The sequence below is a fragment of the Corvus hawaiiensis genome, chromosome 1 (assembly GCF_020740725.1).
Source record: "Corvus hawaiiensis isolate bCorHaw1 chromosome 1, bCorHaw1.pri.cur, whole genome shotgun sequence".
NCBI lineage: Eukaryota > Metazoa > Chordata > Aves > Passeriformes > Corvidae > Corvus > Corvus hawaiiensis.
This window is the reverse complement of record NC_063213.1, coordinates 50473990-50544642: the sequence shown is the minus strand read 5'-3', so window position 1 is coordinate 50544642 and position 70653 is coordinate 50473990. Positions and strand designations below refer to the sequence as shown.

Here is a 70653-nt window from a genome sequence, read left to right as displayed (position 1 = left end):
TTAAAATGAATGAGAGTAGGTTCAGATTAGATATTAAAAATAAATCCTTTACTGTGAGGGTGGTAAAGCTGTGGGACAAGTTGCCCAGAGAAGCTATAGATGCCTCATCCCTGGGAGTGTTCAAGGCCAGGTTGGATGGGGCTTTAAACAGCCTGGTCTAGTGGAAGGTGTCCCTGCCCACGTCAGGAGGGTTGGAACTAGAAGGTCTTCAAGATTCCTTCCAACCCAAACCATTCTATAATTCTTTGATTCTAAGTAAAGAAGAAAAAGCCGGACTCTTCTCTGACATCGAATGACAGGATGAGAGTCAATGGAAATTCAGGAAATTACATGCAAATATAAAGTAGAATTTTTTTCCTTTTGTAATGTGAGGATGATTGAAGACTGGAACAGGCTGTCCAGAAAAGTTGTGGAGTCTCCATCTTCGGACATATTCGAAACTCAACTGGGTATAGCCCTGAGCAACCTGCTATAGGTGACCCTGCTTTCAGCAGGGGACTTGGACAAGACAATCTCCAGAGGTGCCTGCCAAATTCAACAATTCTGTTGTTTGGTGAATCTACACATGTAGTATATATGAAAGAAAGGTTAAATAGTACAAAGATGAACTTATAATTGGACCCACACATACCCTGCTCTCAGCTACACTTGATCTGTTGCCCAATATAAGGTAAATTAATGGAAAAATGCCATACTATGGTCACAGATTAGAATATTGTTGCTTCAACAGTAATGAATGGTTATTAACTTTTACCCGTGAAGTGCTCATGTTTCACAATGCTGTGGGTCATACACTGTACAAATACAGTTGTAATGTCCCTATCAGGATAGCTACCTGGCTGTTCAAGCCAATTAGAGTGACTTAAGGCAACGTGTACTTAAAGTTTTGTTTAAAAGTTATGGCCTGGAAATGGTAAGCTCCCGCAGGTGGTGACACTAAACAAGCAGTATCAGTCACAGGGAGCTGATAGAGGATGGGTGTTCCCATTCTCCTGCTGGCACAGTTCCAGCTGATGGCTTGATGATAACGTGGCTCTATCTTGGAATTCAAATGCAAAATGCTCATTTTAAATTGCTCTTTTTAAAATTCTTTTTGGAGGTGGCATAAACAGTGCTATCCCAAATCTTGTGAAATACTTAGTTAATAGTGGTCAAAAGGCTGATAGCACAGGAACTGGGACAGAGCAGCCATCTCTCATTTGCCCTCCCTCTCCACACGGTCATTCCAGCAGCTGGCAATGACTGAAATAGAAGCGAGCTTAAGCAGTGTGGTCTTTTTGCATCCAGCTGTTCCCTGTATCTAGTTCTATCACTTGAAGATTCCCTAGGAGACAGGGAATTCCCATATAGTCAAGTCAAAGGTAGTCTGTATGCCAAAAAATTGTGTGGAAAAAGATGGAGATGGGAGTATGATCTGAAAGCAGACCACTTAAAAGTTGACCACTTCATAAGGAGCCATACATATGTAAAAATGCACATACTAGAGTTCCTGTGTCAGTTATTTGTCAGGAGTCATTTCTGCTTTTAACATGTCCTAATGAGAATAAAAAATAAGGTGTAATTTCTTGTTTTCTGTTGAAAGACAAACTGCTTTAGCTAGCTAGGTTTTCAGAGTTGAATGCATTGAGTCATTACAAACACCAGCAGGCTGGGATTTCAGTTCCTGCACTCCTATTTCATATCATGCAGCTGCTGGAGCTGCAGAGCAAACAGGCAGCTGGTGGAGAGCTGCCTGCAACCAGCAGCCTCCTACATTTTGCAGGTGTTGCTGGGCAGAAGTAACTGGGGACCAGTTGGTAGCACCCATCTCCTTTCTGGCATGAGTGGAGGGGATATAAATCAGCAGCGCAGGAAGAATGGAGGAAATGTCTGTCTTTGCTTGGCTATTGTGGAGCTCTGCTGTTTGCTGCTTCGGTGGGTTGGTTAGCAGTGCTGAATCCAAGCTGCTAATTCAGGACACAGTGCTGATCCCTCCAGTGAATCTAAGTTTTAAATGTCAAATATCTTATCAAAAAGTTTAAAAACAAACTGAAGGTAATGGATAGCAGTCATGTAGATGATGTCAGTTATTTGGAGAGAAGCAATTATTCAAGGCTATATTCATGTGGGTGCCACATGCCAAAAGACCACAGGCATGGGAGCCAGTAAGTATTGCTATTATTTTCATTATATGTTTATATGGTAGGTGCTACTTTCACCTGAGTAAATAATAAACTGTCAACAGCTTACAGGCTTCACTATCTATTCTAGCTCCCTGTACTTTCTAACTGAAAATCCTAAAAAGCTAAAACTTATTTGCAGTTTTGGATGAGCTTTGTGTGGACACTTGGATATTGCAAATGTCACGTTGTGTTTGTGCAGAGCTGCTCTCTATGGTTAGGAGCCGAGACCTTTGGCATGATCTCCAATAAAATCTTCCTTTTTTCCTCCTCTTTTAGAAGAAAAGGTATCTCTCAGACAGTGGGTCCAACTAAGGATAGTTTTGAGGGGTGTTCCTTATACTTGTATTTCTTCTTTCTATTGACCAATAAGATTGTCACACCTGTACTTCCTTGCCAACTTCCTGGTTGATGTGTGCAAGAGATCAGCATCTAGCTTGCTTGAATTTGTTTCTCATGTAGTTGCTATGCAGAACCGGTCCTACGTTTTTGTCTTAACTGTCCTGGCTCAGCCCAAAAAACAAATAACATTCTTATAGCTTGTTAATTAAAGTAGAGTCATCATAAAAGCCAAAGAATTACTGTAAGCAGTAGCAAGCTGCATCTTGAACTTTGAGACCATCCTTTTGTTGATTGACACTGCTATGTCAATGAAACTTAAGCATGAACACATCATAAGATTTTTCCAATTGTCTCCTTGAGTCAGTCAGATTCGTTTTGAAATAAAAACACCCCATTTTTTCCTGTTAAATACAGAAAATGTAGGCATATAAAAGTCCTGATACGAGTAGCTCTACCTTTTAACTATTTCAGTTGCAGGCTGTATGAGATTCTGGGAGATACCTTAACATTATGAGGCACTCCAGCAAAGTCAGTGGGGCCATTTGTCATTGCATGTGCATTTGTCCAGTAGAGCTTGGGTCTACATTACTCACAGGCTTTTTAGCTCCTTTGGATTTGGGAAATGAGGAAAAAGAGTTTAATTTAACAAATCTTTTTCAGATAATTGACACATGACTTGGCAAGACTAAAGATGCTTAAAAGGGCACATGGTGTGATTCTTCCTATTCTTCTCCTGTTCAGGGCCAGAAGTTGAACTTTGATGAACTTTGTGGGTCCCTTCCAACTCAGCATATTCTATGTTTCTATGGTCAGGTTAAAAGAATAAAGATGTTAATTTAAAAGAAGAGGTGTTAAATTCACAAAAGTCTGGGGAAAATGAAACTGGTGCTTTTTGTTTACAGGCAATTTAAATTGAAAAGAAAAATTGTTCCAGGGGTATTATTTTTACTGCACAATCATAGGGTTTTCTTCCTGTCACTAACATTGCTCACATAAAGAATGACTCCTTTTGCTCCGCAGCACCTGATTCTATTAGCAAAGACCCCTCCAGGAAAGTCTTAAGAGTTTTGCCTTCATGAGAGTGCACCATGTTGCCATGTTTCTTTCCTGTTGCTTGTTTGGTGAGCAAACAAACCTTCTGTGACTTCATTCAGTGATCTGGTTCGCACTAAGCAGAGAGACCTCAGCTTCCAAATTCTATATGCATCTGTCTTACTGCTATTTCTACAAATTTTAAAGTCAAGCTCTGCTCTTGGCCACTTGTCAAAAGGCCATTTTTTGGTTTTTGTAGAGGAATGCTAATGTACAAGTCAGGCCTCAAGTGAATCTCAGACTGAACACCCTTTGCTTTTTCTGCTTTTACTGCATCAGCTGGTATGATAAATTCAGCTCTCCTTGCAAACTGCTTTATATAGAAACCTTGCTTGATAAAATGCTTTGGTTCAAGTGGAAGGTACATTGTGGTGGAACTGAATTCTGTAAAGCCTTCTAACTAGTTCCAGAACAGTGCTACTCTCCAATTTGCTTGGTTTCACTGAAATCTGCCTTGTGTACGAGTCTCACCCAGGATGACTCGCAGACCTGGCGAGCAGGAATCTCTAATAGCAGTAGCCCTGGGCGTTGGTTCTCTGCTCTGTGGCACCATAGCAATTTGGGAGTGGCTTTGTTTAATTAATAATCAAAATATCCTACTTACTACCTTTAGTTTGACTAGGGAAGTGGAAAGAGGGGGAGAGAGAGCGAGAGAGAGTGAGCAAGCCTACCTGTAGTGTATAACAGTAAAGAGGTTTAAATATTATGGCAGATAAATGGCAAAGGCTTTATTCTATCCATGAAGGGAGATACCCTTTTATTTTCTCTCTGTGTGTTCTATGCAAGATGGTATTGCATTCTGAATGTGTTGGAGAGGGGTATTGCATTCTGAATGTGTTGGAGAGGGCATCCTAAGGCAGGAACGCAGCTCTCAGTCAGCAAATCTGAGATGGATGAAAGTTAGTGCTGGGTTGACTCTTCTGGTTGAACAGTAGCTTGCAGCTAAGTTGTACCAAAAATATTGCTGCAATTCTTCTAACAGGAAATGAATTGGATTTAAAACTAAAAGCATATAAAAGCTCCACCCTAAAGTTTTGGGGGTTTTGTTGTCCTATTCTATATTTTAAAGATTGTGTTATTGTCCAGTTCACACTAAGTCATAAACTTAGCAACGATATTAATGAAAAACCCACCAGCATCTCTTTGCCCATTTGCTACAGGTGCCAGGGTTGATATTTTGGAAAAATTAATGCACATTTGGAGGCTGGAGTAATAACACTAGTTCTTTTTTCAGTGGAGCTATCCCTGCCTTTGGGCCTATTCGTAGGTTCTGCACCATGCAACTTCAAAATAACAGTGGAGTCAGATTCAGGCCACTTTTTTTTCATTCATTCATTTTATATTTTTTTTTCAGACTTCTGCAGAAGAATGAAAACTATGATTTCGGCAAGCTTTTTAGAAGGGGAGGCTGGGGATCCAGAGAGTTATTTGTTGTCAACCAAACATTTTAAACAAAAAAAGTAATTTTAAAAACACATGCTTGATCAAAGACTTGGATTTTTCTGTGTCAAATTGTCATTTTGCAAAAAAAAAGAAAAATCTGTTCGGATATGAAAAATAAGATTTTTTGCAAAATTTCTCATTGAAGTAAAAATTGGTTTAGAAAAAGTAATTTTTTTGGCTTCACTTCCCAAAATGAGACTGTCACAGAGGATTGCTTGTGCTGTTTCTGCTTGTGGAGATCCAGTAAGAACTGGCAGTGTGAAGAATTCTCTAAGTGAAAGCATGAGTCAGTTACAAAGTCTATATTTTTGGAAGGACTTAACCAGTTGAACAGTCTGGTGGGAGATTGGTTAGATGGAATTGGTTAAATCATAATCAGATGGCGGGGTAAGGTATAGCATGACACATGAAATTTGTAATTTTCCATAGAGTCTCCCACTCTTGGTAGAAAATCAGATAATAGATTTTGGCTTACAGAGTAAAATGGAGAATTTAAGGGCTCCTTGAAGTGTAGTGAGGCTTTTAAAAATGTTAGAACAAAAGATTCAATTTTTAAAAATTGCTATTCATTCAACCTGCAACTTCAGGACAAAATGCCACTGAATTCTGAGCAGTATCAGACTCAACACTTGTATCTACAACCCGGATTTGCATTTTGTGCCTACCATTTCTAAATTTACTTTCTACTAAGTCACCCTCATGTCCTTGTTGATTAGAAACACTTTGTTAAACATGGTTTAGGTGTTTAGCACTGCACAATGACTACAGCTTTTACCATTCTGAAGGAGTTTGTTTTGGACATGAACCTGGGTCATTCCAGAGTTCTTGTGGGGCATCTTAATATGACATCTACACTTTGAATCCAGTCTTTCTCTGGGGCTCTACCATTCACGCCTCCAAAGATGAAATCAAATAAGCAACTGTAAAGGTCTAAAATTAATCATATACATCAATTCAGTTACAAAATTGTGTCAATGAAATGGTGTCAGCAAACGATTACTATTTTAATAACAAAAAGAGAAATTATATAAATGGAGATGTGAGAGCACAGGGTGCTTATGAGGTTGATGGACTCCCCTATGCCAGAGCTACTGGAGCAGAGTGTTGTAAGTACACACAGCAGTGAAGGAATTGGCAGGTCACAGCACAGCCACACAAATGTCTGGAAAAGCTTCTCCTTTTGGGTGGTAAATCTTAGCTTATCTGATATAATACTGTGCAAAAATTGGCCTAAGCACCACTGGGGTTATTTGGGACAGAGGAGTGATCATGCTGTCAAAATGACAGATGGAATGCACCAGTCTCCCCATTATGGGTAATCAGTTAACTGCTTAGCTAGGTGCCTTCATTCCTACAGTCTTTTTCAGTCACTGAAGAACTTCCCCTTTCTTCTCAGGCCAGCTTTGCTGTAGTGCTGAGTAGCCCTTCTTTCACCAGGTCTATATGAAGAGTTTCACTTCTGCCAGACATGGTTTTAAAGTTAAGCTGTCTGAGGTACAAACTTTGTGTCATGTGCTAGTGCTCAGCTGTGTCCTGGTTCCTGTCCAGTTCCTGGGGTCTGGCTTTGAACAGAAGTGGCAGCTTAGAGTGAGATCTCAGCCCTTCCCCTGAATGACCTGGGGCATGACAATGCATATGTGTGTCATTATAACCCTTGGTTTAAAAACAATGTGGCTGGGCAACATTTTGTTACTGACTCAAGTTTTTAAATTCATCCTTAATTTTTCCCAATTACAGTGGTGTCAATGTTTAATAATCTTTGAAATACTGTCCCTGTGGCACAGAATATGGAAATATAACTCAATATAATGCAGGGGTGTAGCAGGTGTGTGCTCAAGCATCCTGAACAGGATGTGTTGGCGGAAGTGTCCTGGAACTACCTTCCTCTTAATTCCTGCATTTAGCTCACTTGCAAAGCTAATTGGATATAGTTTCTTCTTGTAAGCAGTGGCTTGGCTTGTACTTCTACTTTGTTTAATGACTAATCTCTTCCAATCTATATATGTTTAATCAGGAGATGACCTAGGTCAGATAATAAGTCTGCTGCAAATGTTCTATTTGCAGCATGTTGTGCTAAGCAATAGCAAATCTATTGAGTATTCTTGTAATGCAAATCCCTTTCAAATCACTTTTACTGATGGAGAGAAAACGTGTCAGCTTGTGAGTGGCTGCCTGCCTATTCCTGACTGACTTGGTGTTTTCAAGAACAGTTTCAGGGAATAAATATACCCATGCTATATTTATCCATGACAGTTTCAATTTGTCAAGCTCCTGCTAATTTAAGTTGCAAAGAACTTCCTTTAGTATTAAGCAATTATTTATACGTTGATTAGTCTTAAATAATTTGTCCTAAATCTCAAACCTGTCCCAAATCTTGTGTACTTTTATTCCTGTTTACTGTTTCAATTAATGCAAATCTCTGTGTATCATTAAAATCCAATCCAGAAATTGTTAAATCTACATTTTAAAAACATACATCCATCTATCCATCTATCTATCTATCTATCTATCTATCTATCCATCTATCACTATACACATGCAGACTCCAGAAAGGACAAAGGGAGGGTCTTGCCAGAGCAGTGATGCAAAAGGCCTCTTTTTCAGTTAATATTTGGGAACAGGAAACCAGCTTCTTTCATGGTGGTCATAATTTTAAACATTTGATAGCCATTAAGACCACTGCTCACTGTTGCAAAATTGAAAAGCCTCATGGACTTCTCAGGTTTTTTTTGTGAAGAGGGACATCAAGACTGTCCATCAGAGGGTCTTTCCATTGTGGTCAACAGGCAACCCTGCTCTCCTCTGTGTGAATTAATTCTGAACAAGTAAGTTATGCCTGTAACTGGGGACCGCCAAGTTGGATGAATCTGCCCACTGACAAACAACACGCTGTCTCATTACAATGCCTGGCACGATGTCAATGATGTGGTTGGTGCTCACTGAGATCACTGCTTCTCTGGTGGAGGGCAGGAGGTCAGCCCTGCCAGCCCGGCCTGAGGAGTGCCTCAGTGCTGGCTCTAATTGTGCTGCTGTGGTGAGGAGCTCAGAAATGAGAGACTGAACAACTGCACTAAGCTTCTGCACTGGCAGGACTATTGGGACGTTTTTCACATGGTAGCCTGTTCCACAAAGCCCTTAAACATACCCACGCTGGGGGATGGCTGTAATTCTGATCCAGGCTATTTGTTTCCTTCTTGCCTAATTATTGAAGATTAATATTCTGCCTTCTTGCCCTCTGTAATATTCTGGTCTTGAGGGAGCATATGAAACAGCTTATCCTATCAAATAAAGTGATAGGGAATGATTCTTGAATGCTTGATCATTCTTGTCATACTGTTTGACAACTCTTTTTGTGTTGTAAATGTGCAGTAAGACCTTTGATCCCTGAGCTGGTCATGTTAAGTTCACAGCTCAGGCTGAGGCCCTGCTGTGCATTCAGTGAAGGTTTTGTATCTGTGGAAAAGAATTAAGGGACACAGACTGCTTTGTGCAAACCAACCTGGGAGGATAGATGTGTTCTGGAAATTAAGCTTAAGCTGTGCCTCTGCAGAGGGAGTGGCATCTCTGTGCAGGCTGGCTGCTGCTGCAGCTGACCACAGCTTTGCCTTGCCCTGTTTGCTTAGCTGGGTGGATGCTGGAGAAAAGGGGAAAGCAGATAGGAGCTTGGACTGGCTTGCCCGCCATGCTCAGGGTCCTCAATGAAACAAAGGAGTCATCATGTGGTGAAAATGGAAGAAATCTGCCCTGTGCTTTCTGTGCCAAAAAGGGAGGGTGTGGTGGTCACTGACAGTTCTTCCTGCCTGGATGCACTTTTGTGCTGGAGGAGGAAATAAAGAGTCAGGGCAGTGATACACACGTTTATGGTGTGAACTTCCTGTAGTGTAGGAAAGGATGCTGTTATCTCCCACAAAGCCTCCCACAAACTCTGTAGGAACAATTGCAACCACTCCTGACATGACTAACCCTGAGCAACTGCTTAGCAGAGTCCATAGTGAATAGCTGCATTGTGAAGGGCTTGGCCCACTTCTGTTCCCCCAGGTGTTTCAGAAAGAGGGATCTCTAAATGAAGGTGAATGGAATCAGTAATATAATAAACCAATGACAAAGAAATGTTGAGCAACAATCAAAACTCTATGCACGGGCTGGAAGCTTGCTGTCATGGATACATGCCCATTTCTGGGTTATTTTAATTCTGCAACTGAATTTATAATTCAGAAAAGCACAAAGTGCTGTTTTAGTGAAAAAAACCCCCATCATACCTATAGTTTTACCTAAAAATAAATGTTTTAGTTATAGCAGTTTTTCTCTGGTTGTGAAAACTCCTCTGATTTATGTGTATTAGATTATGTGTCCTGATGATAAAATAATTTTCTAGTCATTTATGAGAGAAATTCACTGGAGAAGTATTTCCGTATTTATACCCCTTGCTGTAGAAACTACATTCTTGACTTCTTTGATACATTTACCAGCTCAATTAATCCAGGTGGTCTTCCTTTGGTCATGCCCACAATTCCTTTCCTTCTTCATCCCAGGAAGGACCAAGACATAGGCACAATCTACTTACATAAGGGAGCTGAATGGCCTGGAGATATGAGAGAGAAAACAATGTGTAATCACTGTAAATGCGGAGGCCAGATTCCAGAGCTCCTTCCCTAGCAAATCTGTGCAGGGAAATGGCAGTTTAAAGTAACTCAGACCAGCATCTCTTTGATGTAAAAACCTCTTTTTTTTTCTCTCCCCGGGTATAGAGTGCATGGAAAGAAGAATCTAAGAAGGCACATTTTGCACTGTTGTTCTTTACAGCCTGTGTCACTCCATCTTCCACTGAATAGGACAAGACTATATGTTACAATATTTGTCTTAAATACCTGTCAGTGATGACCCTCCCTTCCCCAGGCAGCCACTGACAGCTGACTCACGCTTTTCTCCTAGAGAATGACAGCCTCAAGGCTTTAGTTTCTGGCTTAATTCTGGCTCGAGTTCAGGAAAACCTCATTTAAGATATACAGAGGAAATTTTCAATGAATAGCTTATCCTTCCTTTCTCTTCTGTCTTCCAAATTCAGTCTTACTTTTGACATTGCTTTCTTTCATGTTTTTCCTCTTAAATCAAGGGAGGATAAACATTTTGTGCAGACAAGGTAACAATGACCAGGTGAATTGAGATGCATGTGCACATTTTAAAAACAAATTAAAGAAGTGTATCACTGTTATGTTCCTTAGTATGCAATGTTTTGCAATAAATTAACTCATGATTTAGTAGCATGGGTTGCTAAATGATCATGCCCAGCTATAGTCTCTCTTGCTGTCTTATCCAAATAATTGGTTGAAACATAAAGATGAATATTAGGTCTATATGGTATAAGTGGTTTTGTCAACATGAAAAGGAAAAAACACAGCTGTAGAAAGAGAATACATTTTTCAAGTGTAATGTGTAGAATGGCTATACTTACGTAAGTTGCTTATATAAGTTACCACTTACTTCATCGATTTACACCTAAAATTAACGAAGAAATCTGCATTTCATTCAGGATCTACTCTTGCCTAGCATTGTGACTTCAAGTGTGTAAAAGCTGTCCTTTCTCCATTAAACAAGCTAATCTCTATTTGCTGTTCTACTCTGGTTTCACAAAGTCTAGCTTATATAGGAGATGAATTTGAAAATTTTCTGTGATCATCACACAGTAATTGCCATGGTAACTATGAGGATAATTAGAGATGGTTTTTTTGCCTGAAGAGGTGCATAAAGAAGTGATTAGAACCAACATATGCCAGGAGGAGGCAGCCTTTCTATATCAAGCTTTTTATAACAAGAGATTATAATCTCTCACAATTTAACTGCAGAAACACACTGGCAATATTTTTGATGTTTCATACAGTAAGTTTATATCCTTCTTATAGATAATAAAATCAGTCATTAAAAATACTACCTCCCAGTACAGGAGAGACAGCATGTTCCAGACAGGTACTTGCATTGCATGAAAGCACTTGATGTGTAGCTAAATCCCAGGGAGTGTTAGGTCCTCATGAGCTTGTGCACACTCCCCTTCAGGTACCAATTGGGAATTCAGGCATCTGTTCTAACCAAAGCACTTCATGCTAACAGCTAATCTGATTTTGGGGTAATACTCCCAAATTAGAGAAAATAACCCAGAAGAAAATTCAGGACTCAATAACTAGTTGCACACTGAAGACCAAGGCTCTGCTCTGAGGCAATTGTTCTCCAGTTAAGAGAGTTTTCTCTAAGAAGTTAGCTTCATATTTGGTAGATACAGTGCCAGGCCTGTATTTCTCCTGCCACCTGCCTCAGGCTGTAGTGGATACTCTGCCCTTGAAACATAAGCTTCTGCCCCCAAATTTGTACAAGGCCAACTAGCATTTAGCTACTTGTTAAACTTCAGATAGGCTCATAACAATCAAGGGATTATGATTATTGTTTAATTGTGTCAAAATGAACCAAGGAGAAAAATAATGACAGTTACCATATCTTCCCTTCATCAAGGGAAGAGAGCAGAGCCAGTATTGTTGACTAGAACCAGTGCATTTTACTTGTGCAGTAATCCCTCACCTCAAGCACCAGGTGAGGAATATAATGGCTCAAAAGGGAAAGTGTGTTCACATCAGCAATAAATGCTGCTGTTGGAGCTGAGTTCTGACCTCACCCTATGGAATCACAGAACTGTTTGGGTCGGAAGGGACCTTAAAGGTCATCTAGTTCCAAATCCCCTTCCATGGTTAGGGACACCTTCCACCGGACCAGGTTGCTCAGGGCCCCATCCAAGCTGGCCTTGAACACTTCCATTAGAGTCCTAGTAAGCCCAGCAACTTACAGACCTCTAATTCCTCTCAGTTGTTCCCCATGCCATGTGTGTCTGTGGACGGGCAGTATGGAGAGGCACCCAGTTGTGCTGGTTACCCACAAAAGGGATGGGAGCCATAATCCTGCCACCTGTTCTTCCCCCACCCCTGTATCATCATGCAAAGCAATCTACACTTCCATAAATAAAATACCCTTAGAAGTGCATTAGTTATTCTCAATTTGGTGAGTGTAGCCAATACATTCACAAATTGTGCATAGAAAAAGATAAAAATTTTAACTTTCTCTGCACTGTTTTAAATTACTATAATTAATTTCATGGGAGATTTTGATTGTTTTTCAACTTTGCTGTTTCAAAGTGTGGCTATGAGCCTGACATCTTTTTAGCAACTTGCCCCTATAGTCCCTATGTAGTTTGAACATTTTCATCATTTATCAGCATACTGCCACAAACATATTGAGCCAACATCACTAAAATATGTATAATGCCAAAGTATTTACTGGCACTGGCAGTGCTTGCTATTGTCAGACTTGGAACCACACTTTCTTCTTTAAATGAATTTCAACTTTACTTGGACCTGTGGTAGCTACTAAAAAACCTCTATCACTGTAGCTAGAACTGTGGAGTTATGTTTACCAAAAGTATTTTGGGAATTTACTCTTCCTCAAAGACATTGTTACTTCTGGGCTTATGGCTCAGTAGACCATGTTATGAAACTATATAGCAGGAAGACTTTTCTTTAGCTTTCTTGGTGAGTCATCCTCTCAAAGGACATGTATGCTTTGGATTGTTTTAGTGCAGGAAGGAAAGGTCTTATGGTTTATGTGTCGGTTACAAAATTGTGGATGCTCTCTTTCATTTGTCTTAATGCAATGCCTTTTCTCCCTTAACTTCAGGAATTCAAATGACTGATAGAACAGATTTCACAGTCAGAAAGAGGCAGTGCTAATTAGTTGGTGCTTTTTTCCATTAATATTAGCTGGATAAAAGCACCCTCATTTCCTTGACCTGCCACATGCTTTTTGCATGATCTTAGCCTGCCTGTGTTTTAGTTCCTTCTAAACATCCTTAGCTCCGGCAACTCACTTCAGGGTAAATAACCAAAGGAGCTGTCAGTCTCTTTAATGCTGCTTCCATATGGTAGGACACCTTCAGGCAGCACACCTGCCTGTGGATACAGCTTTGCCTAGTGCTTAAGGTGTTTGGTTCTTGTGCTCAGAAACGCCGTATAGCTGTACCTAGGGCTTTACAACCTCAGCTCACCATCTGTGCAGTCAACACGTTTGGTCAGGAAAAGCAGCCTGAAGGTATCCCCAGTAGTCATACTTGATGGTGTTAAAATGGCTACCACATAAACACTTCAAATTTGCACTGTTGCCTTCTAGAAATAGCATGTGAAATAATGTTTATTAATTTAAAATTCTCTGTGAAATATCCACAAAGCTGTGTCTTGGCTTTTATAAACAGTGAAACAAACACTAAAGGTTTATTTCTCTTTAATAGAGTTGTTCCACATCTCATATCTTTAGTCCAAGAATGCAGGACAGCCCATAATACAGTTTTACTGGACTGTGACTCCCTGTGTATTAATTTGTTTGGTAGGTAAATAAGAAAGTGCATTTTTCCAAGGAAGGAAAGATTTAGTCTTCAGGTCCAGGATGATTATTGCTGCTCTGAATCTTTGAATTCATTATGGGATTTAGGAATTTTTTTTCTTTTTCTTTTTTTTCCTTTGTTTTTTGTTTTTTGTTTTTTGGTTTTTTTTGTCAAGGTTGAGAATATACAAATTAATGAGAATTAAGCCATTGAGGCCATGAGGGAATATTTTTTTCAGTTAGGGCAAGAATGCTCCTCAGTGGGAATGTGTATATTAAAATATTTGATGACAGTAACAAATATTGTTTGTGGAGTTGTCTTCCAAGTGAAGCAATGCAGGTCTGGAAGATGTGAGCTCTTCTTCTGCTCTTATGCTCTGATACAAATGCTCAAGTACTGTGTAAAATCACAGCCCCAACTGCTTGTAGGCTTTAAGCAAAAAACCCCTTAGCAGAGCAAGGCTACTCTTCTCTCCGCCCTGTGCAATATTCCTCACCGTAGGGTGTAGCTTCCTCTCCAGGCAGTCACTGACCTCTTCCACGTATATGAACATAAGCAATGAAGCCGGTGGTTTTTGTGCATCCGTGAACTTTTCTCTCTGCAGCTGGCTGGGTGCTAAATAGCAGGGTGGGTTCCTGTGTGCCAGCCTTTTACAAACAATCACCTGGGGACATGCAGGGTGTGAGAAGGAGTAAGAAGTGATACCTTAGAAAGGTAACAGAAGACACAGTAGATCTTTTTGAAGCAGTTTTAGGCTCTTTCCTGAAACAGTAACACAGTCTAAGCACCAACACACTCCATGTGGAGTGCTGTCTTTTGAGTCTTCTAAACTTGAAAAGTTATTGTGTATGGTATTTTTCCTCTTTCTCACAGGCCATGTGACATGTACAGAGGGTGACTTGATGAATGTCTGCTGGAGTTGGCCTTATTGGGAAATTTCAAAATTCAGTTCTTGATATGGCAGTGTGAACTAAAAGATGATTCTGCTTATTTGGGATTTTTCTAATTACACAAAGATAGGGGAAACTGCTGTTTTTGTGTGTCTTCTCTGATTCGAAAGGGATCAGCAAATATCTGATACCTCCTAAGAGAAAACAGTCTGCTGAAATAGATCCACTTTTAGTGACTAAGGGGTCAGTTACTTTACAATGCACAGCAGCAACCAAAGATGGCAAGTCATGAATTGCATGAGCATCTTGAGCAGCAAGGAAAAGGAATTAATAGATAGACTGCAAATTCTGTAGATTTTCTGGCGGAAAAGTAAATATTCCTTCCCTTCTCTTTGGAGGTTTTGGACTTTTTAATTTCCATGGAGACTATTTATTTCCTTCTGACTTGTACTGTCGATCTGTACATCCATTTGAACAAAGGAACAAACAAAAGGAAGCAAATCAGTGACTTGGTTGTGTGGAGGACATCTCAGCATTGGGAAATTTCTGTGTCAGCCTTTGGCAAGAACACATGTAGTACATGAAACAAACCAAATTATATCAGTCTTATTCTGTAAGATCAAGTTACTTTTGCATTTTAAGTGCTGAGGTGTCCCAGTCTCTCACCTCCACGGTACACAAAGGTATGGTGCCTTTTCTTTTGTTCAGGTCAAGTGCAAATATTTGCACATGGGAAAATGTTTTAGCTCTACAGACCAATAGATCAGCCATCTGACTGGAAAAGGCAACGCCTTTCTGCGCTGAGACGGATACACAGGGGAGGATCCTGTTCTGTCAGTTCTCAGATTCCTGAGCCTCACCTCACTGACGTTAAGTCCACGTTTGTTTGTCTACTCTTGGTCTGATTACACCAGATAAGTCCAGACAGTAAAGTAGACACGGATTTGTGAACAGGTGGCAGTAAAGTTTGCTTCCCAGAATGTGTTATGGTCATATCAAAGGTAAAACAGAAATTTTTTTGTAAAAAACATGAATTTCCACAGGTGATGCCGCATTATGCCCGTGTGAATATTAACGTCTAATCATAGAGAATACAGGCTATGAATTCTGTAAAAGCACACAGTCTACACAGGTAGGTTTTCTCATCTATTGGTCCTTATACTATGACTGAATTTATTCTGTGTAGAACAACTTCTGCTCTCACATTCACATTTTCAGTCTTTTATTGTCTTCCTTCAGCTTTAACCTAGTTGTTTTAGTTCCAGATAATCAAGAAACAAAAGGAACAGTTTCCATCTCTTTCCTTAAGAAAGTGGAAAGTAAAGAGTATAAATAAAAATCTGCCCACTAATATTGTGAATAAATTTGTGTGGTGTGCAAGCAGAAAAGCAGGGAATAAAAGAGGGAGCAGACTATCATTCCATTCATTTCAGAGGAAAAGAGGGGAAAGAATCATGTTATGTCTGTTATTGAACAGTTTACAGACTTACTATGTTATGTCAGAGCAATGTGACTTTAATCTGAGATCTGAGTTTCTGTTCCATCAGGAGAAATATTACCTGGTAAAACAGTCTTCAAAGAGAAGGCAGAAATGTAGTAGCAGCTCTAAAATTAAGGATGACTGTTGAACTAAGCTGAGAATAAAAAATATGTGCATACAGGCCTTTTTTTACCTGAATATCTAGCTCCACCAAAAGGACTGAATCTGAGTCTTTAAGAGTCTCAGAGGTTTAGTCCCATTTCTGAAGGCTATGGCTGGGAACAGATTTCAGCATAGTACTTACAGAGATTTGAGAATGTAAAGAGGGTGAAATCCCCTTTAGTTACTTTGCAAAGAGATTTCATCTGACGCAGCATAACTCATATGCCTGTGGTATCTCTGAAAAGTGGCTACTCTCTGCTTGAATGAGTGGTTTGTTAAAACTGTTACAAACTTCCACAGTAGCAAATACTGTTCGAAGTTACAGATGCAATCACTATTAATAATACCTTTGGAAATGAATCTGGATTTTCTTCAAATGTTAAAATAACCTTCACTGCAGTGTAAATCTAAAGGCTAACTTTTGTTTGATGATTAAGTCAGTGAACATTGTATTGTTCTGAAAATTTTGTTATTTATTTTAATTCACACAGTTTGTTTCCTGTCTGCTGTCTCACTATCAAATGCCAAAAAATGAGCAGAACAACAGTAGCCTTCCAGGGCTTGAATTACTTGTTTCTTCCACAATTCCAATAAGTGGTAATTCTACCATTTTTTTCCTTTTACATCACTGAGGTGAGACAGATTATGGAGTTCAGCTTTCCTGAGACCAAGCAAGCTCTGGACTGTGGTATTTATCACTAATCTTTTGGGATTCCAGCTTTGTGCATTCTTGACAGCCACCTCTTTGCTTATGAATGGATCCCCTAAAGGAATAAAGAACTTTAAACTGGTTTTGAAGAGGGAAGGGGATAAAACCAGGCTCACTGGAGTTAAGTCTGGTAGTGGCACACAAATGTTTGAGGGACAGCATGCTAGTGAGGCCCTTTGGTCTGCCCTCTCAGTGGAGGTAGGGGATAGAGCCATGTGGCAGCAAAGACACAAGAGTTATTGATGTTAGAAACCATGGAAGTACCTGGGAATGGTCATGTAGGAATTAGGGCTTCTCCCCTCAAAAAGGTGGCAGGATCAACTGCCACTATATATATTGGGATCAACAGCCCAACTGAAATGCATCTACACAACGCACGCAGCATGGGCAACCAACAGAAAGAACTGGAAGCCACTGTGAAGCAGGAGAACTGGTGTAGATTGCCAACATGGTGGGATGACTGGCACAACTGGAGTGCTGCAGTGGATGGCTACAAACTCTTCAAAAGGGGCGGGCAAGGAAGGGGAGGCAGTGGGGTAACTCCGTATGTTAGGGAGTTTTGATTGCCTAGAGCTTGGTGATGGTGGTGACAGGGTTAAGAGTTTACGGGTAAGAACTGGGGGGAAGGCCAACAAGGCAGATGAGTGTCCAGAGAAGGGCAATGAATCTGGTGAAGGGTCTGGAACACAAGTTGCATGAGGAGTGGCTTAGGGGTGTTGGGGTTGTTTAGCCTGGAGAAAAGGAAGATGAATGGCTGTCATGGCCACCCTGGGTGATCTCTGGAAGCTAGCTTGCATTTCGTTCTCCAGAATATCTCTGGCATGCTCAAAAGAAGGTATGACCACAGACTGGGAAATCTTGCCAAATCTGGAACAGATAAAGACATAAAGGAATAGAGCTCAGCACAAATCAAAGGAATGAGATTTGCAGTTTAATTTTACTTCTAGCATTTTTCCGATAGGTTAAAAACATCATATTGATTGTAAAGACAACACATTGCTAATGACTGAAACAAAATTTTTTCTTTTACTGTACAGGTCATTTATGTTCACTCTGTTGGAATATATGCTTATATGCAAATTTTGCATAATTATGAAGATGTGGATGTGTGCAATATAACTCACTCATGACATATTAATACAAGGTATTGTGAATTAGCAAAGCTTTCCTGCTGAGAGCCTTCTTTCATCTATTGTATGTACCCAGGCAGCATCACAGCAGATGGCAGGTTGCACAAAAAAATGACACAGATGTTTTACATGTAACACAACATATATGCTCCTACTGCAGGTGAAGGGCTGACTATTTTGCTCTAACAAAAACCCACATTTCTGGGATAATAAACTATTTCAACTGACTTTAGCTTTTTACTCAAAACAGGGTGTCCACTCTTGCATACGGTGATCCTCTGGAAATTTTGCGAAGACTTTGTTTGTCCAGATTCCCTCAATAAGCTGCCACCTTCATGGTGGAATGCTACAGAAAAGGAGGGAACAACTTGGGATGAGCTTCCCATAACTCAAGTGCCATTTAAATGAAAAGAGCTAGGATAAACCTCCTCATTTTTCCCATGCCAGACTTCAGCATCACTTAGCCTCAGGATTGGAGTTCTGGGTCTATCTCCTTCCATCTCTCTTGCTTCACTGTATCTTTATTGTTGCAAAACCTGTAGCTGCCCTTTGATTATTATCACCTCACTGAGACTGCATGCTCAGTCTCTTCTGTTTTCAGCTACAACAATAAAAGTTAAAGGATTATACAGAGGAAAGCTAAGCCTGGAACAGTGTTGGTTTTTTTGTTTGTTTGTTTTTTTCCTATGTAAGCTATTCCAAAATTTATAGCATGAACTTTCTGGTCTGATTTGACAGCAAAGTTTCCTTTAATGAGAAGTTACTGTATAAAGCAGGGGTACACTAAGAATTAATAAGCTTCTTGCAATAAAAGTTAAAATGGGGAGCCAAGATGCAGCTATTAACTCATGTAATGAATTACAAATAGACATCAAAAAGATTGTTTATAACTCCTCTTCAGAAGTCATAGCTGGCTGGCCTAACAGAGTCATTATTGGATTGCTAAAACACAGCTCGAATTTGCTGCACTTAAAAGCATCATTTTCAGTTATTTAGAGAATTAATTTCAAAGTGTTTAATATATTTCTCCTCTTGTTTTCCAAATGGGTGCTATAGTTTTTCTATCTTTGTTCTCCAAGTTGTACATATACATTTCTTATGAAATCTGATATACCAAATCTGCTTGGTAAAAGTTCAATTTGCAAGTAGAGACAGAGAGGTGCAGCTCCACCTTGTAGAGATTATGGTCATTTCACTGTTGCTGGTTACAGTTCTGTCTGAATGAGGCGTAGTGCTTTCTTCATGTTCTCTATTACTGAAAGAAAAATAAATAAGAACTGTGAAAATGTATTAGAAGTACACTTGTACAATTAAAAAAAAGCCACCTAGTTTGATTTAGTAAATTATTCACACTGAAATTGATTTATGGTCCCACATTGTATTTTAGAGATTTCTATTTTGAAAATTCTGTTATTGATATTAAACAAAAAGTAAAAAAATTCATGAATCAAAATGTTTAACTTAAGGGATTTGACAAGACTCCTTTCAACTTCCTCACTTCTCAACAGCAAGCCTGGTAATCAGATATGATGTGTGTATTTGTGTTGAGATACTGCATTGGTGTCAAATAGATGGCATAGAGTAAGAACAGGCTCAACCTGAAAAATCACATTCCTTTCTGAAATATGGCTGTTAGGGGTATGGACGTAACCAGCAGCATTTCTTTACTGATTCCCTCCCACCACTGGCTATTTATATTGTACAACTGGATACTTTTGAGCATAGTGACTTTCGCCATTCTCCATAAAACTGCACAGATCGTGATCCTGATGGTTCTCACCCATGATCTTTCAATTTTTCTTACTTGAGTAGGCCCAATAAATTCAATGGGACAATGGGTGTGATTGTTCTTCTAGAACAGGTTAGACCATTATAATTTATTGCAAATGCTCTCACACAGTATTTATTCTTTACTTTGAGATCCTAATGGATTCTGAAGCACAAGTGATCAGGATGGGGGGTATCTGGCTTCTTACAATGTGAAATGCAAAGTAGCACAGCAAAGGGGCACTTACGGAACATCATGTCCTGTGGTTCATACGTGTAAAGCCGGTTGGAGTATCTTCCTGTGATATCAGCTCTTACTGTGAGAGATGGGTCTGAAAAAGTATTTGGATTAAACACTGCCTTCCATTCCCACAACAGCTGAGGGTGACGGTGTGGCATTGCTCTGGCAGCCCTGTTTCTGATTTCATCAATGCAGCAATTACGAGGCCGTTACGCTCTGTTCCAACCAACTGCTCTTTACTTGGAGAAATCCCAAACAAAAGCTAATGCTCATTTTTATATTGCACAGCTCTTTTACGTGCTAGGTTACACATGCATTTCATTCATATTTAAAGAAAAATATCCTGTTTTACAGGTTCTGAGTTTACATCAGAAGAGGCTAATCTGACTGGATGCACTTGTAGTGAGGGTCATGCCTATCTACGGCAATAGATAGCATGACTTACCTAGAGCCTTCGGAATGAAAATCTTCTGATTCCTCATGTTCCCAGAATGGGAACAAGTTGTGGGCATCTCTTCTCTCAGTTACCCTTCCAAGTTTTTTGTTAATTTATTGATGTCTGTAACTACACTGCTCTCTGTCTGTTTGTGGGTGTAACTTTGAATGCCATCACAAAGCTAGGCACTCCAGGCTCCCTGTACAGTGAGTGAAAAGGAACAGGCACTCTGGGGCATAATTAATTTGATCCATTCCAGAAGTCAGCTTTACAATGGGGTAAAACGTTCCTTAGATGCCACTGACCATTGATTTATTCTGTGGTAATGTCCACTTTATAGACATCTACATTCAGTCAGATATTTGCTTTTTCAGTAAGCTTTGTGTGACAACACTAGCGAGAAGCGTAGAGAACAAAAGCCCAGATGTTAACAGACTTTTAAGCATCTTGCTCTCAAGCTCAGATTAGTACCCTCCAGGATATATCTGTAATCTGAGGAAGTTTTCTTTGGCAAAATGAATCTTTTTGATGCCCCCAAAGGAGGACAGTGGTATAATGCAGATACCACAACTTTGCCAATACATAAATATTTTACATACCTACAAACATGATTCGAGGCACGTATTGTCCATCAGGTGACAGGTTTTTATCTGTGGTTTCATGCTGGTGTAAAAATTAAAGATAGTTGTTAAAATATTTCTGTAAACTTTGCTGAAGTAGTACCACCTGTGAATAACCTTGTACCAGAAGACAAAACCAAATAGGTACTACTTGTGTGTGAATACACATGCACAAATGCCTCTATTACATAACTAGAATGTCAGATATGTTAGCTAAAATGACATGAAAAAGCAAGACAAAGAAAGAGAAAACACAGACCATGAAAAGATACAGTCACATCATCCCAAACCCTTCATACCATGAGATTCAGCATAATGAAGTTATTTTGGGCCATTTCCTGTATTTCTTCATTTTCTGCGAAAGCTTTCTTCAGTGCTAGAAAAGACAGGATCACTTTGAAATCCATCTCAAACTCTGCCTTTCTGCCTGTGTTTGGGCACCACATTGGCCAGAGACTGGGCCACATTGTTCCTTTCTCTGCTGATTCACATTCCCGAGGAGACACTTAAGGGCTCTATGCTTTTGGGGGTTTTTTCGCCTATGGCAGTACAACCTCTGGCTATGAAAATGGAAGCTCTCTTCTGTTATTTATGAAGCCTGTTGTCTCAATGGATACCGTGTCTTGGCTTGACAAAAGTGCATTATTCTCAGAAAATTCTTGTTAGATCAATTTCAGCAGCCCTGTCCTTGCCTCCTTCTTTAGTTACCATTTCAGGAGGGCTAAACAATATTAAATCTGTTCAATGAGTCAGTAGCAAATCTGTGCCTCTTAATTTAAACTGATGAGTGCTGCATTCAGGATAGCAGTACAGCAGCAGTGAGAATTATTCTTGAGTAGTTTCATAGTGGAGTTTTTGTAAATAATGGTAATAAGTTCTTCACTTTTCAGATACATTTTCATTTACCTGTTTCTCTGAATAATTTTCAGTAAGTGCAATGCAAATATATAAAAAGGGTCAGTTTCTTATGAAATATTCACAAAATTTTAACACACAAAAAATCAAAATTACCTTGGCAGTATTGACAGTCTTCCAAATGATGAATTACCATCAGTGGCTTGTTACTTTATTAATAATAATAAAAGATGTAGTTAGGTCATTTGACATGTATTCAACTGGGTGATTTACTAGCAGACTGAAAAATGAAAATTGCATTTAATCTTATGTTAACCCACAACAAAACCATATAGACATTCCGTAAAATATTACAGAAATTTCTGAGTAAGGGAAGAGAGCATAAACACTTCATAATAGAAGGAAATAGAGGAATGGAGTTTCTACATCTAAATAGGCCGTCTATAGCAAGAGATTCTAGAAGAAAGAAACAACAGTTCCACCATAATTTCATTCTCAGGTAGTAAATAATCAGACTAAATAGGTATTTAATGTTGCTTAGGTGTGAATTTTTCCAGGATTAAGAAAATAAAAAAAATACATATGAATTGGAATAAAATAGATTTTATAAGACTGGGTTTATCATCAAATACTTCCCATGAAAAGTTCCTTGTGTTTTAAGCTTTCTTGAACAGATATATAGTATATCATTTATCTTCTGTAAATAGTTTGGTAAAATATTAGAATTTTATATTTTGGACGTCAAAACATAAATTCTGTGCATTTTCTCCTGTACTTTTAAAAAAGATATTTACTGTTCAGCAGGTTGGTTACTATATTGCTTGGTCTGCTTTCAGTGTCAGGAGTTGTTAATTTCTAACCATTTTCACACAGCGTACATGAAACTAATTGTCCTTTGTTTTAAAAATAACTTGCCTTCAATTTAGCACTAACTCATGCTACACTATTGTGATCTACAATGAACTGTAAAAGATATTTAAATAAGTACTGTTATGAATTCACAAATGTATTTGCAGCTGAGTCTCAGAGAGGAGGGAGCTTGGAACTTCCATTTCTACCAAGATAGTGAGAAACTGTGAATACGATGGGCCACAAACACATTCCAACTAATAAAGTGTTGGGGGAAATATCAGAGGCAGCAGATCACCATGCAAGAGTAAATGTAACAGATTTCAAAGAAGTAATCAGAAGTACATGATATTAAACCACAATAGATGTAATTTAAAAAATTATGGTATTCTATTTATGATTGATAATTCAAATAACAACACTGCTTTTGTGCCAAAGAAATGACAGCATTACATTATTGGCCCATGATGCTACTTCAGAGTCATAAGAGACCTACAAGGCCTTTTATTTATAGACAGAGTCTGTTTTATTTAACTGGGTGGTCTGCAGAACAGCTCTCATGGTGTTTCTTTGTTCTGTCTCATTATTGTATATTCTGGCAAGATGGAGTAACAACACTGTCTTCATACTACTTTTTAATCTCTTACCTTTTCTTTGCTTGATAAAGCCCTTCTTCATAAGTTTGTACCCACGTAATTTCATCTCCCCACCCTAGAAATAAAACAAAAGGATTAGCTGCTGGCCAGCCAAGTAACTCATAACAAATTCCCTTTTTTTTTCCTCCTTGTGGTTTTTTTTTTTTTAATGTGTATCAACAGTTGTACACGAATAAGATTGGAGGTTTTTACTTGAAGGTTCTCTAACATTGTGGATATGCTAATTTTTCATTCCCAATATAGACACTGAAAGGTTAAAAAAAGCTCAATCAAACAACCAAACCCCCCAAAAATCTCGGTTGCGTATCCAGTTCAAATCCTTTGATAGGCTTTTTAGTTGTCTTTCTAAATACTCAGAGCTCCCTAAATCAGCACCCAAATCCTTTCTATCTCAGATTTTCATATCCACCCTGGGACTTAAAGAGAAGCTAGGATATAATGAGAGAAAAATAAAATATGACAGCTCAAATAAGATCAACTTTAATATGAATGACATTAGAACAGTCTTGGAATATACACTTAACTCCAAAGCAACTTCAATCCCTGAAGTTGCAAGCCCTTCATCTAATTAAATAATTCAATAAAGGAATGGCTGTTAAATAAAAATCTCCACTGAAACAAAATCCTAACAACATCAGCTCCATAGCTTAACCATAGCTGGGGATGCACAGATCTCAAAGAGCAAATTGTCCAGTTGGTTTTATGCCTTCAGCTCCCCAGGATGCCAGTCCTTGTATAGTAGATCCCTGCATTCTAGGCAGCGTGGCTCCATTCAGGACAGCTCTCATGGGAATTGTAGAACAATGTCTGGACCTGGACCAGGTTACAGCTCTGTTTCTTCTGCGCTGTCTAGACAGTGCTTGGACCAGCCCAGATTTGCTGTTGGATTTCTCACAGGACAATTGTTTGTGATGCTTCTAGATCACGTTTTCTTTCAGTACACAGGTCTGTCTGGCTGATGGTGGGACTCTGGCATGCTGACCAGTGTCTTCCCAACCCTGGCCGCTGTCAGCTCCTGATGCAGATAACTGCACAGAGGAGTCAGCAAGGGGCATTTTGCAGCATGTTTAAGCATTCTCCTTTGGTCTGTGAAAATTACAGGTAAAGTGCTCAAGGCATCCCAATAGGCTTGAAATCAGAAAAGTTACATCTGTTTTCTGTGACTTCTTTGTAGGGTTTTTGTTTGTTTGTTTGTTTGTTTGTTTTCCCTCAAAACTGACAGAATGTAAAAGATTTTGTTATCTTTTTTTGTCCATTTATGCTGGGAAAAATAAATCCTGATTGAGGCAAGCTAGGCAATCAATCCCAGACTGATTACAACCTTTCCCCAGGGATACTGCTTACAAAAGGTGTTTTCAAATTTCTCTTAGGCTAGTCCAGGTGTTGCATGATTTTGTCAAGTGGTCTAAGAGCAATTAGGCTCAGATGGAACCTCTGAGACATGTGCAACTTTGCCAGGATAGGGAAACCTCAGAGGTGTGGGATCTGCAGGCTTTGCATAGCCTGCAGAAGAGGTCAGGAAGGAAGATGGAGATTTTTTTTGTTGAATAGTCCCAAAAGGAGAAGACAGATGGGGAAGGGAAAAAGACCTTACTAAGCTATTTTTCTGCTTGTATTTATAAGGATTGATCAGATATAAATAAATTAAAACAGGGTCTTTATTTAACATCCAGGTTGAAAATTATGTACCACAAGGAAGTGAATTACACACAGTCATGCTTTGCAGTGGATACCTGATGAAAAGCAAAAAAAAAAAGACATGCAGAAAGCCCCAGAAGTGGTTCCAACTGTTGTTCTGTGTACAAGAATGGGTCTGTAGAAAATTTGTTCCATAGCAACTGGAGTTATGGTAGGTTACAATAATAAAATATATTTAAAACAGTCTATAAAAGAGTATTTTTCCATTGATAGTCCTACATGTACACTTTCATTTGAGAGACTCAGTTTAGGTTATTTGCTTCTGGTAGGTCACTATGACTTATATAAATTATGCAGGTTATATGAGGCCCTCAGTCATATCCTTAGGAATAAACTGCCAGAGTCAAATGACATGAAACAAGAATATGTATTACTTAGAGTGTAACTTAACACTAAAGAAACACACCTCAGTAAGTATAAATGTGCATTCTATGTATGTTTCATAGATACATACATATATGTGTATATATATATACATTCTATAAATGTACATTTAATATAAAAATATTTGCTGGTCTACATGATGAGGTAAGGAGGTTCATTCACATTCAATGAATATACAATACCTCTTGACAGTGTCTGAGGAGCACGTTTTTCCTTTTTAATTGCCATTGCAAGGTTGGAAGTGACTGCAATTAGCAGGAGGGACAAGGCCAATGTAGAATGGAGCATTATTTCCCTTCCAATGCAACAAGGAAACTGGAAAACAAAGAAACAGCTTTAGTCACATGGATTTGTCACCTGGTGCAGTGTAGATCAATATGTTAGTGGCATACTAACAATCTGTACTTCAGAGACACTTTTGGTTATTTCTAGAAATGCTTGCCTTTGTAAGGAAAATGCAGACAGGAGGTGCTTAGTTGTTCTGTGCAATGCTACTGTCAGCTGTCAAAATTAGGCTGCAGGGTACTGTTCCCATGTGATTCTCATGAACTAGTACAATATTGTAATATTGGATCACAGCAACTTCAAGACTCTGCTCCAGGTTTTTTAATTTCAGTGAAATGTAACAGCATGGAATTTTTCTTTCTTTTTACTTTGGAGCTTTTTTGTCAAAAGATGTCTCATAATATCCTTCTTAATAAAGTAGGAATATTGGCAAGTATTTGCCCCCAAGTATAATAATCTTTAAATTGTCAAATTCATCCAAAATGTTGACATTGTGGTAATTTTTTAAGTCTCCACTCTGTGAGCCAGGATGTTAAAGACTGTGAGATAAATGCCAAAGAAATTTTCAGCTGTTTCTCATGATGAGAATTTTAAAAATTTCTGCATTCTTCATTACATCTTTTACACTGAATTTCAGCTCAACTCCTTCTGAATAAAACAATTAATCAGTGTTTCTGGCTGGTTCAGTATTCTCTTCCTGACAAAGATCATTATAAGAAATTCAGTAACTTCTGATAAAAACTTTTGATAGAAGTCAGAGAACAAAAGCAAGAGTGGAGAGAAAGCATTATTAAGCCACATAGTTTTTAATTGATAAGTCTATTTCTGCCGGTACAATCACCTTTAGGCATTAAAGCTCTGATATTCAGGTGGATATCAGATGTTTTCAACTGAGTTAAAAAATGTAATGCATGTAGGCCAGGATATCACTCAGTCTTCTCACTGGAGATTCCACTTTTCAGAGGTTGAGTTTTAAGAGCTACCAGGATGCCCCACTGAGAAATTACTTTGACTTAAATAAAAAAAACCCAAACCAAATGAACAGTAATGACCCTCTATCCACCCCCCCCCCCAAAAAAAAAAAAAAAATCCCCCAAGACATTTGTGCCTGTACTGATAAAGAAAATCCCTAACTTGAATTTAAAAGTGGTATTAGTATGGAATTACAGCCCTGGGCACTGGCCAAAGAAAATGCTTCATACTTTTTGGGACTGAGATGCATGAAAAGTACTGTTTTAATGAACATCTTAACATCACAGAGTCACTGTTAGTAGTTAAATTTCTTGTGAACAAATTAAAACTCTATTTCCAATAACTGGTAATCTCAATAAGAGAAATGCATTCTATTCAGGAGGCTGGAGAAAAATAATGTACATTAAAATATGCAAAAGTTAGGGAAAAAATTGTCATTTTGTAGTGAGTATTCTTTCACAATGTATCCATAAAGAAATCAAAGTGTTAATCTCTTTAAATCATCAGGTATAATCATCTGAAGCTTAATAATTGATTATCATCCTATTGAAAATCAAGAGGGCTTTGGAACTGCAGCTGGAGGCAGTTTAAATTTAATATTCCGTATTTTTGATGCTACATGATCCAGTGTTATTTAATTGATTCAGAGCAAAAAAGGACAGCCAACGCCACATAGATTGCCTTCAATTCCCTGCCAGAACTAACATTTGCTAGCTAACCTCTATGCATCTATCATTTGTCTTTTTGTATAACTAGGCTTGTAAAGTATTTGTGAACCAAACCTTGTTGCTGTACTAAAGGAGAGTTAAGAATGAGAAATACTTGCTCACCAGCAGCGACCAGTTCTCCTGATTGAAGGTCCTTTTCCTGGAACTCGTTAGTTAAAAATCAGTGATTTAAGCACAGAACACCTGAGCTGCCCAGGTCTCTGAGTAGCAACAACAGCACATTCACCTGGGGAAAAAATGAGAGGAACCTTTGAGCTGCAAAACAAATTAATGTGTTTCCACCCTCCCCCTTCCTTTTCTGCCATGCCTCCATCTGTCTCTCTTGTGAGTTCCCATGCTTATACACTGAATCCTTGCATTTCTCTTCATCTTGGCTTGTATCAGGTGTCTTGTATGAGCATTGGAAATAAATAGTGGCTTATGTGTGTCTGCTACTTCCCCCCTCAAACAGTGTGAGTCTGGCTTATGTCCAGTGAAAAAAGAAACCACCAATGAAAGCTGGAACTGTAGGTGCTTTTGTTCCCAGAGAATGGCAGAGTTCACTGGTGCTTGAAGATAGGAATGAACCTAATAGGAAGACACAAGGGTTACTCTGTGTAGAGAAGTGTAATTAGAAAATAAAACAAACTCTCTTTTTTTGAGAGGGAAATAAAATTATGTATTTAAAGAATATGGTTTAAACTGGCTGATTATTGCTACTGGGAGTTGTAGTTTAAAAATGTCTGGTTTTTTGGACATGATGCTTGATATAATTTTACTGAACTTGATAAATACAAGAAAAGTCTTTTATTCATCACCTTTGCAGAAAGAAGGAATGAAACGGATCACCCTTTTCCTCCTCCTTGGATAGATTTTGCAGGGGAATCAGAACTAACCCTCTTTTGGTTCTTTTCCCATGTATTTGTTTATATGGATGGTATGGTTACACTTCTTACAATTAGAAACATAGATTTTTTCCAAAATTACTGAAGTAATTTTAAGATATTTATTCTTCCACACTGAGGTATTGTGTTTCTCATGGCACAGGTTTATTATTGTAAGGCATAAAGGGGTAGACATTCAATCAAACAGACTAAAATTAGTGCTGAGCTACCCACGAGTTCCCTTTTGCAGGATCATGTTCAGCAATTTGTCTCTATATTTGTAGGTCAGAATTTCAGCCTTTGTCAGTTTTGCCACAGAGAGATTGGCAGCCCTGGTCAAAAAGACTTTGTTGAGGTTTAATACTGAAAGGAAATGACTGTAGTGATTTATAAAACCAAGCTGGATGTCTTCAGTATTCCTACTCAGCCACTGTCTGCTAAGTGGATCTTACCAGCTGCCTGTCCTTTATTTCTTCTGCATGTGTTCAGCATCCACACATGAACCGAGTGTGAAGCCAGAGCTCCATCTCAGGCACAGTCTGTGCTGCCTGGCAGTCAAACCACCGACCTGTGCAGCAGCAGTTACCAGCCAGATATTGAATCTCTGCAGTGTAGAGCAGAGATTGAACTAGTGTGCTCTCACTCATTGAATCTGGCCAACCTAGTCTCCAGGGTAATGGTGGTGGAAAGTCTTTCCATTTTCCTCCTCCACTCTAAAGATTAATTTTGGAGATACAGCTATGGGTTAACTGTGTATACACAGTTATATCTAAGTCAAAATTAGGAAATATAATAAATATAATAATTTTCTACTTAAAAATAGGGCAGAAAAAGGCAGCAGTAAAGTATGTGAAGAGGACAGACTTCTAGAGAGAGAAAGATGTTGCAGAATAACTGGCACTTGGAATCTCAAGCTGCTGCTTTTGCGTGAGTCATGCAGCCTCAGATTTAGGTATGTATTCATATGTGTAGCTCATTTATGAAAAGTGAAACAGACTTTGAAATTTTACTTTACAGAATGCTGCACAAATGAGGTTGCTGATGAAGTTCTTACTCTGTCCTACTCTGCCTTAGCACCCGTGTGAGCAAGAGTTGAGATCACAGCTCCTGTGACAGCTGCAATTCAGCATCATTCCTGCAACCTCTAATAGCAATTCTGCCAAAGACTTTTACACGTGATCAATGTCCTTCTGCAAATCAATACAAAATTAATTAGGAGATCACACAGAGAGGTCATAGAGTGGCCTGGAGGGGGGACATGCACCACCACAAATGCCAAAAAAATTTTACACTAAACAGTATGAGAAAGCTTCACAGAACCCATATTTTCATGGACGGGAGGTACTTCTGGCTCAAACAAAGGTATTTGGTGTTGAATGAGTCTGGACCTCAGCGCACATTTAAGCAGCACATGGTACCAGAGCAGAGAACTACTCTTGGTGCTTAGACTGCTGAGCATTAGCTTTTGCTGCCAAACAGTAAAAGGAATAAGTGGAAAAACCCTGCAAATGTCCATTGGGCTTAGGTCTTGACTGACAGCCAAAAATCAATTTCTGGATCATTTCAATAAAGTCATTTAAAGAAATCTAGATATGACAGGTTGGTTTGTTTCTGTGTGTATGTCTTTCAAAATAGTCATAATTGTGGAAATAGTTCTTCTGATATTACAGGCTGATACACAACAGATGTGCTTTCCCCCCACCCCCTTCCCTAAAAGCTGAGCTCTAGGTACTGCTCAAGTGAACAAATTACTCCGGTGTTACCTGTACGCCAGTTGTTTGCTTTCACTCAACCATTGCACTTTTTTAGCCTTGTAGTCCCATAAAGACATTGTTATGGAACATAAGCCTAATAATATAACTGGAAAAGCATTTATTGAATTAGTTTTTACAGTGGTTTGTACTGGCTGCAAACATTATTCTCTGCTTCCCAGGCCAATGTCCATGCTTTCACTTTTAAGCCTTCAACTTATTCCAGTACTGTCACCTCCAACCACTCCAAGGTTTTCTCTGCATTTTTTGGAAACTGGCCCCTCCATTCTTAAATTGCCCTGTGGTATAGCCCCTGGAAAACTTGGTTCCAGGCTTCATTGAAACCTCTCTCTCACCTGCTCTGCAGTTCTGTGCCTCCCTGAGTCACTACTGTCTATTGGCTCCAATGCCCCAACAAGATTATTTTCCTGCCCTCTAGGCTTCTTGGATTTCCCAGAACTTTTTATAGATACAAAGCTTTGAAGACTGTAAAGGAAAAAAATGTAATTTATTATTTTTCATGAATTTTGCTGAGATTTACAGAATAAATGTGTTTTGGTAAATAAAAGGAAACCAGCACTAGATGTTGTTGGCTCCTTCCTTCAGTCCAAAAGTACAAACTGTTCTGGACTGTTTATTTAATGCTGTGAGAGCCCTGGCAGGCAGGACTTGCCCTTCTACTAGCGGATCTTTCTCTTACAGTGTGGTTCTAGCCATGCCAGAGGTAGCCTGGGAAGCCCCTCTGGCCTCCCAAGCTGCTGCTGCACCCCAGGGCACACACACTGCCAGCCCAGAGGAGGGGACAGCACACTCCATGCCTGTGGGTCTTTCCTTGGACCTTGGCTGGCATGAGGACCTGCAGAAGGTCCCTGCCCTTCTCCATTCCAGCTCCCTCTTGCTGCATTGTGGGCAGCTGTGGGCTGCTGTGCCTTACCATCATGGGCATGGCAGGGAACAGGGCAGGGGCAGCACCGTGGGGCCCAGGCAGCCCTGCTCTGTGCATGGTGCACAAACACCGACAGCTCTGCACTGGCCCCTCTCATGCAGTGAATTAACAACCACAGACAGCTCAGGGAGCCACATGGGACAGGCAGTAGCTGAGCCTTTCTGGACAAGGACATGTCTTCTCTCTTTTCAATCTTGCTGGTTCAGCTGTGAACAAACACCTTCCTCAAAGTGTATGTCACCTTACAGAGCTGAAAACCTACAGAGAAATTGTGTTTTAGACCACCTGAATAGACTATGATTTCTTTATTCCAATAAATTATGAAGTCTTATTGATATCATGAGTTGAGAAAAGATATAGAATTTATTTTGCCCTCAAAGCTATAATTTTAAATTTTTTTTTAATACTCACAGTGTCTCGTAGAGGTGTATTTCCAATAGCTGTTAAAATGGCTCATTAACTCTTTGAGGAACCCAACTCTGACTTGATTATATTTGAGTTCCTGGATGATGCAATGTGGTGCTTGGATTCAATAAATGACATACTGAAGCATCAGAATCTAAAGGAAATTATATGTAAGTACGGCTGTAGTTGAAGGACTTGGGTGGAATTTCTCTAGTGCAAATATGATCTTTTAGTATTTATAGGTATGCAACCCATTTAAGTTTATCCATGTGGTCCACACGACAAAAATTTGATCATTAACAGTGCCTCTAGTTGGCAGTGTTGCATTACTAATAGCAAAAGGACAAATCTTCCTGTTTCAACTTTGCTGTATTCCAGTAATAAGTTCAGAATACAGATAATTCAAACATAAAAATGGGTGCACATAAAAATGCAAAAAATTTGAAAAAACAGATGAAAATTAATTTTGAAAAAGTCAGCATGATTTTTTTCGTTGTCTTTTTTTTTTTTTTTTTTTTTTTTAATATATGTGCTCATAAAGTAATTTGAGAGGTGACAGGGGTAGAAACCCAGACCAGATTTTAAGGAAGAGAGCCAGGAAATTCAGCATGTGTTTTGGAAGAGACTGAGAGCTCAGAAATATTCAATGAAACTTTCTGACTGCCACAAGAAATGAAAAGCGGCTGCATTTCCCTGTAGTCAGAGTGTCCCAATAAAGACTTCACAGGCAAGAATGCTCTCCAGAAACACATTGGACTACTTTGCTGCAGCTGTGAGAGTGAGTCAACCAGGCCTCTGTTGAAAGAAACCCTGTTGCTGCAATGTTTTTGCAATGTTTTCCTGCAGCGACATCACTGTATCTGCTTTAGAATGTAATGCCATTTAAAAAGCAAAAGATATTGTGTGCTGCAAAATGAGTGTTTACAGTATCTTTCAGAGTTTTGGCTTTCTGCACAGGTATTCCTTTAACTTTTGCTATATGAAGTGGTTTATTCCAGGACTTGCTTCCTTGGAGGGCTGACACGAGAGGGCATGAGAGCAACTCAGTATCTCTCAGCTTTTGTCTCCTGTTATACTCTCTGTTCTCCAGCCAAACCTTGATCCTGCAAGTTTTTGAGTCCTTGGTCCCATTCCAGCACAGCACTCGATACATATTTAACTTTAGGCACATTAGCAACCCCATTGATGTCCATAGGGCCACTCATATGCTTAAAGTTAGGCATGTTCTCGAGTGTCTCTACTGGATCAGAGAATATGGGATTGAGGTCTCTGGCAAGTGTCCAGGCAGGCTTCTCCTGAAGAAGCTGGACAAGCCTCTCTTCTGATGTGGACTTCTTTCATGGTGCAGTAATGTTTATCTCCAGCAGCCAGTTGCTAGAAAGGGGCTCAGATAATTCCTCATCCACTGAGCACACCATGCTGCTTTAGCAACAGAAAGGCTTCAGCTTTGGCCACCACAATGCAGAACTGCTCACCTGAGCAGCTGTAGTGGGTTGGGTTTGTAACCGGGTGGAAACACCAATTTAGTGTTTCATAGAGCTGCAGCCTGAGGTGCCTGCACTAACCCCTTTGGTGGTGATCAGCCATTCCCCTAAAGCTGAGCTCATTCACTGCAGTCCCTCCAGATATTTATTATATTCAGTATTATGTGTCAATTCATATATTTATTATATTCGGAAAACTTGAATAATAGTATTTATCAAACCCAAAGCAAACAAAAACACTATGGCTTGCTATGATCTCCTGTTTCTACAATTCACATCTGAGAAGCAGGATGAATTTAGCATTACGTAACTGGAAACAATTTCACTTTGAGTGGCAAAGGTGGAGATGGAAAACATGTAAAAATACATGGGAGTATCTTGAAATGCTGACAGGTATCCCAGGTCTTGCTTTTCTTTATCTCCATGGCCACTAAAAACGGTAAATTACCACAGTATGGCTCACAGTGAGTAACAGTTAGCTTTTAGTGTGGAATATATTTTTAGCCTGACCAAGCATAACCTTTTTCTATTTTGTTGTTACATTTATAGCCCACATAATTGATGCAAAAAAAAAAAATTAGCTTCAGATTAGCTTCTAGCTACAGTGTTTTCTTGCTGTTGCTTTTTTAAAGCCAAGGATTAATAGGAGACAGACAGAAACAAAGGACTGAGTCATCAAGTGCTGTCCTCCTCTCCTGGAGGCAGCCACATCATAATATCCTGCTTATATATACATTAAAATTACTAAGGAATTTTGCCATTCTTCTTTCTCAAGCCTGCCTTTGAAACTCACTCCTTTGGAGAAACTCTGATTTAACTAGACTGAACTTAAAATTGGCAACTTCTGATCAAGTGTTCTTTTGTCAGCATTGCCCCAAATGCTGCTTCTCTCTCTCTCTCTTTCTGTCACTCTCAAGTATGCCTGCAGGGAAATCATATCTCAGCTTGGCCTTTTTTCTTTTGGAAGGAACAAAGAAATTATTTTGAGTTTCTTCATTTGCCAGATCTAGTTGCCCTTTTCTGCATCTATTCTAGCAGGAGTTCAGAATTCCTGAACAGAGATGTACCATTATGTTACAGATGTGGTCCTACACATGGGCCTGTACAACTACTGTCTCTCTAAAAATATGTTGTCTTACTTCTCCTTGAGTCAAATTTGCCTCTCTTTTTTTATATACTAGTTACTAATGATCAATCTTAATATGATCTATCCTATGACTGATGATGATTACACCCACATCTTTTTTCTTCCAGAATCTTTTTCCAACTGCTAAGGCTTCAAGCAGAAGTATCTGCTAGTGACTTGGTGGAAAGAATTTCCTATAAGAGTTCCTTTTCCATCTTGTACAGTCTTTATAAGATGTGGATGAGCTGGCCTTGAGGCCAGTGGGGAAAACTGGAACAGGCATTTTCCTCTGTAGGAGTATTCACTCAGGCGATGCCTAGCCTAAAGCAGTTGGTCTTCCTAAAGCCACTGCTTTAGGCACTGGAGAGGAACAGCAATGACTGCAAACATATGGATTAAGTCTACTCTAAATAACCATCTAGAGAAGCCAGATGGGATCCGGATGGGAGGTACCAGATAAAGACACCCTAGGAGATTGGCTCCCATCAGCTGATATTAGTCTCTTTAGATATCTTTCCAGTCACATCTTTAGAAGATCTCATTATATCTGCATTCTTCTTTAACATGTACATCAAAACAGATAATATTAGATCTCAAAAAAAGCCCAAACCCAACTTAACAGATTTGAAGCCCAAAGATCTAGTAGATACCTGAAACACTAAATTCTGTTTCTGATACTGAAGCTAACCTTAATGAATCTATTATATGCCCTAGCCATCACCATACACCTGTTTAACTTACAGCCTCCTGACAATCATTTCCAAGGTCTACATAATAGCTTCCAGCTGTGGTACATTCCCACATATGGGGTTTTTTTTCAGAATAAAGGATAACCTTTTGCTTGAGTTAGTGAGGTGTCTCAGTAGACATGTGTAACCTGACAGTTCTTTGTTATTTATGATGGTGACACTGCACAGAGAACGACGTTAGAGGTTCCAGTGACTTATCTTTTTTCCTTGATTGAATGAGAAACATGTTATTGTTGCATATACATGTAAAATCTTGTAACTGGTATTTGTCTGAAAGATTTTGGTGCAATGTGTCAGGAAGCGTGGTTTGTGGTGGGGTGTGGGTTGCAACAACCTGTGGTTCTGCTCAGCTTCTACCATGTTGCCTTTCCATGATGAAAAGGAAATTAATGAACTTTCTCTCTCAGCTTGCACCCTACAAACTGGAGCCAACTCACAGAGAGACCGACATGTTCAGGTTAAGTGGTAGTCACATTTCTTAACTTTATATGGCTAGGGAGGAAGATACTCTGTCTAGGCTAAGCTAGACTAGGCCAGACTCTTGTTCTCAGCCACCCTCTTGGCAGATCCTGTTGTTCTCAGACCGATAGCAGATACTGAGGAGTTTGGCCTCTTCTGGAAAGTGAGATGTCTTGGACTGTCTGACTGCAAATTCCTCTGTATTCTGCAAGGAGCATTGCCTAAACACAACAAATATGTTTGGGAAAAACATGTGATCCCTAAATATATGGGGAAATGTAGAGCATTAGAAAGCATGGAGGTCTTGTATTTGTCTTTTTTACCCAAGTATTTGAGACTACTTTCACTCCTTTTCTTTCATTCCAACAAAAAAGAGCTAAATCTAGGTTTCACTGCAAGGAAATGTAACTTTCTCCTTTTTGCCATGCTGTCACCTTCATCAGTCTTTTTCTTTTGGAAATGTGATTGAATATCTTCTGAAAGCCCATTTTTTGAATGCATGTACTTTAATCCAGAAAGTCTCCTAATGGTTTTTAAAAGTTTAAAAGTTTTTTAAAGGTTTTTAAAGTTTCCTAATGGTTAAAAAAACAATTAAAATTCCTTTTCTGTTATGATTTTCCTGTGTGATGGAAAATCCTTTTTTTATCTGCAGTTACTCAAAATAATATATAAGAATAATACTAATGCTGGCCTAAGAGTATTATTGACGCTCTGTAAAACAGAATTTTTTTTACAATGACTATTTTTTTTAGGGGAAGAACACATGAGGGACAAGAGTGAAAATCTTTTCCAAAAAAGTTTACAGGGTGGACCATAGGAGAAATATGGAGGGACATTTTTACTTTTAAACTGAGAAATGTTTTCATAGCTTGTCATTTGAGAGGTGCATACAAATTACGCAGTGCTGAGTTTCTTGGAGGGTGAAGACAAAAGGAGAATTACCCAGCTTTCACTTGTATTTTTAAGATTTCAGTGGTGAGACTGGAATGAAAAGGAGTGTCTGCCAATGGCTGAGTTAAGTTGCTCATGTTGCAAGGAAGACAAATTCAAATAAATTAATAAAAATGGAAAGAATATAATTACAATATTTAATTATGTCATGAAAATCCAACACAAATTATATAGCAAAGATCAATGGAAACTTGCTGAAAAGAATGTCTATTGTTTGTCATAAGAGCATGAACTAGAACAAAGGCTGAGCGAGGTCTGCAGTGTAGTGCTGCCACAGAGGTAGTGGGCAGGGCCCATCATCAGTGGGACCTGGAAACTATGAGAGAATGCTGGTGGCTCACAAATACTTTCCCCTTCTCTTGCATGTAGATTTAATTCTAACTTAGGTTGCCAGTAGCCATGAATTGCATAAGAGTACTATGTGGATGCCACAGCACAACTGACCATGCTTTTATATTCCAGGTGGGTTGAAAACCCCTGTTCCAATATGAGCACAATTCAAATATCATGGGGATTTTCCCTCTGGCAAATGCACTGTGATTAGGTGCCTTCTAACATAGAAGTCTAAAATAGGTGTGTATAGATCTCAAGATTTTGTATTTCCACTGATTATGAGGCACGTTCATGGAGGTTGACCAGCTCAGACATGGAAGTGTGCACTGTGGACATCTGTACTAAAGCTGTGCAGGGAAATCTACCCCATATGTTTCTGTTGTGGATGACAGAGGGAGAGCAGGGTGGAGGAGCCTCTGAAGCAGCCAACTACCAGAATGAACCTATCCTCAAGGACAGAAAGCTGACTGTGGGCTCTTACTGAAAGGAGGTCTCTTAGATTGACAATACCCACCAAATTAAAAAAGCAGCAAAGGCACAAGTCATGAAAGCAACAGCAAAAAATCAGCGAGTGCTTCTATTACACTGAACACGTTTCAGAGGGACCACATTAGCTACAGTTCTGAGATTGCACTTGGGTATCAGGATGATGCTCTAAAACCTAGCAATTTCTTGCTAGTTTATCTTCCTCTCATCTTTATAAAACTCTCCTTCTTGGCTCTCAGGTCATGCTATTTTGACTTTTACCAAAGCAGGCTTTTTAAAATGGAGAAATCAATGTTTTCTTCAATTATTTAAAGAGAAATGTGTTTCCTGTTCCCTAACTTACTCCAAATTTGTTAATGGTGTTTAAATAGAGAAACATCCAAGATGGAAATGGCCTTGGGAGGTCTTTAGCCCAATCTGCTGCTCAGGGCAGACTTAACACTGAATTCAGACCACATTGTTCAGGGCTTTGTCCAGCTGGGTCTTGAAAACCTTCCAGGAAAGGGTTTCAATGACTTCTCCTGGTAACCTAATTAAATGTTTAATTATCTTCAGAGATTCTTTTTCTTTTGTTCTTGCATCCAGATAGGACCTTCCCTGTTCCAGTTTACATTTTTTCCCCCCCAATTAAAATCTTGTCTCCTTCTTCCAACCCCTCAATAATTTCTGTTAGGTCCTTCCTAACACATCTCTTCTCCAGGCTAATCAAGCCCAAATCCTCTCGCTGCTCCTTATGGGTCAGTTGCTCCAGCTCCTGACTCTCAGCAGCATCTTTCCACATACACTTGACAAGGTTTATCTTCATCTTTCACGTAGTTGGTGGTACAAAATTGGATACAGGTTTACATTTATTACATGTGTAATAAATGCCACGTAGAGGGGAATAATCAGTAGCAGGATTCTTATTAATTCAGTACAGGATGCTGTTAGCCTTTTTTCATGCCAGGGCACTCTGCTGGCTCATGTAGAGCATATTGTCAACCAAGACCCCAGTCTTTTTCATCAGAGCTGCTATTAAGGCTTTTCAGCCTCCAGACTACACCACTGCAGTGAGTTAGCTCATCCCAGGTTCAGGAGTTTGCATATTTTGTTTTTGAATTTCATGAAACTCCAGAAATATAACCACATTAAATTAGACTCAGAACAAAGCATATCTAGTTTCTCACCCCACTCAAACAACCAGTAGAAATGCTCAGAGTGGAAAAGCAGACATGGTTAGAATAGGACAACCACAGAAAAAAACTGTGCAATTAAAACCAGGCAAGGACCTAGAGGCAACTTCTCAGTTTGATTTAGCAGTTCACAATTAAAGATTTAAAGCTCAAGTCTGCAACATTACATCCATAAACATTCTCTTTTCACAACCATGCCCCAAAGGTATGAAAAGTTCTTGGGTACGGGAAGAACCAAACAGTTTTTCTGTTTGTCCATGGCATAATCTGTAAGTAACTCTTAAAATTACCTTTGATATTCTCATGTCTCACATATGGAAAAGGAGTTTGTGAATAAATAAATAAATCTCTCTTTCTCTATATATATATCTATCACAATTTATCCCAGAAGTGAATCTCAAAAGTATTTTTAACATGACAAAGAACAGAAAAACCTGGAAAAAATCACCTCAGCAGGCATGATTGAAACTAGTAAACTAACTGTGCTGAGAGGAACGCCATTGCAAATGTATAAATGTAGGTATTATAAAGAAAAAAAAAGGAATTTTACGTAGAACTAGTCATCTCAGACTACTCCAAGTATGCAGTTGGCCTGTTTGTGCAGCTATACTGGTCTTCCGTGGCATTTTTTCATCCAGTCCACTATTCTTCAGTTCTAGATTTTGCTTATATGAAAATACTGCACATAATGTCTTTGGTGATCTTTGAGTCTGAATTTTATTTATTTATCTGTGAAATAAGGACAATAATGTAACTTGATCTATTTCTTAATCATTACGCACAGCAAATAATGAGTATTTTCAAAACCACTGACAAATTACATAAAGGAAAAATAAATGGGAGAATTTGGGCAAAACTATTGCATAAGGTAAAAAGCAGAAGAAATAGTGTAAGGTCTTGAAAAGAACAATATCAAATGCCCCAGCCAAATTTCAGATTGCGTGGTGCTTCACTGCCAGGGTGCCAATACTCTGCTGATAAACTGACTGTCACAGAGACTCCTAAATAATTCAGAAAACAAACTCACGGTAGCTAAACAGTGTTGAAATAACAGAACTGCCCTATGAAGAGCAGCTGAGGGAGCTGGGGCTGCTTAGCCTGGAGAAAAGGAGGCTCAGGGAGACCTTATTGCTCTCTACAACTCCCTGAAAGGAGGCTAGAGCCAGGCAGGCGTCGGCCTCTTCTCCCAGGCAACCAGTGACCGGACAAGAGGATACAGCAGAAAGCTGCACCAGGGGAAGTTTAGGCTAGGTATTAGAAGAAAATTCGTCACAGAAAGAGTGGTTCAGCATTGGAATGAGCTGCCCAGGGAAGTGGTTGACTCACTGTCCCTGGAGGTGTTTAAAAAAGGGCTTGATGAGGCACTCAGTGCCATGGTTTATTTGATAAGGTAATGTTAGGTCACAGGCTGGACTCAAAGATCTCAAAGGTCTTTTCTAACCTAGTTTATACTGTGATTCTGTAATTTCTTTATTCTGGAGGCATGATTAATAATATTTCTTCCCCAAGTGCAGTAATTAATTCTAAAAATGATGGCTTAGGTTAACCTGATTCAGGTGATTCAAGCCATCTCTCCAGGCCTACCCAAAATGCACACAAGAGAAGTCTGGAATGCAAAAAGGTTCCAAGTGTTCTTTATGTGTTGTAGTGCTAGGTTTAGCTTAGCAAGCTGCAGCTTTCCCTGAGAGCTCAGTGGAGCTGCTTAGGGCAGTGTGACCACTGTCGCCCTCCCATAGTCCATTTCAGATGGCTCCGCACTCTTGCTCCGGCAGCTCTCAGCTCTGCAACACAGTGACAGTGAAGGAGGCGAGAAGGGTCCGCCCACGAGGGTTTCAGAGGACCTTTAATAGTGAAATCTTGTCTGGGCAACCCCCAGAGGCAGAGAGACCTCGTGATCCCCATGCAGGGGGGTTTTCAGGGGCTCAGGGGCGGTACATGGGCGGAGTTGGGGTACAGGAACCAATAGGGAGACCCCGAGGGAGTGGCTAGGACTAGGGGCAAGGGAAAAGTGTGGGGGAAGCAATATGGGATCAGAAAAGGAGTGGGTAGAGAGATCACCACATTTATGCTTTCCCAGCTGTCACATAATTTTATGCACAACACTCCCAACTCACAAATGCCTGCAATATCATGAGGCAAAAACACAGCACAAAGTTCCTGTTCCCCAGTCTCTACCCATGTCCTCTTTTCTTTCAGTATGAGTTTCATCCTGCACGAGAGAGGTCACCTGTGCTGTGGAGGGGGCTGTGAGGTGGTGATGGATGAAGTGTATGTAGTACAGGCATGTTCACCATCACATGACACTGTAGGAATAACCCAGACCAGGAGAAGCCGGAAGGTTGAGGGAAACACGGGTGGTGCAGTCAATTGCACAACAGGTGAAGATCAGGCTCTGCATCTGCTTTGTCTCTGGGCAGGACTAGAAGGGACAATATTTTCCTTTATTTTCAATCTGAAAGGATTACTACATGAACCAATATCTTTTATAGCTGTGAACTTAGACGTGTGAACCTCTTCCATGATAATTACCATCGAAGGAAGATATCTACCTCCTCTGCTTACTCTTCTTAGATAATTTGCATCAGTGAAGAAATGATTGCAAATTTCACTTTCAAAATTAAATTTTTCCTGCATCCTCTCGATGAACATCTTAAAAATGCGTGAACATTTTGATAATGCTTCATCTTTTCTATGTTAAAAGTGAAGATCTAAGGTAGGTTACTTATGACCAGCTTCTGTGAATTAAAAAAAAAAAATGGCAAAGCAAAAAGGCTATGTAGATTTCTTGTAATCCCTTATTTCATTCACTTGCCTAATTTATTTTATGGTATTGTAACATATGTAGCATTTGCTCCACATGCTTCTGATCCTTGACATCTGGAAATACTTCTTGAATCTCTGTCCTTGTGACTTTGATATTTTGCTTTCCGAGGAACTGATTAGATCTTTCAATATTCATGTCACATTTTACCAACTAACCAATATTTTATAGTTTCTGTGGGTGTATCTTCTGTTGTGTAATATTGGCTTAAATAATTTCCCCCATGTTTGCCTGAGCTAGGCTTTCTGTGACTCTGTGGTGAGTCTCAGGAACTGCATTTTCCACTGCTTTTGAACTATCACTTCCATAAATTATTTTAGAAATACCCATTTATATGTTATGGTCACAATATTTTTGGTATGTTTATGCCCCTGGGAAATGCATTGTAATACACTCATAATATGAGTGTCATGATGGCACTGTCTATCAGTTCTAGTTATAATTTTGTTTCACACTCAGTGTTATGGTCATCAGAGCTTTCACTGAACAGTTCTGACACAGAGACGTAAACTCCATGGGAGTTTTTATGGCACATTATGTTGTAGTTCAGTTTCAGGGAAACTCCTGGAAAGTTGAAAAAACCAACAGTAATATTTTCACTATTACTGTTTATGGTAACAGATGAACTGTAAGAGTAGATTTTCATGTGAAATGTTTAGTTAATTTAATTTGTCCCTCATTATGTGAAAACTTCATCCTGAATTATTGCTTGTATTTTCGTGGCAATAGCTGTGATAAAAACAATTGTCTAAATACAAACTGTATAAAAAGATGAGCTTCTAGTATACAATGCAGGTAAAGAATGGTATTTGAAGACAAAGAGAAAAGCAATCTCTTGAGTTAATGAGATGGAGATTAACTGGCAAAGTATTTTTCAGAAATCTCTGAAAAAGAGTGCTGCCTGGAAGTTCCGTGTGCAGTCAGTTTTGCCTCACCCCAGAGAGAAGTACACTTCCTACTACAAAAAGTTAACTTGTTTGAAGATTTTTAAAGCTAGCTTTGCTTCATTCTTCTTTGATTCAGAGAACAGGATGTGCAAGAGAAGTCTTACAAACCACTACCTGTATCAGCCAAACTACACTTACCACAAGGTGCCCTATTTTTTTTTTTTTTTTTGATGATGAGTCAAGTATAGGTATGTCTAAAAATGTCTAGACAGAACTTCCTTTTCAGAACTATGGCAGTATTGTGATGCAAAACCAGCACTTTTGATGGCTCTAGAAAAATTCATATTACAAGAGAGGGAAGGATTATTTTATTTCTTAATAAAAGAATTTAAAATTTGAGTTGATTTGGTAATGCCATTGGTTACTGTCAGTTCTCCCACATCCTTTCACAGGTGGGGGAGATCCCTGGTACTGGTCTTGGTTTAGGTCATTTTGTGAAAGAATGAGCAAGTTTAAGGGAACCTACATAAGGAGGTCTGTACCTGCTCCTGTGGGGCAGATTTCAGCTTCACAGAAATACCTTATATTTAGACAGGGTGAGAAAGAGATTTTTGGAAATAGACAATAAAGAGTTCTGCTTGTGGGATTATTTAGCTAATTGAAGTCCACAGTGGGTCTACAGAGAATATACTTCTGAGTAAGCAGGAGAGCCTTTATTCATAGACTCCCTCAGTTCTGTTAGAGACTATAGGGAGGGAAAGGAGCCTTCCTTCCTTTTTGGCCACCTCACCAGCAAGCTCTGGAGCCAGGCTGTGTTATCCCAGTTTTTCAGGAGGTTATTTCAATTAACGAGCTAGCAGAAGTTAAGTAATACCAATCCATGTCTGCCTGGCAGATTTGGTTTATATGGTGTACCTCAGCAAGATTTCCTTACTCTAAATCACTGCTGTCTCAGGCTTCTCATGTGATGCATGCCTTCCAGACCCTTCTGACTCCAAGAATGAGCTTTTTAGACTGAAAGGGAAGAAACTGAAACAGTAAAAGTAAATATACATGGCCATCTACAAGGCCTGCTCCTTACATTTTGTTTAAGTTCTTGGCTAAATCACAGAAAACAACAACCTCACCCCAAATTCTTCTTTGTCCTTGGGACTTCACTGAATTTAGAAGGTGCTGCCTTTGACCATGGAGAAATCACATCTATTAATTCTCCCTTGTCTCTGCTGGGAACATTGGCATGGTATAACTGCAGATTCATGGAACTCTAGCCGCAGTGATACACATCGAATGAAAATATACTGTCCAGTACAGGGATATTCTTATCAAGATTTCCATCCTATCAGTGACAGCCTATGTATCTGAAGTTATTCTCACAATGAAATGCTCTTTTATGTAGGCAGTCTGGTTTCCTTGCCTTCTGAGGCTTACGCATACAGAAAATTTCAATAATCATGAAGTCTGCCTCTTGATGTGTAATGTGACCCGAGCAGCTGCCCTTTAAGTACGAAGTTGTGATTGAAAAGGCGTCTTCTTGAAACAAGTAATTGAAACTATGTGGCCTCATTCTTGACATTTATGATAGCATACTGCATTTTTATAGGAAACATGAAGGGATGACAGGAAACATTTTCACATGTGGTCATGGAACTCTGAAGGCATTTAGAGAAAAACAGTTTGTAGAGTTCTTGCATATGGAAAACAAACATTTTTTCACATACTTCTCTATGCACAGAAAGTATAATCATCTTGTATCTTTTTAAAGACATTTGGCTGTATTCAGGAAACAAACCACCACAGTTTTGAATAAATGTAGAAATTTCCAGTATATATTGGGATGTTACCTGTACGACCCATTCAGTCTCAAGATCTGTGTCTTAAGCTCAGTAACCTAATTTACCTTGAAAAGTGACAGAGACCTTGTGCCAGTCAGGAAGTTCATGTCAGTTTGGATGGAGAGCTATTTCCCCTCACATGAAAGAAAGGATTGTTAGAGAAGGAGTGCAAAAGAGGAGAAAGATGGAAGGAGTGTGAGATAAAACAGATGAAGAATGCAATAGGTCCTTACAATTCACTATTAAAAGGAAGAATGCCACAGAATAATTTGTTTATTGTGTCTAACAGCACAGGGTAGAGTGAGTTTTTTGTGACAGAGAGTTATTTGAACTTCTGCATACACCTTGTCTGCGTAATCCTATGGGCCTGTGCAGTGGGAATAGACTAATTCATGCAGGTCATAGCTTTGTAAGGGGGCAGTGCAGCTGGCATTAAGTACAGTCACTTCTGACCTTCCAAAGTGATTGCCAGGTAGCCAATTCTAACTTGGTTTTCTGTGGTCAAGGTGTGAGGCTTTAACTCCTGTCTTTGCTTGTGCAGTGAAAACTACTCAGCTAAGTTTATTTTTAAACACAACTCAGAAGAGAGACATTTTGAGTGTGACAAAAATGTTGAGGATCTGCCTGTCCTGATTTCTATGGGTATAATGTCTTCAGATGCTGCAGATCATGAGAGCTTCCCATCTCTCAGCTCTGTTCGTGAACCCTGTCATTAAACAGAGATCTCAGCAAATGTGTTTGGCCAATGTGCATCAGTAGTTAGCAAAACAAATAGGATGCTTTAATGTAGTAAATGATGGCTGTGAAATAACAGAGAAAGTGTTATGGACTCAAATAACATGAATTCATGTGCTGACATGCAGTAAATCTCTTCTCAAGGCTTGGAGACTTTGCTAATTAAAACAGATTTGGAGGGGAGGAAAAAAAAAGAAAGACACTATTACTCCAGATTTTAGTAATGCTAAACACAAGGCTGAAGGCTGTTCTTTAGGGGATGGCCAGATAGTGTGAAATACGTGTGACACTTTATCATGAAAGGAAGGAAGTGAAAATTAATGACATTAATGCATTTTTTAGATGGCTTCTTAGTACTTTATCTTACATCTTATTAACCTTTTATAGCTGGCGAAGACAGAGGAAAGATTTGTGTGTGAAACATCTTGAGTAAAGGAACGCATGTTTTAGCTGGGGCTTTGGGACAGCCGTGCAGTGCAACTGATAGCCAGTACCAAGAGAAAGATGGTCAGTTGTGGTGAGTTGACCATGGCCAGCGGCCAGACACCCTCTCACTCACTGCTGCTCACTCATTTCCTCTTCTCAACAGTACAGGGGGAGAAAACAGAATTTAAAAACTTGTTGGTTGAGATAAAGATGGGTATATCGCTTACAGCTAATATCCTGGGCAAAACAGACCTTACTTGGAAAAAATGAATGTCTTTCCAATGAGAATATAATTATATAATGAAAAGCAAAAACAAAAAATAAAGCAATACTTTCCCCCCTACTTGTCCATTTTTTTCCCAGACTCACTTCACTCCTTCATTTCTAACTCCTATACCTCCTCTTCACCCCAAGCAGAGCAGGGAGGATGGGCAGTGGGAGTTTGTGGACAGTCCAGAAGAGTTCCTCTCTGCTGCTCCCCTTTCTGCTGCTCCTTACTGCTTACAATTTTCTCATTGCTCTGGCATTGGTCCTTTCTGTGGGCTGTAGTCCTTCAGATAAATCAGCTTTTGTGTGGCCTGTCCACAGGCTGCTGTTCCTTCAGAATATATCCACTAACTTTGGAATTGGGCGCTCCGTGTGGACACCAAATAAAACAACCCAACTGGTAATCCTCTCCTTCTAAATAAGAGCATGTCTAAATGCACACAGATGATTTTCACCACTGTACCTGTCTGAACACATTCAGGAAACCAGGAGTTTAACATTACTATGGGTGTGTTTTACTTGTTGAAGATGAGTCAAGTTTTGTGTATGTGGTGCCTTCCATTGAAGAAGAAAATTACAGAGAAGCTCAGCAAGGTGGTCTTCCAGTATTTCAACGTTTTTCACAAAACTGAATGGACAGAAAAGGGAAGAATGATGAAGGGGAATTCTTCAGGCTGTCGTGCTGACCATGTGTGGTCCTTGTATATATGTAACTGACCAAGAAACAGCTGATGCTTTCTCCTTCTGCTCAAATATAGTATTTGTTTGAGATCTACCAATCCTGCCAGCATATTTTGTCTCTCTGAGTTTCTTTATACTCTATGTAGTATGATTTCTGCATTTCTGCGATTAGCTTCTGTGCAACATCAATAAAAACAATGAAGAGAGAAGTTACTTGGTGGGACAACAAAGACAGTAAGAGAACTGGGTAAGCTTGCTACCTCTGGGATCATTTGTCCCCTATTTCTGGTAGACATCCAGCTTTCCAGGTGGGCAAGCTCTCTGATCTAACCACTGTATTACTTTCCTGAATCCACCTCTGCTTCCTGTCATTTCTTGTATTGTTTTCCAATAAAAAATAAAGAAGTGAAATTAAAAAGTTTGGGGGGTGGGTGAGATGAAATACATTTATTTCTAGCCTGCTCCAGCAAAAATGAAAAACTTCAACACTCCAGCTTAAATGAAAACTAGGGATCCCAACAGAATTTCACTGTTGTTAAAAAGCAATTTTTTCATTAAAAAGCAATTTTTCATTAAAAAAGTGATTTCACTGGAAAAGAAAAAATAGCATTTGTAATTGCACTTTAGTTGACTCAGAGCCTGCTGAAGCCAACTGGGAGCTTTCCCACTGATTTCACTGATTTTGGATGGGGTCTCTTATGAACTAATGATGTGTTGTTGAATTGATGTTTGTTAAAGAGAAGCCAGAAACTTTTCCTCAGACTCGTTATCCTCCACTCAGTTTGTTTCTGCATTTCTTTCATGAATGTATGTATCACATCAAAAGGGACAAAGGAGAGATGAGTTTACATTTCCCTTTTCCAGAACTCTCATGGAAACTTCATTGGTTGTCTGTTGTTTTAATGTATAGCAGGCTCATGTTGCTTTCAAGATGGAAGAAGAGATTTTCATTATTCTATAGGAAGCATATTCACGGCAAGATCCTTTGAACATTTTCCATTCCAGACTAATGGGAAATAGGAAAAAGCCATGGGATACCACTAGAAAATCAGATTTCATACCATTTTAAAAAGAAGTCTGTCTTCTTTTTAATCAGTTTCCTGGGATCCTGCTGAGGACCCCTCCTGACATTTTGTCATCTAGTCAAAAATAAATTTTCTTTTGTCTTTGCTCTGATGGGGGTGGGGCCGTTTTTACAGATGGCTTGGTAAAGTGAGTAAGAGCCAAGAATAAGGGATAATTATTCATAAATGACATTTCCCATTTCTGGGGTTTTTTTTAACAGGACAGATATTCTAATGTTCAGTTCTAATGACAAGGAAGAATTTATGGTCTCTCTGTCTTATCTCCTGGGAGTGTAAATGCTTTACTTTCAACTCTTCAAGATGTTCCAGTTTTCTTAAAAAAAGTCCCTAATGCATCTTACTTCAATTTTGGCATTTAACTTCAGTCAGTGTTCAGAATCCTGCGTCTGTAAAGACAATATGTCAGATAACTGGAGAGCTGTTTAGCTTTCTAACATGCCTTCCATAGCAATCTCCAGGAAAACATAATTTCAATGATATGATTTCATAAGGTTAAGTTGTCCTGGATATGAAGCACTAGGTCATGTTGCCTGTTTATTTTCAAACCCAGGAGGTGTGTGACGGGAAGTGTTCCCTTCTGGGACTCTGTGAAGCAGATATGTGGTTAGGGCAAGACAGACAGATGAGTCATAGGTGCGAAACCATCATGATACCGAAGAATTTGACTGTAGCCACTTTCAGTGTTACCTTGTTTAGAGGAGACTTCCTCTACCCACACTGTGCTGCTCACTTGTGACTCACCCTCAGACTGATAAACCTGAGAGTCTGTTGAACTAGAGCAGAGAATATTTCACATTTCTAGGTACATGCAGCTCTCAGGACTTAGTACAGCTGTTTTCTCCTTCAAGATGTGTAGATTTAACAGCCAAATTAGACCAGAGAGAATCAGATGAATAAAGGTTTAATCTCGTGGCTTCGTTTTGTAGCTCATTGACTGGAGACACGTTGGGAAGCCAACAGAGATTTTCATTATTCTCCAGGAATCTATTCCCAAGGTCTCCAGAAGAGACTTTTTGAAGCCTGGAAGGTCCTTGCAGGCTGAGCATCTTCTCTGTAAACTGTCATTCATGTCTCATCTATTGCTCCAACGAGAAGCCTATCTTTTTTCATATGGCATAATACCCTCTAATGGGCTGAGAATACTCTTAAGTCTCAGTGACAATAAATAAGGGACCCGAACAAGGGAGCTGTATAAACTTGTTACTGAAAAGTGAATTTAATAGAATAGTAATCTCTGCTTCTCTCTTTCCTTTAAAGAAATTGTATATCCAGTGTTAAAAGACCCTATGACAGCTACATAGAGGGACTTTTCTTACTTTCTTGTGCATAACTCATGTGAAAATCTTATCTTACCTGGCCGATCCAGCAGAGTCTTGAGAGTTTCCAGTATCTAGCTTGAAATTTATAGACAGCATTGGTAAAATCCACTGATGAACCATGGGAAAATGGGTGCAGTCTGGTGTGTCTTCAAACAGTTTCAAAGAAAAACACAGGTTACTGTCACTGTTAATTTTGAAAGGGAACTCAGGCAGAACAAGAGAAGTACCCACTTCTCCATTCCAAGACATGACTCATATAACTTTCTTTTTTGTCCCCTCTTTCTTTCTTTATTGTTTTTATTATTTAAGGTAATCCTTTGTTTCTCATATAAAAAATAAAAATTGGTTACACAGTCGGCTGTGTCTACTAGACTGTGATATTCTTTTAACTGCTGAAAATTCAAGGTACCCAGAATGTCCTGTTCTTCTCATTTAAAATCTTTTCCCTGCATAAAGCACCTGTAGAGTTCAACTTCTGTAATATAATCATCCTGCTTCATGAAAAAATGCGTACACGGTGCTCTACCAGATATGCCATCTTTTGTTTGGTAAAAACATCTTAGAACTATTTTCAAAGAAAAGGATATGGCTGAAAAAAATAAAAGTGCCAGAGAGTCATGAGCTACATTATCTCTGTGACAACGTGGATTTTCATCACTCTTTCAAAGCCAGCTTCCTACAGCATGTGTGATCACCACCTGCTAAGCACATGGAGACTGTATGAAGGGAGAGTTTATTCAGTGTTTAGTGAATTAGCTGCTCATGAAAGGGGGCACAACAAAGATACACTTACTCAAGAAATATGTGTAGTAAAGGCAACCACAATGGAAGTAAAGATTCCTACTCCTCCAGCGCACAAAATGCGCTTTACTGCTAAGGCAGAGATGAGCTCTGCTTCAATGCTCACTACAGCTCTGGCCCCTCAGCTCTCCCTGTCAACCAAATGCCCAATTATTGAATTCCCTGGATTCATGAAAATGCATCTGTGAGAGTCTGGATTGTCCCCATAGCTACCTTTCACATAAATCACCATACTACCAACAAATACCATTCAATGTTGACGTGAGACAAAATACCTATGAGTAACCTAGGGCTGGCTAGCATTCTGCAGAGTTTCCTGACCAGTTTCTTTGAAACACCAATAGACATGCTATAGTATTGCAGAAATGGACTATTTTTACACTGATTCTGAAACAAAGTTCTTTTAAATGCAGGCATTAAGAAAGGTTTTTAAAATTTATTGGTGAAGTACAGTGACTGCCTATTTGCTGGATATCAGAGAAGGCTCTATTATACAGGTTTGAAGTAATACGATTTTTTAAGCAACTTCATTTTGTTGTAAAAATATTCACTGGTTGTTCCTAAGAAAATGTCTCTGCCCTGAGTGGTAGTATGCTTGCTGTATTATAGCTATAGGTAACTATGCATTAAGCTCAGTACCATGGCTGCTGTAGACAGCAAAGCTAGACCATAGCTGGCAGTCCCTGAGACAGGTCCTACATCTAGAAGCCTTCTTCAGGTGCCTTGCAGCTTGTCCAGCTACATCTGTCCTGATTTCAGCTGGGACAGAGTTAATTTTCTCCTTAGTAGATGGCACAGCTCTCTTTTGGGTTCAGTATGAGAAAAATGTTGATAACACACTATGGTTATAGTTGTTGCTAATTAGTGCTTACCATCAGCCAAGGACTTTGATGTTTCCCATGCTCTGCCAGTGAGCAGATGTACAAGAAGTTGGGAAGAAGCATATCCAGGACTGCTGGCTTGAACTGGCTAAAGGGATATTCATGCTGTGGAATGTCAAGCCCAGTATATAAACTGGGAGAAGTTGGCTGGGAGGAGCCGACTGCTGCTTGGGGACAGGCTGTGCATCTGTCAGTGGGTGGTGAGCAATTGTCTTGTGCAGTACTTGTCTTTCTCGGGTTGCATTTCTCTCCCTCTCTTGCATTATCATTGTCATTATTATTATCAATATCATTATCAATGTTTTTATTATTGTATTATCTTTGTTTCAATCATTAAACTGGACTTATCTCAACCCCCAAGTTTTTACTTCTTTTATTTTGATTCTTCTGCCCTTCCCACCAAGTAGAAGAGGGTAGTGAGTGGCTGCGCGGAGCTCAGCTGCTGGCTGGGGTTAAACCACGGCACATCCTGTCTTCTGCACAGTGTGACAAGCTGTGCAATGAGAAAATGGTGCAGCCAGCAGAGGGCAGTGAAGGTTAGTTTTTGGAGAAGTTACATAAAACAAAGTGGTCGAAAATGTAGGGCAAAAAGGTCAAACAAGAGCATGTTGTGAACTGCTGCTATACATCCATGTCTACTAATTGCTATGAAACCCAAGTGAACCCTTGTGATCATGTGATCTATAAACCTCCTCTTTAATGGCCACATTAAACAATGCAGTTCCTTATTTATGACAATGGAGCTCGTAGTCATTTCAACAGGGGGAAAAACCTAATACAAATTATACTCTCCTAAAATAGGACAAACAGCTTAAACCAATAGCCAATAAACCCACAGCTCCTCATATAAATTCTATTTTATCGGTCTGTTCTGGATAGAAGTTGTTTTGTTTAAGTTGATAACAGGTCATTTTTCCCAAGACAATTAGGTGCTTGGATGAAAAAGAGAGAGGTCTAGAGAAGTCAGATGTTGCTCAGATCAGACGAAAAAATATGCTTCTGTCAGCCAGACACAAAGCTCTTTATCACAGCTCTTAATCCCATATGCTAGGAGTAATGTGAATTTATAGTAAAGAACAACCTTCTTTGACTTGGGTGACATCTGCTAAGGATGTAACTTTTATCTAGGGAGTTGGGCAAGCCAAGAGAAAGCAAGCTGTAAGTGTTATTTGCCTCTGAGAATCTGAGCAACATCTTTTTGAGCCTAATTGTGGCTCTAGGTGCTAAAATTTTTAAAACTGATCTTTTGACATTGCTATGCTAGCCGAAGAACAGCTTAATAGCAGGAAATGCCTGGAGTGTTAGTGGGAAATTGTATTTATTTATTCTGTGGAATATCCTAAAGGAGCCCTTCAGGAGTGGGACCCTGTTGCAGCTCTGCAGTGCTGCAGAGCAAAGCTCTTGTGTGCTGTAGACCTGCGTTTCTCTGCTGTATGTCTCACACCAACTTGGCTATCCTGGCCATGTCAGTATATCCTTGACCTTTCTGCCCTGAGCTTCCCACCTCAAAAAAGGATTATTAATTCCTGCAATGTAAACTGCTCTGACTGAAATGACTATATAAAAGCGAGGCTGTATTTTGACACAGGATAGATGAGAGAAAGCAATACCTCTTTTATGAATGTCGTAAGTCCAAGAGAAACATCCTGGGCTGTTTAAGTGAAATGAATTGTCTTTGCCTTCCAAATTTTCATCAGAAACTGGGAGCTGTAACTGTCCTGGTGAAATTCCTGTCTGACCAGAGTAACAGAGTCTGGCAAGTGTACCACAGGACTCCAGGCATAAAAAAGAATACTCCTCATAAAAACGAAAAAAAAAAGCAAAATAAAACCTTGTAATGATGATGTGAATTTCAAATACTCATGAGAAGGAAGAGCAAAGTCCCAGAGGAAGAGGAGGGGTGAGCCACCCACCTTGTGTTCCCAGCAGAGGTTCCCGGGTGGGATGCAATCAGCTGGTGATGAATGCCCTAATGTTCCTGACTATCAACTGTAATGATAACAAAAGCTCTCAGTGCCTGTGTGTGCTTATTTAATGAAGAATACAGGACGTGTTACGCTATGTCACACGCAATAAGCAGATGTTAATAAGTTACCTGTTTGCATATGAGATAATTGCTGCTTCTGTGTTTTTATGATGTCTCATCAGCTAACATCAAGAAGTCTGGCTGGCGCCAGACTGGACGCCAGGTGGGATCTACCTGGAAAGATGGCAAATATTTGACTTGGTGCTGATGAGCTGGATTTCAGTCATGGCTCTCTGTCCTCATCAAGTGAATTGTGGGAGAAGTAGTGGGTGTGTTTTAACCCTGTAAAGTCCTCTTTCCATTGTTGCTGTGTTTTGCCTGTTCACTTGTCTCATCACTGTAATGCAACCAAGAAGTTGTGTTCGTGTGAGCACACCCAAAGTGCAACCAGAGTGGCTCTGCTTGGGGCAGATGCTGTTCCCAGGGGCACAATAACCCCAGGAGGGTAAGAGCCTCCCCTTGCAGGAGGAACTGCTGGGGATTCTTTCTGACAAACGGAGTCTCCCGCAGGTGTGCAGTGGAGGGCAGCCTGATTACACGTTCCCTCTGCTGGGGCTGACTTCTCTCCTGGGTCATGGGGGCCAGCTGAGGATTTCAGGAGCGCAGGGTTGCCCCAGTTTAGCTGCTGTGCAGTATTTTAATGGAGGCAGTGCACTGTAATGCAGCAGCACTTCTGTCAGGCTGACGTACTCTGCCAGCGCAGATTAAGTGAAATCAGTGAGCACAATAGTTGTAGGCAAGTCACAAATAAATTATATTCATAGGCTTTAAATATTTTATTATTTTTTTTCCCTGAGGCTAAGAGGGGTGGTAATTCAGTCTCCTATGCCTCTCCCACAACAGACTTTCACCCAGCCACTCCTAGCTATTTAAGGGCAGATTTTAGACCTTAAAGAAAAATGTCAGCATTCATCGTTACCTACTTAAGTGTGTAAAATAAAAATCCCTATATCCTCACCCATTAGATTAATCACTAAGTTGTTTTATTTCACTTTGCTGTGTTGAACTGGAGGAGGAAGAGGAAATTGCTGAAATATTTTTGTCTCTTTTTTTTTTCCTTTGTTTTGAGGTGTTCATGTGTTAGAGTGAAATGAAAACACTAATCAAGGAATAACCAACCTTTCTTACTGTTCCTCTCCTCACACCCATTTTTTTTCCAAAGCCAGACCAGCATCAGCTGTTTGGAGGATGGAGTGGACAGGCAGCTCCAAGAAAGGTGGTTCATAGCCAGAGGACAGTGGCAGTGGCCTCCTGGGACCCCTCCAGCAGGATGTGGATGAGGTGGAGGGCAGCTGAGCCCTGCATGGGCTCATTGCTTGGGTATTTAATGCTTGGGCATTGCAGGCCCCTAGCAGGGCTTGGTGGCTGGTCATTTACATCACCTTTGAGTTGCATGCAGATACAATGGCCAGGCAGTCCCTGTGCCCAACTTTTCATAAGACAGCCTATAATAGTAAAGTAATGAATAGAATTTTGAGGTCCAACAAGTTTATGACAAAAATGCAGGTGTTGAGAGCATTGGGAAGCATACTTCAAAGAAACTGACAGTTTGATGCTTTCCAAAAAAGCAAGATTAAGATTTCAAAACTTGTGACAGAATTACAAGTTCTTAAGGTTTATCTCTTTCTCTACCGTTCTTGTTTTGGCCTGAGTGAATCCCAGACCATCCTATTTTAGTTGTAGAGAGTATTTTCTTGAATCCTTTTAAAACCAATCAAAAAAGTCTTTTCCTTAGCACTTATTTTCCCTCTGAAATATATAATATTAAGATTCTTTGCTCATAAGAACTAGGTTATGCATTTTAAAGAGAGGAAGAGAAAATAACAAAATAAAAAATTTTAATGAATTGTTGAATATTTTTATATTCAAAGACCTGAAAATGAAAGCTTAATTTATTTTTTTAAGTGATTTTGTTCCACTGCAGCCACAGTAAATGGCATTTAATGGAATAAGGTAGAATAATAAAAATACCGAGAAGAACAGTTGATCAGAGACATAAACAAAGTTTTTCTGTTATCTATGTCAGGGAAAAATGAAGTTGAGAGTTGTGAAGAAAAACATCATAAGAGAACTGATCTGTTAACATTGGGAGTTCAACTTCTAGAATGTTTTTCATCTTTAAGGAAAAAATGCTTACTGCTGTACAAGAATCGGCTACACTATTTTTCTTGTTTTCAACAAGAAAATTGTATGGTTTACAAGTGGAAAAAGCAAGACATAGAGAGGCAAAAATATTTTGTAACCATGCCACAATAGGAGCTAAGAAGTGAATTAGAGTATTTTAAACCTGGCAATATTCATAGTCAAACATAGTCAGTTTATTTGCATGTAAGTGGAATTTTTTGTGTAAAGACTTCCCTGTAATCTCCTACAGAAAGCAGGAATGCATGCATTCTTTAAAATGAAACTGCATGCTCTTGGTTTAGGCTTATTATTTTTTACAATGTACCTTTACATTGAGGAAGTTTTGTGTTTCTTAATAGCGAACTATAACATGTCTTCTTAGCTGAGAGAAATTGCCCACTTTCTGTTGAAAAGGTCAAAAATAAACTGGAAATTTCCATGTTGATAAGAAAGCCTGAAAGCAAAAAATATCATACATGAGGTAATGCAAAATGTATGTTTCTGTGACAGGCTCTTAGCCAGAGTTGTTCTGAGCTGATCCTACCTTTTTTCTGCCCTGCTCTCTCCTTTCCCATCTTTTTCTTCTTTCCCATTCTTCATGGCTCCAAACCTAAAGATGGCCAGATATGAAATGCTGCCAGTCACGGCTCCTAAGCTTCAAAAGGATCTCTCATCAGCAGAGACAGAGGCTCTTTTGTGTAGCTTTTGGAAGTGGCTCTGGCTGCTTCCGCGCAGGCAGGGAACTCCGGAGCTTCTCCTCACTCCAGCCTCTCAATGCACCATCTGGATGTCGGAGGGATTTTTGTGTATCTTTCCCGCAAGGCTTCAGGCGAGGTAAGGCTGCAGTCAGTACGATGGTCTGCAGGGAGATGTCATTCTAGATGAATGAATACAAAGAAATGAGCCTCTGCATTTCGGTCCATCTCCCCAAAAGGTACTTTTGGCCGTGTGTTTTGCCAGCTCAGAGTAATCTTAAAACTACTGGAAACATGCTAAACTTGTGCTGGGAATTCATCACCAAATGGATGCATCACCATGGGTACTGTAAGAGAAAAACTGAAAACCAAACTAAATAGAGGTAGTGCTAAAATATTTAGTTTAATACCATTGTCATGGGTTTCTGAGGGTCAGGAAATACTACTGTGCTTTCTGAGAGCTGGGATTTTATAGGAACTGTCATCTTGATTTCACAAGGCTTTGCTCTAATTTTTTGTGTTCTGCTCTGTGAAAACGTGGGGCCAAAGTTCTGCTATACTGTCAGGCCAGTTAATACTACTTAGCAAGGGCAGACAATGTGTCAAATGCAAGAGCCGGGAAGAGGTGACCCTTGTCTTTTGAGCAGGTGATACAAATTGAGTGAGAAGGCATCATAAGAACAGCCACAGTCAATCAAACCTCTGATCTGTTTAATTCAGTACTTTGTAAGCTAAGATGGCTAGCAGGGAATACTTAGCAAGGATATAAATCATAGTGTAAATACAGAAACTGTTTTTCTGTAATACAGCTCATGAGCTGGGAGAGCGGGAAGAGAGTCACTGAATGAGGCTGTGAAAATCCTCTTGCATCTCTTGCAGTACAGAATTTTAAATTGCCTGTGATTTACTCTTATGCAGAAAGATAGTGTTTATCAATGGCTTTGCAAACATTAAACCTTGCATTTACTTTCTCTCTGCTTTCTGGCAGCTGAAGTTTAGCACCACTGCTCTCTGGGGCCAGAGGTTCCCCGAGGCAGGTGCGGTGTCTTTCTGTGTGTCGGCAGCAGAGTGCCAGTTCTCCCTGGGGCTTTCACGTGCTCCTATTCACCACTGTTTCTTCCACTTCACAGATCCAGAAGACCTTACCCCTGGTCAGTGGTTCACGGTATCCATGCCTCTATAGATCATGTGACTGAAGTTCTTGTTTTTGATGTCAGCATAAGGGACTGGAATTGTAGGAGTGAAGTTGACAACCTTCTGTAGTGACTTAGATGTGATTACTGATCACTAATAAATCTGGGCATACATTTTTGAGAAAGAAGCAACAATCAAGGAAGAAAACTCTCCTGGGGCACTCTTACACCCTTCTTTGTGGATCTGAGGGACCTGTGAAATTGTAAAGCTCGTGACCACTTCATGTCCCCTGCTCAAAGAGGAGGTATACAGGCACGAAAAGTTTCTTGCACAGTTTCTTGGGTTATTACTACATTTTTTTCATGTGTGTTTCATGAGTGGAAGCACTTTGGGATGTACTTTCTAGTATTTTAACCAAAGGGGAACCTAAATATTTTGTGCTGTGAGTTACCTTTTAAAAATACTTCCAGATGTTCTCAGAAAATGCTCCTGGAACGTTTGACCATTTAAAACAAAAGATCATACTGAGTCTAAATCATCAGAACCTTTTTACACCTCATGGCTAAAAGATTTTCAGGGCACACAAAGGCACTACTGAAGGCAGAGCTGAGCAGTACAGCAAGGAGAGAGTTTGCTGACAGTGCAGTGTGCACTGCACAGTGGGTACAAGATGGTGCAGCTCTTTCCCCTTCCCTAGGCAGCACTCTAGCATATTAACAACTTTTATTCAGCATTTAACAAGACCATCACTGTGTCTTGGCTGCATTTCTGGGCAATGACGTTCTGACACTACCTCAGGGTAGAAATGCTTTAACTGTAACACAAATGTACCTTACAATAATGGAAAATCCTTTAGCAAGATGGAGAGTAATGCACTCCAAACAGAGGAGCTACTCTGGTGGCCCCAAGCTGACATCTCCCAGCGCAGCCAGAAAGACAAATTCACAACAGTAGCAGTATTTTACAATAATTTACATGAAAACCCCCCAGAATAACAGAACTGGGGGTTACTTTGAAAACAGAAGAGATTTCTTTTTTTCCCAGCACTAATGATACTGAAATATTTTGTGTAACAATTTTATTGAAATTACACATTTCCTGGAGAAAAAAAAAATCCAGTTTTATCCCTTCCTTTTTCATCCATTGCCATTTGGAGGAATCTCTTCTTCCTCAGGAGGCTCTATGCAAATGGTAAAGTTGCTTCATAAATAGAGGATACAGAAGGAATATTAATTTTCCTTCTGATATATGTCACTGGCCAAAGTAACTGAGAGCTTTTCCCCACTGCTTTTACTGTGACTGATTTGTAGGTGGACACATGGAAAAACCAATGGAAGACTGTTACGTTTATAGTGTAAAAGGGCTGAGGACCATTTTGAAAGGTGGTTAAGGTCACAACGTGTGTTGTTCAGCAGCACCTTGGAGCCAAGGAGTCTCTCTCTCTGTGACTCAGCTCCTCCCAGGTATGTGCCTTGGCTGTCTTCCCACTCTGCAGCAATACCTGGGCATGCACCAGCCCCAGAAAGTTGTCCCTGGTCATCCATGGGGTGCAACCATGGGGTCGGAGGCTGTGGGGGTGCCAAGGCATGTCACATGCTGTTTGGGCAACTGAGGAGCCTGTTGGAGGATAGGGATATGGGGGAAGAGAGGTACTGTAGAATGCAGTAGCCTCACATTTTCCACAGCCTGAATGTTAGCGTATAGCAAAGACTCAGGTGTGTCATACACATGGCTCCGAGCATCAGAGCCTCCCGAAGGTACTCCTCCCTCCACCTTCTTTTCTCTCGAAAAATATAAAGGGTTTATTAACTAGCAGTGGATGTTGCCATACAAGGGAATTTAAATACTTACAAGATCTCTACGACCCAGACCAGTGTGGCCCAGCAGAGCTGTCTGGGAACAACTGTCCGTGAATGCCATTGCAAGGAGATGTGGAAGGGCCATTGGACACCAACAGGCAATACGTTCGTCTGCATTTGCAAATGGCCTGAGACAAAGCAGCCAAAACTATTTACTGCTTTTGCCTCCACATTAAGGGCATGGAGTGGGAGGCTGGAGGCATGTAATATCTGCTGCATGTGATGCTCACTGCAGAGAGTTATTATCATCTCTGTGGCCTAGGCAGCAGGGGGTTATTCTGGGAACCAGCAACAATGGCTAATGTGTTTGAGCTATTTAGGCTTTAGAGCAGTGAGGTTTTCTTGATTCCCAGTGTTCTAATCCAAATCTGCAGGTCTTTGCAACAGTGACCTACAGATCTTTACCAAAACTAATTCAATCTCTTCTGCTTTCAGGCAAAAGAGTAGTTTGGTAGTCTCCTGATGCAATCTTGCTGTTTATTATAGGTATAATTGCGCTGACCAAGCAACTCTGATGCCTTTTGTATTTACCCAAGTTTTGCACACTTGAATGGTAATGCAAACTCAGGCACAGAGATATAAACCATGGAGCCTCTTGTACTTATTTTCAAACATCACATCATCTTGCTGTCTGCTTTTGCTCTAATTTGTGGGACTCCTTGTACTGAGAACATGGCCTTGGAGATTTTTGCCTCAGGTCTCTTGTGGTATATTTGATTCCTCATGGTGTTCACAATGACAGAGGCCCTTTCAAGATTCAGTCTGAACTGGTGAATTTTTTGACTGTAATATTCCAGTTGCTTTGTAAAGGCTGACTTCAGGGACTTGGCATAGTCTAGCTAGGTGAGTGTTTGCCCTCAGTTCCTAGGAATTATTAACAGGGTCCCCTCGTGTCTCAGCCGCAAAACTGCATGATCAGATAGAACTGATAGACCAAGTCTGATAGAACTCCTTTTCTAGGTTATGTGATAAAAATCACATCTCTACAGGCACAAAGGAGCCCAGGGACAAGATGGCAGGCAGGAGAACTCAGTCAGAGAAAGGAACATGGTCTCTCCCAGGGCTGTCTCAGCAGTGCCTTCAGCCCCATGTGCCAGGGATGACACCCAACACTGGTGATGGCTGCTCCCGAGACCACTCTGGACTGAAGGGGATGCTGCCTAGGAGTATGGGATATGTTACAGGAGCCAGGGGAAGAGTATTTTGGGATCACACAAGATGTACTATGGGAGGTTTAGGGGAGTTAAGGAGAGGGATAAAGGAAGGCTGGGGAGGAAGAAATGTCTGGGAAAATAGTCACGGCTGGTTGTAGGTAACGAAGCTGATGGTCATCCAGATTTTCTGGCCATCCCCTGCTCTTGACCAGCTCATTGTGTCCTACCTTATTATTAACTCAATTTCTAACTATTTTCCTTTGTGAGGGGACTGCCTGCTGTGTGCATGTGTGTTGGGAGGTCTGCATGACAGAAGCTGGGCCATGGTCAAGTGAACCACATGACTGTGGAGCCAGCAGTCACACTGAGTGAGAGTGTACAGTGTTTGATAGCTAGCAGATATCAAACTAGAGTAGCCAGCAAGTTGAATAACTGTCTTAGGAGCCAGATTCCAAAGCAAACATAAGATATGTGTGCCACTGTGTGTGAGACCGCCAGAGGAGTTGGCTACATGGGGACCGGGAGGTCCAGAGCCACTGCTGGAGACCTTGTGGTGTCTGGCGCTGACTGAGACCTGTGTGTTGGCATGTGCAAGAGGGCTCTAACCCAGGCTTTTGTGTCTCTGTGCCAGCACCTGGGGTGACTGGGATCCATGGACAGCTTCTGTGTAGACCAAGTGTCTGGGCTGGACAGCTGCTGCAGGGATTTCCCCTGTACATACGCACATTCTGTTAACAGACCTTCCTCCTGGTGTGCCAGGGAGGTGAACAGCATGAGGCTGCTGTGCATGCTGAGGTGCCTGCCTGTGCTGATCTCTGTGTCTGGCTAGGTAGATACGTGTGGTACAGTGTCTGTGTGTGCCTACTGTCCTCACTGGACCTGGGCACATGCCAGGGACAGCCTTGCCTTTCTTTGGCTGCTGGATTCAGAAGCTCCCTATCAGCCTTTTTTTCCCTCACCTTCTTTTAAAAGTCATTCTCACATGGAGTACAGCACTCAGCTTGCTGCAGTATAATCTCATAACCAACCTCTTATTAATAAAAATCTGTGTAAAACTTCATTTGACATACAGTGTTGTAATAAAAAGCTGCCTTTTGAGTCTTTCTGACTCTTCCCTATTTTGAAGGCACTTGCTGCTAGCAAATAAAATGTGAAACCTTTCTTTGACACCTATTCTGATGTCTACACTGTTTCAAATAGCTTTCCAGAATTTTCACTGCCTGTTTGGTCCTAGGAATAGGTGTTGATCAGCCATCAGTTGAACCCTAAGTGTGACAGTTGATGCACACATAGGGACAAGCATCGATTAACTTCTTCATGAGACAAAAAGTGTGTCTAACTGCATTGCACTACAGCTTCTTAAGAATGTAACTCCCCAGAAAGTGCCTTTTCTTGCCTGCTAGCTTTTCTTGGTGGAGCAGGTCCAGGATAAAACACATAATTAAAACTTGTCATGCCTCAATCACTTCAGGGCAAATAATCCAGATAAGTATTTTGGTTTTACTAGTAGGTAAGAGGATAAATTTGGTATTTCCTGTGATATAATTCAAATTTATGGCAGCAGACTTATTTGTATGCCAGATCATGTAAAGGGCGCAGTCAGTTTGGTGCCACAGCTTTTCTTGAAGATGATTCATATCAGACTTATCATATCAAACAATGTCTAATATCTGTTCTTGGAAATGAACAAGAGTGGTGAGATAAAGACTGTAACAGAACATCACAGATTTCAGGAAATTAGTTATTTTTCACTTTAAGTCAAAAACTGAATTTTTTTAGGCCCATATATATATATTCACATATCCCCAAAGATCTCTCTTATTATTCTTGTATGATTTCACATTTAATGTGATTTTTTGAAACAATATCTTGTGGTATTGACCTGTCATACCTGAATGGAAAAACTAAAAAGGCTTAACTGCAGAAAACTTTTATCTAAGAAAGGTACATGGTAGGTGGATCCCATAGCAATCAGGTGTAGGAGTTAAAATACAGACAGACCTGGATTGAGAACCGTATGTTGTGGAGTTAAAATCAAACCAAGCATAATCTTGATTCAATAGAATTCACTCATCTCGAAGCAGACATGGGTTATGCAATAATCCTGGTCAACATTATTTCTGAAACTATCATATTATATCCAACTCATGATAAGGCAACATTGAAAGAGGGAAATTGCTTTGATTTATTTTATCTATTAGCTGATACACTGCTCTTCGTACAGGAGTTCAACCTCACCAGAGAATGTTCTCAACTTGGTACGTGCACAAAACCTCTCTTGGAAGACCACTGTTAGCATTTCATTCACTGTTCAGCACATGAAGCCGCCTTCATCACTCTAAAGTATGCAAACTTTTTATGGAAGAGCAAATTATTTATGCTGTCGGATTTCTATGCTATTGTTCATGAAGTGGTTTCCCCAAATACAGATTAAGATTATCTGTAGTTTTTCCATATTTTGTAGTTCTTGACTTTGCTATATTTGTAATATTTTGAGGTGATCATGCCTATGTGAATGTACCAGGGGGCAGAGGGTTCCAGCAGATATCCTTTCTCAGTCTCCAACTATGTCCAAATTAACTTTTAATATACAACATACAACATACAGCTGTGTACAACTCAGCTGTAATATCAAAGTATAAGCCTGAGCAATTGATTCTTGTGATTGAGAGAAAACTATTATTGATGTTGGTGCATTTTCATGGAAAATTTGAGAACTTGGTGAAGATTGCACTGTTTATGGTATTCCTTCTGACTTTCTGCAAATATGAATCTGTCTCGCTAGAATGGCATCTTTATTGTTTCCTGTTAGATTATCCCCATCCAAATCTTAACTTGTCTTCTCTGCAACCATGAGACATGCAACTAAAGTGGCAATCAAGGAAGAAGTTGAAAGTACTCTTCAGGCTTTCCATGCTAACACATTACTCTGAGAATTTATAGTAAAAAATGAATCCCACCCCTAAAATTGTTACCTTTTTTTTCCCAGATATTTAAAAACTACTACTGAATCTTCTGTTTAGATAGCAGATGTCATCCATCGGCAAGCAGGAAAAACTCCAGTGTAGAATGCTAGCTCAGTCTCTAGTCCTCCTTCACAGCTCTCACAAAGTATGCTGGCTCATGTTTAAAGGAACAAATTGGAGTTTTGTCTGAATAAAGATTTCATTGGAGTAAAGACTTCATCTGAGGACTTTAGTCCTAAAATTAGAAGCATCTGTTCTGATATAAAGGTAACAAGATTATTGAAGCAAACTTTGATGACCAAAATTCTCAAGACTGTAATAAAATTAGTGTTAAACAAATTTGGTTTGCTGCCTAGGGTATAGCTAAGCAATCAGATTTCAAATGATTCGTCTCAACCTTTATTCAGCTGAAAAATTGGGGGGATTTAAAGGCTAACAGCTTTAAACTAAAACATTAAAAGTTTACACTATTGATCATTACAGATGAATTGAGTCGTTACAAAAGATTTTGTTATTTGAAGTTTTGCTAAATATTATAGTATTTTTCTGAAGCTCAGGGTTATGAGGGTTTCAAGTTCCTATATTGTACAGGTCAGAAAAAGCTGGAACAATCAGGTTAGTCTGCTCAGTACTACACCTTGAACAACATGCAATATGCAAAACACAGTGCAAATTGTATTTCTCTAACAAAATCATTTTGAGAATATGTTTTTAAACATTTTTGTACCATCAGTATTTGGGAGAAATAAAAAATATTTTTTATTGCTAAGATATTTTAGCATGACAGTGTTAAAAATCCTTTATTAGATTGGTCCTTGCTACATGAGCTCTTCGGTTGTCTGTCTAGTAAGCAAGGAGAGAAAACAGTCCAAAAATATACAAAAGGACAAATATATTAAGAACAGACAATACATTATTACAGCTGGGCACTGTGTGATAAGGTGTAGCGACAATGAGATTTTGGGTGAAACAGAAAGCAGTCTGTACCATGAGAGATGTCTGTGGTTCATATGATGAAGATAATCTCTTTTGGAGAAAAATTTAGTACTAATACCAGTAAGACAGGGTAGGAATTTAGAATTCTGGCTTGAGAGTACTGTTCACAGTGGATTCCTGCTGGGAGATTTCAAATATATGGATAGAGCCAGTGATTCTTGAAGATGAACTTGCACTGAAGCTGTTTTATTTCCCTAAATTTTTCTGTAGTCACTTGTGAGAGGGGTGACTCCAGATGCTTGTCAGAAGATCCCAAGTGGCTTTCTGCCTGGCTTTGCTCAATCAGAAATGATGCCTTTAAATTTGTTTTTTTTTTGCCTTTTTAAACATAAAGGTCCTGAACAAAATTCAGTCTATTGACTCTAAAGTAGTGTCTCACTAAGTAGAGAGCCAAGGTACCTGTGGTGCTTACTATCACTTGCTTTACATGTTTGCAGCATTTAAATATTTGTTCCTTCAGCCTCTGCCCTGAAGATATTTCCCACCAAAATCAGGACTGTCTTGCTCAAGCTGGGAGGGGAGGTGGCCATCGGTTAATGACTATGTAAAATTTGATTCATTTCTTATTATACAGTATGTCAGATTAGATGAGTAAGTGCATTATCCCCACTATCCTGTGAATTGTTTTAATAATAACGAACAATATTGCTGGTAGAACTGTGAGAAAGGATCTGGGAAATAGAATTGTTTCTGTATAATTCAGTGCACCCTACCAGTCCCAACCAACAGAAAATGTAAATCTGCTGCATACCCACCGCATAGCCCAGATGTTTATCCTTGACAAAGCCCAGTTCCTTTTCATATCTATACACATCTATAGTTCATCCTGACTCCAGACACTGGTCCTGATGAGTCTTTGGCTCTTTGCTGGGCAGATGACTGAGCTAGTGGGCTTAGCTAGAATCAGTGCTAATAATTGCTGGGCTCCTGTTATGTGAGTACTCTCCCTGTATTGCATTAAAGGGCCAAGCCATGCTTTTTCCCTGTGGGAACAGTCCTAGGGTGCTCAAATACTTTGGCACTTAGTGAGAGGCGTTCACCATCGTGGTGCTGTTCAGACTGCAGGAGCTGGATGTGCTGGGTGGGCCCCCAAACTGCCTTGCTGAGGAGGCAGCTCAGCTTCTGCATTGCACAGGAGTTGGCAGGCACAGAGGTGGGAGAAGGAGCTGTCAGAGTGTGGGTCAGGAGGTTAATGGTCTGGATGGCTCAGAGGTCAGGGCTCAGCCTGACTAGTCTAGGCACAAGGCCATCTTAACTAGTAAACAGAGTTCCCTCCACTGTCACATTTATTTATATTTGGGCAAATTCTGCCAAGCATTCTAAACCAGCATTTTATACTTGCCTCTGGGAAGATGTTGAAAGCTTTCAGCTCCCATTAAACTCATGCTTTTCATAGGTATGGGTAAACCTTTAGTGCACTTTCCACTTCTCTAGTCTCAAGACAACAGGGAATAAATTTTCTCTGTTAGGTAAAAATATGGTGTCTTCTTATGCTGTGTGTGGGGTTTGGGACCTGGACATAATCCACAGTGGCAGGTGTGGGTGAGTGCACCAGCCTTCCTGCTCTGCACCTCGGTTTCCTTGAGGAAGAACCCCAGGCACAGTGGCCAGACCCAGGCATCATGCCCTAGGCAACAGGGATTGGGACTCCAAAGGACATGACCATCCATGCCTGCTCACCCTACAGTCTTATTCTGGCACTTTACGGCTGGCTGGCACATTAATTGTATTTTCCAGCCCTGCCTTTGTCTGTGCCTGTGACCAACATGTTCTTCCTAAGTCCTGGAACAACTTCACAGTGTAACCTACTTTAATGCAGCTTTGTGCAGCAGGCACTGGAATTCATACCCACTCTTCACATCTGGTATTCCCAGTGATTCCCCCATGGTCGCTGTCTTAGGGCAACAAGTACAAGTCTACAGAACTTGTGTAGCTTTCTGGTATAGCCCAGCATAAATTGCTGTTTTCCCATCAGTGGACATGTTTGGACATGAAAGTCTTAAATCTATGAGAGAAAAACCTTGAGAAGGCTGTTTGTGTCTTTTGCATTAATCATCATTACCACCCACACTTTAAAAAATATTCCAGAAAAATTTGTCAGATAACATCATACGTGGTTCAGATATAAATTCCTTAGCTTTTGAGTAAAAATGAAGAGCAATGTATTTACAAAAATATTACGATTGCCAGTCAAAATTTAGTTGCCAGTCATGATTTAATAAACTATTCTGTCACTGTAAAATATTAGTAAGATATTGAACAAGAAAAAATGTTTTTCCTTTAACTGAAATCCCCTGTTATTCCAGAAAGTTATTGAGTGTAGAAGAGAGAATTTCATCATCTTAAGTGCTCTTGAAAGACATTTTTTGCACATGTGAAAAACAGGGCAAAGTGTAGTGACAGACTGGATTATTTTGATGAAAAGTCTCACAAGTTGCCAACACAGTGATAAATGTTCTATGATACTGAACTGATTATTTGCCTTTTTCCTTTTGTTTTCCTCTCTCTTCTTTCCACTTGGACTATTATTCTGTTTAACTGGCATTTCAAATCAAACCAGAAAAGTAGATAATTTACAAAGGAGATTAAAAAATTCCATTCAATTGAAAAATTTCTATCTGATTCTAAATTTCTGAAAGAACCCACCCAATAACTTAGATCTAAATAGTATTTGAAACTATGTCAACCAGATTTTAAAATTCACAGGTAGTTATGACATTCCTAGGTAAATGAAAATATATCTCCATTCAAAACAGAGGCAAAGTATTAACTCATTTGCCTAACCTCATAAACCCTGAGGAATTCTGCCCTGCACCTCGCTGAGGAACAGCTCCCATTGGAGACCATGTTCCATGTGCTGGGTACACTGCTGCAGCTCTCTCTGGAGAGATGCACCTTTCCTGTATCCCCCAGCATGGAAGAAGAAAAGCTAACCCTTCACATGGGAGTGCTAATTACAAATCCTACATCCTACTACCAAGAGCAGAGAAGACTAAATAGAAATTTCATTTGATGGGTTTCTTTTTACTTGTCTCAGTAGTAATGCTGCTGGATGATACTACCTGCTCCCTCAGTTAGCTCTTTACTTTGCAACAGTGAATAAAACGAGAAACTAGACAAATCTGAAAGTCACATGTGACAAGAAAGAATTTAACACCCAATAGTTGCATGTTTTAGGGCTTTTCCTCTCTGTTATGAGAGACAAATCAGTTGTGTGCAACAGATTTACACTCTGTTAACTTTTGTGCCTATGGATGACATCAAGAGAATATTTTTGAATCATGTGAGACATAAGGAACCAGTTTTCCATCTGAGATCTTTTTCAGAGGTGAAGGTAGGGGGTGATATTTTTTCTGATTTTTTAAGACAGTTTCTCCTTTCTCCAGACATAGCTCCCTGCTTTTCTGCTGGTTCAGTTGATCTGAATCTTATAGATTTTTGATGAAGTGTCTATTCAAATAGGAAGTGTTCTTGCTTAGGCTTAATTTTATAGCTTTCTATTTTTGCCCTTTAATTTTTGACCTATTAAAATTTCTTGGAGTACATAGCTGCCTGCAAGTAGATACGTTATCTAGTCTAACCACACAGTGCATTCAGAAGAAATGCTTTAAAGCTGTTTATGCAATATCTTTGCTTATTATCATCACTTATCTTTTGAGCTATATCAATAAGTTAGAAGATGCTGAGTAAATAACTTCACCCCCTGGAAGTGCCTGACTTATTTCCATTCTGCAGCTGGAAACCACCAGAGCATAAAAAACAAGCACTTCAATTACAGTGTAGCAGTACTTAAAATATAGACCTGTGCGAGCAAGAAATGTATTTCCTGCATATCCTTGGTGCAGTTGAGGTCATAGGACTCTCTCAGAGTGGGTTGGTTAGATACACAGTGTGGTGTGCAGAGGATATACCCACCCCCACAGGCTTACCCCCCCTCTTTATTTTTTAGAATAATGGCATCTTGAGCAAAGAAAGCAAAATTCAGCAGCACATTTCTAAGGTAAATAACGGCCTTTAGTTTAATAAGACCAACACTATTACACTGAAGAAATTGTTTTACATTTATATTCTAGTTATAATTTGGAATAGGTGAATTTTTCTTGCTGTTAAGATTTTGGTTTTAGAGATCTCTGTATGTTTGTTACAGCTAAGAAGTGGAAGTAAACCTATTACAGTAGCCTGATCTGGCCTCATTTGTTGTCCATGATAGGACTTTCATTGCCTTCAGTGGGAGCTGGATCATGCACTTAATGCCATGGTCATTTGCTCTGAGAGGCTCACCTAAGATCTCTTCAGTCAGCTTTCTGGAAGCTTTCAAACTGTTGAGTCTGAGAGTTGGCCAGAGGTTTGAAACTGAACAAAATCCTGGCATCAGACACCTGGTAACATCATTAATCACTGGTGAAAAAAAAAAAAAAAAGAAATCAGGGACACAGTGCCAAATCCTTGTTTGACTCCACCACATTTTTATATAATGGATGTGCATAATGCCTTATCAAAGCATAGAACTCAGGTTTCCTTCAACATGTAGACATAAAATGCTCAAAGCACTAAGAAACAAATAACAGCATGAGTCCTTTTAAGTGCAAAATGATTTTTTTTTTCCTTCCCTTTCCATAGCAATTCTAAAATACATTACAAGCTGTTGCTCTTGTGAACAGGTCTGCTCCAGCCACAAAAGCATGTCTGCCTCTAGGATCTCTCTTTTGTGATAATTGCCACAGTATTACAGATTTCTTCTGCAGTGACAGGAAATGAAATTCAAATTTTGCTTTTCTGCTTAGCCCACATAGATATTTAGCCAGAGATAGTAAGAAAATACTTTGCAATTATGCTAGCTGAGACTCTATTATCCCTTCAAATCCGTGGTCTGCACATAAGGGCAATCTGAAAGGACTATTTCAGTCATTTAGGGTGTATGTTTCTCTGGCACGCTCATAATCTGACCAAAGCCATTATTTGGAAGTCAGTTGCACTCAATCATTTTGCCTACTAATGAGGAGTTACTGAATCCTCTGAGCATTAATCCCATTTAGGAAAACACAAAGGCAATCTGTACCTTGTATCAAGCAATTATGATTGCATTGAGCTTGAGGAATTCAGTTATTTGTTGGATGTTGTTTTTCCCACAACAGACCCTGTAAATAAAATTACCAAGCCTTTCAAATGTTAATTTGTTAAGAAAAATATAATAGCTAATAAAGACAATTAAGTTTGTATTGTAAATACTGGACTGCAGGACTAAAGCTGCCATGGCTTATGAAGAAAGCGTGGCACAACTCTATGGAACTGCTAAGGCTGGAAACTATCTTCCTAAGTGAATAAAGGACATACGGGTATTGACATCAGTCACAAAAATATGTTTCGTGAAACATCAACGTAACACAGGGTCAAAGAAAGTGTGGCCTGATATGAGTATTTTTTTCATAAAATGGTAGTTAAGCAGGAAATAATGAAGATCTGAGACTGCAAATTGAAAAACATGGACAAAATGTCCAGCCAGCATGCAGTTGGATAAATACATCATGCAATTGGTGAGTGGCTCACAGGTAGGGTGCAAAGAGTTACAGTAAATGGGGCTACATCAGACTGGTGACTGGTTGCTAGTGGGGTTCCACAGGGCTCCATTTTAGGTCCAGTGCCCTTCAATGTCTTCATGAAGGACTTTGATGAAGGACTGGAAGGTAAGTGTGCCAAAGACACTAATTTGGGAGGAGCCAGTGACGCCCTCAAAGGCAGAGAGGCCCTGCAGAGAGAACCCAACAAATTAGAGGGCTGGTAATCACCAACCATATGAAGTTTAACAAAAAGTGCTGGATTTTGCACCAAGCATGGGGCAGCCCTGGATATATGGACAGACTGGGGAATGAGATGCTGGAGAGCAGTGCCAGGGAAAGGGACCTGGGAGCTCTGGTCAATGGCAAGTTGCACAGGAGTCAGCAGTGCCCTGGCAGCCAGGAGGGCCATCTGTGTCCTGGGGGGCATCAGGCACAGCATCACCAGCTGGCCAAGGGAGGGGATTGTCCCCTCTGCTCTGCACTGGGGCAGCCTCACCTCGAGTGCTGGGGGCAGGTTTGGGTGCCACAATGTAAGCAAGATATAAAATTATTAGAGAGGAAGGCCACAAAGATGGTGAAGGGCCTTCAGGAGAAGCCGTATGAGGAGTGGCTGAGGTCACTTGGTCTCTTCAGCCTGGAGAAGAAGAGACTGACGGGAGACCTTATTACAGTCTACAACTTCCTTGTGAGGGGAAGAGGAGGGGCAGACACTGATCTCTTTTCTAGTGACCAGTCACAGCACCTGAGGGAATGGCCTGAAGCTGTGTCAGGGGAGGTTTAGGTTGGATATCAGGAAAAGGTTCTTCACCCGGAGAGTGGCTGAGCACTGGAACAGGCTCCTCAGGGAAGTGGTCACAGCACCAACCTGATGGAGCTCAAGAGGTATTTGGACAATGCTCTCAGGTACATAGTGTGATTCTTGGGGTTTCCTGTACAGGGCCAGGAGTTGGACTTCAATGATCCTTGTGGGTCCCTTCCAACTCAGCATATTCTATGATTGCATGATTCTAGGATCAGTAATATGGCACTTCTGGAAAAAAAAAAATAACTCAGAGGTAAGAGCATTATATAAATAAAAGATTGGAGCTTGTAATTCTTTGTGCTGTGCTCTTTGTGCCTTGGCAATAACCTGGCTATGCTTATTTGCACCAAAAATTTAAAAAAAAAGGTGCACAATTTTTAGGTCTGAGTTCAGGGATGTCAAAGTGTGTTTTGGTAGGAAAAAACCGACAGGTCTTCTTCCTACTTTAAACAAAAAGAAAGATGTGATTGTAGATTGTGATTTATTCCCTTTTAATATTTTTCATTCAGAAGACAAACATGGTTTATAAAATTGAGAGACAGAGGTAAAATATAATACAGTTTGTATAAATCATGGAGTCCTTGATGTCTACAAGTTTATGCTCATATGCATAACTTGTCTAGTCCTGGCTATGTTGCTATAGAAGCTGTTTACAGAGTGCAAAACAGGACAGATTTCCAGTGTTCTGGGCTTCCGCTTCATCCAGAAACACTGTGAGAAAAGCACGCTGCTGTTTCAGCACTTCCTCTTTCAATCTCACTTGGAACATAGGAGCTCAGGGAAGTGGGCAGAGGAAAAGTCAGCAAGAGAAGCCTCTGTTGCAGCTGGAGAGAGCAGGAGAGAGAGGCACTTGAGAGGAAAATAGTGTTGGGGTCCCTCCCCTGCCGTGTAGCCCTGGGAGAGGGGCCCTGAGGGCACAGACACGGGGCTTCCCTGCCCCTGCTCAGCCTCGTTCCCATTGGTTGGTTTGTGTTCCCTGCGCGGGCAGAAGGACCCTTGGTCCCGTGACTGGAACAGTTCCTCAGCAGAGCCCCGGCCATGCGGCTGGAGAAATAAACATCTCTGAAACAGCTATCAAGAATCTGTCTGTCCGTATATATTTCCTTTCCACGGGACTCCTGGTTTGATATATGCATGTTGCAGTATCCCCACTGCAACAAAATAGTGCAATCTACAGTAAGAATTTTGGCTCGATGCCTGTCCTTCAGACAGACAAGTCGAGTTCAAGTGAACCTCATTCCCTTCTGGCCATCCTTACTACCTGCTGCCTTACTCCCTAAGTGAGACCATTATAGGACAGAGAGGTCAGGAAAGAGTCATTGGAAACTGTAAAGGTGTGGAAACTGTCCTGTAATCTCATGTGTCTTCACTATTGGTTTGTGTTAGCAGAAGAAATGCCAGGCTCACTAGACTGGTGCCACCAGACCTCAGGAAAAAACCACAAACATGTGTTTTCAAAATTCAGCCAAATGTGAAAGGTGCTCTACAAATTAACCAGGCATAAATCACTCTTCCTTTTTTTGTTTGGTCTCCACAGAGATCCAAGATATTTTTGAAGTGCTCTAGCT

General features: G+C 39.9%; 1 protein-coding gene across 2 annotated transcripts; it reads right to left on the bottom strand.

Annotated features, from left to right (window-relative positions):
- Nucleotides 1–13617: 13617 nt before the first annotated feature.
- Nucleotides 13618–54646, bottom strand: AGR3 (anterior gradient 3, protein disulphide isomerase family member). 2 transcript variants are annotated; one of them, XM_048304209.1, is made up of 10 exons: nucleotides 54466–54646; nucleotides 27414–27537; nucleotides 25509–25641; nucleotides 23236–23299; nucleotides 21896–21948; nucleotides 21184–21260; nucleotides 20864–20927; nucleotides 19836–19919; nucleotides 18992–19075; nucleotides 13618–17557 (listed from the first exon to the last, which is right to left on the bottom strand). In XM_048304209.1, exons 3-9 carry the CDS (start codon nucleotides 25612–25614, stop codon nucleotides 19026–19028), a joined length of 498 nt encoding a protein of 165 aa, XP_048160166.1. In that variant the 5' UTR covers nucleotides 25615–25641; nucleotides 27414–27537; nucleotides 54466–54646; the 3' UTR covers nucleotides 13618–17557; nucleotides 18992–19025. The 2 variants fall into 2 exon arrangements, with proteins under 2 accessions (XP_048160166.1, XP_048160157.1); XM_048304200.1 differs by lacking the exon at nucleotides 13618–17557 and having other exon boundaries at nucleotides 17600–19075.
- Between the last annotated feature and the right edge of the window lie 16007 nt (nucleotides 54647–70653).

Coding starts and splice junctions, on each gene's coding strand:
- AGR3 (XM_048304209.1), bottom strand. CDS start 25,614: ATGCTCCATTCTACATTGGCCTTGTCCCTCCTGCTAATTGCAGTCACT. Junction 21,949..23,235: donor CTTTATCAAGCAAAGAAAAG/GTAAGAGATTAA, acceptor TTATTAATAAAG/TAACAAGCCACTGATGGTAA. Junction 20,928..21,183: donor TCATTATGCTGAATCTCATG/GTATGAAGGGTT, acceptor TTTTTACACCAG/CATGAAACCACAGATAAAAA.